The 71,216-nt window shown below is 39.3% G+C and overlaps 4 protein-coding genes and 5 pseudogenes across 7 annotated transcripts in view; 5 read left to right on the top strand and 4 right to left on the bottom strand.

Annotated features, from left to right (window-relative positions):
- Positions 1-19,491, top strand: part of ALDH5A1 (aldehyde dehydrogenase 5 family member A1) — a 35,337-nt gene extending 15,846 nt beyond the window's left edge. The window contains exons 6-10 of the mRNA XM_011382179.2: positions 6,034-6,177; positions 7,956-8,114; positions 11,851-12,020; positions 14,901-14,959; positions 16,184-19,491. Of these exons, the coding sequence (XP_011380481.1) occupies positions 6,034-6,177; positions 7,956-8,114; positions 11,851-12,020; positions 14,901-14,959; positions 16,184-16,389 (738 nt within the window). The 3' untranslated portion in view covers positions 16,390-19,491. The remainder of the gene's footprint in view (positions 1-6,033; positions 6,178-7,955; positions 8,115-11,850; positions 12,021-14,900; positions 14,960-16,183) is intronic.
- A 9,740-nt stretch (positions 19,492-29,231) lies between these two features.
- LOC111732512 lies at positions 29,232-29,347 on the bottom strand (annotated as a pseudogene).
- Positions 29,348-29,955: 608 nt separating this feature from the next.
- Positions 29,956-43,163, bottom strand: TDP2 (tyrosyl-DNA phosphodiesterase 2). 2 transcript variants are annotated; one of them, XM_011382177.2, is made up of 7 exons: positions 42,863-43,163; positions 42,700-42,785; positions 38,848-39,021; positions 38,068-38,159; positions 35,284-35,402; positions 33,694-33,864; positions 29,956-30,962 (listed from the first exon to the last, which is right to left on the bottom strand). In XM_011382177.2, exons 1-7 carry the CDS (start codon positions 43,136-43,138, stop codon positions 30,681-30,683), a joined length of 1,200 nt encoding a protein of 399 aa, XP_011380479.1. In that variant the 5' UTR covers positions 43,139-43,163; the 3' UTR covers positions 29,956-30,680. The 2 variants fall into 2 exon arrangements, with proteins under 2 accessions (XP_011380479.1, XP_023380211.1); XM_023524443.1 differs by lacking the exon at positions 33,694-33,864.
- Positions 43,164-43,290: 127 nt separating this feature from the next.
- On the top strand, positions 43,291-52,156 carry ACOT13 (acyl-CoA thioesterase 13). 2 transcript variants are annotated; one of them, XM_011382176.2, is made up of 3 exons: positions 43,291-43,478; positions 49,757-49,941; positions 51,898-52,156. In XM_011382176.2, exons 1-3 carry the CDS (start codon positions 43,398-43,400, stop codon positions 52,052-52,054), a joined length of 423 nt encoding a protein of 140 aa, XP_011380478.1. In that variant the 5' UTR covers positions 43,291-43,397; the 3' UTR covers positions 52,055-52,156. The 2 variants fall into 2 exon arrangements, with proteins under 2 accessions (XP_011380478.1, XP_023380214.1); XM_023524446.1 differs by having other exon boundaries at positions 43,371-43,520.
- Positions 45,812-46,398, bottom strand: LOC105306894 (annotated as a pseudogene).
- Positions 49,008-49,126, top strand: LOC111732499 (annotated as a pseudogene).
- On the top strand, positions 51,669-51,784 carry LOC111732501 (annotated as a pseudogene).
- A 2,224-nt stretch (positions 52,157-54,380) lies between the features above and the next one.
- Positions 54,381-64,514, bottom strand: CUNH6orf62 (chromosome unknown C6orf62 homolog). Of its 2 annotated transcripts, none has more exons than XM_023524444.1 (5): positions 63,548-64,514; positions 60,383-60,559; positions 59,417-59,539; positions 58,679-58,813; positions 54,381-55,725 (listed from the first exon to the last, which is right to left on the bottom strand). In XM_023524444.1, exons 1-5 carry the CDS (start codon positions 63,587-63,589, stop codon positions 55,600-55,602), a joined length of 603 nt encoding a protein of 200 aa, XP_023380212.1. In that variant the 5' UTR covers positions 63,590-64,514; the 3' UTR covers positions 54,381-55,599. The 2 variants fall into 2 exon arrangements, with proteins under 2 accessions (XP_023380212.1, XP_011380477.1); XM_011382175.2 differs by lacking the exon at positions 63,548-64,514 and adding an exon at positions 62,233-63,527.
- On the top strand, positions 56,915-57,029 carry LOC111732511 (annotated as a pseudogene).
- Positions 64,515-71,216: the final 6,702 nt, after the last annotated feature.

Here is a 71,216-nt window from a genome sequence, read left to right as displayed (position 1 = left end):
GGGCATTACCGAAGGCGAGGAAAAGGAGCAGAGACTAAAAAGCATTTTCAGACAAATGGTTGACAAGAATTTCCCAAATCTAAGGAATGAGCTGGAGCTTGGAATTCAGGAAGTCAACAGAACGCCCAATTATCTCAACCCAAAAAAGGCCTTCACCAAGACATATTGTATTAAATTTATCAAAAATCAGTGATGAAGATAGAATTCTTAAAGCAGTCAGGGAGAAGAAAAAGGTAACTTATAAAGGAAAACCCATTAGATTATCATTGGACTTCTCAGCACAAACCTTATAAGCCAGAAAGGAATGGAATCTAATATTTAAACTATTAAGTGAAAGGAACGACCAGCCAAGAATACTGTATATCCAGTAAAGCTCTCCTTTAGACATGAAGGAGAAATAAAGACCTTTCCAGACATATAAAAATTGAGGGAATTCTCCACCACAAGGCTTGCATTATAGGAAATACTGAAAGGGGTCAGCTCATCTAAAACAAAATGACCAAAAAAAAAAAAGAAAAAAAATACATAACTATGAATAAGGCAGTCGACTAGCAGGCAGATAAAACAAGAAGAACCAGAGGCAAAACCCACAAAAGCCACCAAAATAAAATAAGTAAATAAATAAAAACAGAAACACAAGGACAAGAAAGCAATGGAAACACCAAGCCACCAGAAAGCAAAAGATAAAATGGCTATAAGAAGACCTCATATTTCAATAATCACCTTGAATGTAGATAGACTGAACTCACCAATAAAAGGCACAGAGTTGCAGATTGGATCAAGAATCAAAACCCAACCAGGAGACACATCTTGGCTCCAAAGACAAATATAGACTCAAAGTGAAAGGGTGGAAAATGATATTTCAAGCAAATGGCATTCAGAGAAAAGCAGGATTAGCAGTACTCATATCAGACAAAATAGACTTCAAAATAAAAAAGGTAAAGAAAGATACTGAAGGACATTTCATAATGATAAAGGGAATCAAGCACCAAGAAGATATAACATTTATTAATATCTATGCTCTCAGTCAAGGAGCCCCAAAATATATAGAGCCTTTACTAACAATACTAAGGCAAGAAACCGACCAAAACACTTTCATAGTAGGGGACCTAAATACCCCACCATTTGATATGGACAGATCATCCAAACAAAATCAATAAGGAAATAATATCCTTAAATGACACATTAGACCAACTGGACATAATTGATATTTACAGAGCCTTCCATCCCAAAACAGCTGCTTATACATTCTTCTCTAGTGCACATGGAATATTCTCAAGAATCCACCACATACTGAGACACAGTGATAGCCTCAACAAATATAAGAGGGTTGAAATCATACCAAACATATTCTCTGATCATAATGCTCTGAAACTAGAGATCAACAGCAGAAAGAAATCAGGAAGAACCACAAATACATGGAGATTAAACAACATGCTGCTGAAGAATGGCTATGTCAGAGAAGAAATAAAAAGAGGGATCAAGAGATACATGGAAACGAATGATAATGATAGTACAACATATCAAAACTTTTGGGACACGGCAAAAGTGGTAATAAGAGGAGAGTTCATATCATTACAAGTCTACCCCCCAAAACAAGAACGAGCCCAAATAAACAACACTTCATCTTAAAAAACTAGAAAAGGAAGAACAACTGAAGCCTAAAGTCCGCAGAAGGAAAGAAATAACAAAAATTAGAGCCAAATTAAACGAAATTGAAAAATAAATAAAATAAATGCAACAAAGCTGATTCTTTGAGAAGGTTAATAAAACTGACAAACTCTTGGCTAGACTCACTAAAGAAAAAAGAGAAAGGACATAAGTAAACAAAATCAGGGATGAAAGGAGAAATTACGATAGATAGCACAAAAGTACAAAGGATCATATAAGAATTCTATGAAAAAGTATATAACACCAAATTTAATAACCTAGAAGAAATGGACAAGTACTTAGAAAGATACAACCTTCCTAGACTGAATCAAAAAGAACTGGAAGATCTAAATAGACTGATTAGCAGAATGGAAATTGAAACAATCATCAAAAACCTACCAAAAAGCAAAAGTCCAGGACCAGATGGCTTCACCAGTGAATTCTGCCTAACATTCAAAGAAGATTTAATACCTATTCTCCTCAAACTCTTCCAAAAAATCAAAGTGGAGGCAATACTTCCCAACTCATTTTATGAGGCCAATATTACTCTGATACCAAAACCTGATAAAGATAACACACACACAAAACTACAGACCAATATCTCTCATGAACACAGACGCAAAAATCCTAAATAAGATACTAGCGAACCGAATACAATAACATATTAAAAAGATTATACACCACGATCGGGTGGGCTTCACCCCAGAGGCACAAGGATGGTTCAACATATGCAAATAGATTTACATGATACACCACATAAATTAAAAAATAAGAATCCTATGATCATCTCAATAGATGCAGAAAAATCCTTCGATAAGATACAGCACCCATTTATGATCAAAACACTTAACAAAATGGGTATAGAAGGAAAGTATCTTACATAATAAAAGCCACATATGACAAACCCTCAGGCAACATTATACATAATGGTGAAAAACTAAAAGCCTTTCCTCTAAGATCAGGAACAAGGCAAGGCTGTCCACTATCGCCACTGTTACTCAATATAACATCAGAGGTCCTAGCAAGTGCAATCAGACAAGAGAAAGATATAGAAGGCATCCAAACAGGAAACAAGTCAAACTGTCACTATTTGCGAATAACATGATTCTCTATATAGAAAACCCTAAAGACTGCACAAGAACATTACTAGAAACAATAAACAAATACAGTAATAAACAACAAACAAATACAGTTTCTGGATACAAAATCAATGTTCAAAAATCCATAGCATTGGGGGTGGCTCCATAGTGTAGTGGTTAGCATGTCTGCTTTACACGCAGAAGGTCCTGGGTTCGTGCCCCAGGTGGAGCTGCGGACCATACCCTGGGTGCGCCAGGCCCCAGGTGCACGCTGTGAGCATGTGGGAGGAGACGCCCCACCTTCAGAGATTCAGTTCTTAAGAGGAAATGGCAACATTCATAGGTCAGGGGTGGAAGTGGTGGGGGAGGAGGAATTAAAGAGGGGGAAAAAAAAATCCATAGCATTCCTATACTCTAATGATGAATTGTCAGAAAAATAAGTGGAAAAAATAATTCCTTTTGAGATTACAGCAAAAAGAATAAAATACCTAGGAATAAATCTAATGAAACATGCGAAGGACCTATATAATGAAAACTACAAGACCCTATTAAAAGAAATCGAAGAAGATACAAAGAAAAGGAAAGAGATTCTGTGTTCTTGGATTGGAAGAATTAACATTGTTAAAACGACCATATTACTTAAAGCATTATACAAATTTAATGCGATCCCCATCAAAATCCCATTGGCATTTTTTAAAGAAATAGAACAAAAAATCATCAGATTTGTATGGAAGCACAAAAGACCCCGAATTGCCAAAGCCATCCTGAGATAAAAGAACGAGGCTGGAGGCATCACTCTGCCGGACATCAAATTATACTACAAAGCAACAGTAATCAAAACAGCATAGTATTGGCAGAAACACAGACACACAGACCATATGCAAATAATCTTTGACAAAAAAAAGCCAAAAACATACAGTGGAGAAAGGAAAGCCTCTTCAATAGATGGTGCTGGGAAAACTGTAAAGCCGCCTGCAAAAGAATGAAACTAGACTGTTGTCTATCACCGCACACCAAAATTAACTCAAGATGGATTAAGGAACTGAATATAAGACCTGAAACGATAAACTGCATAGAAGAAAACATAGGAACTAAAGGACCTTGGACTTAAAGAGGACTTTATGAATTTGACCTCAAAGGCAAGGGAAGTAAAAGCTAAAATAAATGAATGGGACTACATCAAACTAAAAAGTTTCTGCTCAGCAAAGGAAACCATTAAAGAGACAACCATCTGAATGGCAAAATATATTTGCAAGCAATGCCTCCAATAAGGGCCTAATATTCCAAAATATACAAAGAACTCATACGACTCAATAACAACAAAAAACAAATGACCCAATCAAAAAATGAGAAGAGGACCTGAACAGACACTTCTCCCTAGAGGACATACAAATGGCCAACAAATACATGAAAAGATGCTCAACATCGCTAGCTATTAAGGAAATGCAAATCAAAACCGCAATGAGATCCCATCTCACGCCTATTAGAATAGCTATAATCAACAGGACAAGTAATAACATGCTGGAGAGGATGTGGAGAAGTAAGAACCCTCATCCACTTCTGGTGGGACTGCAAATTGGTACAGCCACTATGGAAAACAGTATGGAGGTTCCTCAAAAAACTAAGAATTGATCTACCATATGATTTAGCAATCCTGTTACTGGGTATTTACCCCAAAGACTTGAAAACTCATATCCATAAAGAGATTTGCACACCGATGTTCATAGCAGCATTATTCACAGTGGCCAGGACATGGAAGCAACCAAAGTGTCCTACAATAGATGATTAGCTAAAGAAGCTGTGGTACATAAGAAGAGATGAAATACTGCCATTTGCAACAACATGGATGGACCTCAAGATGATCATGCTAAGGGAAATAAGCAAGAAAGAAAAAGTTGAAAATCACATGATTTAATTTACATGTGGGCTGTAAACCTAAAGCAACAAACAAACAGGACAGAGACTCATGGACAATAGACTAGTGGTTACCAGAGGGAAGGAGGGGAGAAGGGGAGGGGGGTAAAAGGATCAATTATGTGGTGACAGAAAGAAATCTAACTATGGGAGGGGAACACACAATGCAGTACATATATACTTTACTGTTGAATTGTACATTGAAATTTAGTGGATTTCGTTAACCAATGTCACCATAGTAAAAAAATTTAATAATAATAATAATTATTATTATTGCTGGAATATGAGCATCTGGGCATGTAGAGCAGCACTGGCACAGAAGCATTTTTCCAGTCATTCTGTCACAAAACCCACCTCAGGGTGCGCATCGCTAGGGGCTGTTCCTAGAGGGACCTTGGGCTGCGACTACTCTCTCTTACTGAACAGGCCAAGTGGTTCCATCAATCCTGGAGCTGTGACTGGACAGAGACCTCCTATCTGTAATAAAACAGTTAATGTCCCCAGGAAGCTTTCCTAGGCCATAAAAATCTCTTACTGGATATTTAAAGCCTAATAGTCATATGCATCAGAAAGCCTTTCAATTGTGCATTGAGCGATTCTTCTTATATTTATTATAAGGGAACAATCGCAGTGTTATTTTTAATAGCAAGGAATTGGAAACAACCTGAATTTCCAACAGATGTAGGCTAAATGAATAAATTACAGAACATCCATGCAGTGGAATACTATGCAGGCATGTAAAGGAAGGTTCTAGAAATACATATGTCGATATGAGAATTTTTCACGTTATAGCATCTCATCAAAGGAGCAGGGTATAAAGTGTTGTGAACATGTGAAGGTGTTCCAGATATATGGTTAATTGGGAAGATAAAGCAGGTTATAATGCTATATAACCCTACTGTCCTATTTTCTTTAAAAAAAAAAAAGTACACATACATGAACCTGTGTGGCCACATTCTAGATGAATATACCTTACAATGTTATCAGTGGTAAGCTGTGGGTTCTGGAATTCTGTATGATTTTATTAACTTACCTCTATATTATGATTTTAAACCTATCATATAATTTTTTTGAATAGGTAATATACTTACATGGTTCAAAAATCAAGACAATATAAATATGTTTACACAGAAGTCTCACCTTCACCTCTGTCTCTACTCCCTTTCCCTTCTATAATTACTTTTTATTTTCTTGTTATCTTCTCCGTGTTTCTTTGCCAAATACAAGCAAATATGAATATATATTCTTACTTCCCCTTTTATTATGCAAAATATCATCCCATATATACTATTGTACACCTGGCTTTTTTCACTGTTGGGTAATTTTTTTAAACAAAGGCTTACTGGTTCAGGTAGTTGATTGCTCACAGCATTTTCTTTTCTGCTTACAGATACTGTTGCACCATGCAGCCAACTCTGTGAAAAGAGTCTCCATGGAGCTGGGTGGCCACGCCCCATTCATTGTATTCGATAGTGCCGACGTAGACCAGGCTGTGGCAGGGGCCATGGCATCTAAATTTAGGAACTCTGGACAGGTGAGTGCTGTAGTGTTTTCCAGGGTTTATGTGTGTCTGTTTTTACAAAGATCCTACTCTCTTGCTCATCTCTTCGAAGGAAACTTTGGGTCCCTTCCATAGTCCATTCTTTTTGCACTTTTCAGCAAATACTCAGTAAGTGCTCTCTTTTTGACAGGGATGATGCTAGGCTTGGAGGATCCCAAGAGAAATAAGATAGAGTCCTTCTCTTCAGAGAATTTCTTGAATAGCAGATGTCTTTTAATTAAATTGTTCTCTCTTTTTTTTCCTTTTAAATTGTTCCCCTTTCCTCTTTGACTCTAGTTTTGTTCACAATTTTCCCTCAGGCTTTTTTTGTACTAAACAAGTATAATTATCTCCTCAGACACAAAACAATCTCCATAGCTAGGATGTGAGGCCCACAGTCTTAAGGAACAGAGGATAGGAAAATGTTGAGATGATACCTTGAAAAACTCAAAACCGTGGGGCCTGGGTCTTATGCTTCCTGTGATGGAGGGGCCATGATAGGCACCTACTGCAGGGCGCACGCCTAGGGACCAGCAGTGTGCCCATGGGTGTCCAGGTTGTCACTGGGAGAGCTCATTCACACCTTCACAGGAAATCCTGGAATGTTAGGCCAAGCAAGGACCTTCCAAGTTATCTGATGCAAACTTTGCATCGTACAGATGAGAAAGATTAACCGACTTAATCCGACTGCATCCTTGGGTTGTAGTCCCACCTCTGTTAGGAGTTTGTACTATGAGCCTAGGGTCCTGTCTCTCCAGTTCTGTCCAAGCTGTTGCTAGGATCCTGGTGTCTTACAAAATGTTCTTAAGTACTTTGTCTTAAAGTACCATCAATAAGCGGTTTTAAATGCATTCCAGAAACAATAACTCCTAAAAGGTTATAGTTTGAAAAAAGGGTGAAATGTATATTATATATTAGTTTTAATCCTTGTTTTGGCCTTTGGTAGTTAGTTTTTCCTAAATAAGCTTGGTTGTTTCAGAATAGGATGTTTCCTTTTAAAAACACAAAAATGTCCATGTGTATAAACCTTCAAAGTTACACTATAAAGGTACAACCTTGGGATATGTTGCTTTTAGCTAATAAAAATGCACAGGACACAAAATTATCTATAGAATTGTTTACACTGGAAAAATACATGATTAAGAAAAAAGAAGAAAGTTTATCAGTAAAAACTATTTCCTATAACATGGTTATATCTTATAATTTAAAAATATTAGGTCTAATTAGAAAATAATAAGGGTCCTTTCAATAATTTAGGCTGACATGGAAGAATGATTTTGTATCCATTTACAAAATGTCAGACTCAGCAGAACTTGGAAGGTGTGAGCTAAAGGATGTGTGCTAGCCTTTGACCATATTCTTGTAGTCTCTGCCCTTGTCTGTGGAGCATCACTGCCTCTCAGGATTAGTGTTTTGTGTTTTTCCCCCGCTGTTTGTTTCTTAATGACTTATTCAAGCTGTTTGAAAAAACTTGGGTTAATTGAGTTTTTTCTTTTTCTTTTTTCTTTCTTTTTTCTTTTGTGTGTGTGCACAGATATTTATCCTTGCATACATGTTTAACCACAGAGGTGTGGAGAGGAATGTGCACTTATTCAGTGCACTTATCTCTAAGGCCAAGCCCACCTGGGGAGGAAAATAGTAGGTTGGACACCCTGATGTGGTGACCTGGGACAGTGTTTTCACACTCAGAGAGAAAGCAGCAGTCATACATTTATTGGTTGTGTCAATAACTTCTGACAAACTGTCTACCAGAGTTTGTTTTTTCTGTCTAGACTTGTGTTTGCTCAAACCGTTTCTTGGTGCAAAGGGGTATCCATGATTCCTTTGTGAAAAAATTTGCTGAGGCAATTAAAACAAACCTGCATGTGGGTAACGGATTTGAGGAGAGAACTACTCAAGGCCCATTAATTAACGAAAAAGCAGTAGAAAAGGTGAGTTTGTTTTATTTGTTAAATTTCATGGTTTTGATATCAAAAGCTTAAATAGCAAAAACCGCTTTGGTAAGGTGCCAAGCAAGCCTCTGTTGAAAACAATGCAGAAGTCAGAAAAAAAATTGACTTTCTACCAGTTTGAATGAGTCTTGTGGCATTGTGTGGTCATAAGCTTTTCCAACTCTGTCATGACAGAGTCCCCATGTGATACATCACTTTAGATCATCTACTGTGCTCCCTAAATTTTCCCTTAGAGTGCTGATAACTCCATCCCTTGCTGCCTCAGGAATTAGGATCTTGGAATACAAAGTCTTTAATTTTTTGAATACCTAAAGGAAAAGGAAGACCAACTTTGTTTTTGAGATTGGTTCTGTTTTAGCTGAGATGCTGGCTGGCTTTTGATGACAAAATGCCCTTGCAGTAGAATCCTGGCAGCGAGGCGGAGAATCGCAGAGACCGCATTGAGGATTGAGAGATGGCGACAGGAAAAGAAAACTGCTTTTAGGAAAAATGTGTTCAAAAACTGTCACAATCTAGACTACTAGCTAATTGAGATTTCACTCCTTGTTCTGTTTTTTAAAAATAATCCCTTTCAGAGTTGCATACAGGAACTGTCTTTTAATACCAGACATCTAATATGCTCCCTAGATAAGTCTCTACTGGTAGAAAGGATTTTAAAAGCATAATTTAAATCAGAAAATGGAGGCTGGAGATTTTGTGTAGGAGAGTTGGCCAGAAGGGGGCATAGCCAGTTTCCTGGGTGTCACTCGAGGAACCAGAATCAAGTCCAAGTCAGGGCAGCACTGCAGTGGGCAGCACGGCTTGACCACTGTTGAAAGGCACGCTGAGGGCCTGCGGGCCACACCCCATACAACTGCCCCAAACCGGGCTGAACCATGGCTGTTGCCTTCCCCAGTAAAACCGGGGAAGCACTGAGGCTTGACGGAGCTCTGAATCTCTATTGATTCCCTTGAGTTCAGTCTAGCTTAGAAAACATACATTGTTTATATTCGTAACACTTGCATTTTTTAGGTGACTTTGGACCCTAGAGACTTGCTTAGACAGTGAGGACAGTTTTGGTCTGTACATCCCAGTGTTGGTTCTCAATCCACTCTGTGCCTTCACAGATACTTGAGCCCTGCGCAAGGAGATGGGGTGTGAATTTGCCTGGAGTAGGTCTTATTTCTGAAGTGTCACAGTTAATGGCAGTTTGCAGCCAGGTCAAGGAAACCTTTGTCCTAGAGATTTTCTTTCTTTCTTTCTTTCTTTTTTTCTTTTTCTTTGCTAAAGTGAAGATGCAGACATTGCTCTCTAGAGGGTACTGTTTCCTATGACTTCAAGCAACTACCCTGAAGGATTTCTTTTTGGTGGAGATTTAGTAGAAAACACCTTATCTGAAAACAATCCATTATGTTGGCTTTAGTGTACATACAATGATAGGTGGAATTCCAGGGGAAAAAATTGCATATCACATTTAATATAACGAAAAAACAGAGCAGACTTTATTTGGGGACAAAGAGGTGGGTCCTTGTTAAGTATGTTAAATATAGTTATTATTACAGATATAAATTATAGAAAGTAAGCCACTCTGGCTAATGGGGATTTTTGCAGACAGTGCACTGTGAGAGCACAGTAGAGGGCAAGACAGAATGGATGGTAAAATGTGCCTGAGCCTATATTCATCTCTTCTAAAATCCTGTAGAACAGGGGTCTCCAAACACTGGGCTGCAGACCAGTACCCGTCCGCAGCGAGTTGGGAACCGGGCCACACAGCAGGAGGTGAGCGGCGGGTGAGAGAGCAAAGCTTCATCTCTATCTGCAGCTGCTCCCCAGCGCTAGCATCACCGTCTCAGCTCCACCTCAGATCCTCAGGCATTAGATTCTCATAGGAACATGGGTCCCTGGTGCCAAAAAGGTTGGGGACCACTGCTATAGAACATTCAGCTGAGAATGGGAGGAGGGGAAGACCCAGTGCACCAAAGATTGTGATGAAGTTCTGGAAGGCAGACGGGATCACGTGAACAGAAAGGGCAAAGCAGACGAGGTGTGCCCGGGGGAGGCCTGCAGAGGAAATGGCGCCAGTTTTTACAATGGAGCCTTTCTAGAACTGGCTGGGATAGAGAGAAGGAATAAAAAGAAGGGAGAAATGGCACTAATTGGTTAAGCTTTTGCAGTTTCCTAGGTTGTTTCCACATCACTCCTCCCCGCCCCCCCACCACTAGTATACACACAAGACAGCAGAGGCATTTGCTCTAGGCATACAAATACCTCTGAAGAAATACGGCAGCCTACAGAGGAGGGCTACAGCTTCAAGAGTAAGGGTAGATGCCCCAGAGTGGGGCTCTCCCGCAAGTCTGCCAAGTCAGAATAAATCCGAGCTTGCAGTTGTCCCTCTCGTTCAGGGGATAGACTGGAAACAGCAAAGGCCACCCATGCCGTCCGCGTAAGTTAATCAACCCAGTCCTTCATTAAAAAGATGAACCACCAAGGATCATGACAAACCCTCAGTACATAAGAGAACAGTTGACCCTCAAGGAAGCAGATGAATCTGGGAACAGAAAGGAATTTTCTAAGAATCTGAGTGTCCTCCTAGAGTTTTGAGAAGATAGTCCACCTGTAAAACAGAAGCAGGTTCTATGAAAATGAAGCAATGAGAACAAGAGTATGTAGAAATTAAACACATTATGGTGAAAAAAATTTTAATTATTACATAAAGATAGAAGACAAAATAAAGGAGATCTCTTAGAATTTAAAGCAAAAGACAAAGAGATGAAAAATATGACAGAAATGCAAAAAAGAAATCAGAATTAATCCGAAGTAAAGGGGATATCCATTTTAGTAATAGGAGTTCTAGAAAGAAAGAATTGAGAAGATGGAGTAAAATGGCAGTATCAAATATATAATAGAAAAACTTACTGGATTTCGTTAACCAATGTCACCATAATAAAAATAAATAATTTTTTTTTTTTAATTTTAAAAAGAAAAAAAAGCTTCTTCGAGCTGGGGGGGAATAATTCTTCAGATTGAAAGATTCCACCAATTGTCAAGTAGAATACACGAAAAGGAAAATCCAGATTTTGCTAAAATTTTAGAATGTCAGGAACATAAAAGAAGATCCTAGAAGCTTCCAGGTGGGGAAAAGCTATTCACAAAGGAGTGAGAAGCACTATTGAATCAGACTTTCCATCAACAACACTAGAAGTGGAGAAGGGCACACAGTTTTCTGAAGGAAAATTGTTGGATCAAAATTCCATCACCAACCAAATTATTGATCAGATGGGGTTCAAAGTAAAACATCAGACATGCAGTGTCAGGAAGCTCAGAAAGTAAACCACTTTCAGTGCACCTTTTCAAAACAACTACTCGAGAACATATGAGAACAAAATGGAAAGCAATGTCCAATAAAGAGGACAACGTGAGATCCCAAATTCCAGAACTCACCCAGGAAGACAGCTGAGCATCGGGCCTGGAAAGACAGCAGTGATATCAGACTTCAGCAAGGTGAGATCATCTAGCCTGAAGCGCAGGGCAGGAAGGAGGTGCTCTCTTACTGCCTCTTTGTGTCTGCAGTTTGGTTCCTTCTGCCCAAAGGAACGAGGGTACATTGTTTTCAACTTATCTGAGGATGAAAGAAAACCAATCATGGTTTCCTGTAGTTTAAACATTCTGAGACATTGTGTCATTTCCAGGGTATCCTCAACCAGCTTTCCCAAGGGCTCTTCTCCTTGTCACACAGGTTGAGAAACACGTGAGTGACGCACTTTCCAAAGGGGCCACTGTTGTGACAGGCGGGAAGCGGCATCAACTTGGAAAAAATTTCTTTGAGCCTACCCTGCTCAGCAATGTCACCCAGAACATGCTCTGCTCTCATGAGGAGACTTTTGGGCCTCTGGCACCAGTCATCAAGTAAGATCACCCAGCTGGTAGGAAACAGTAGAAAATAGGAAAGGAAAAGGGAAACTAGAGAAAATCCAGTTCATGTGCTATTTCGAGGCCTGATTGTGGGAGAGGGCGGGTTAGAGACCCAGAAAGCTGTGCCGTGTCCACTGAAGAGACAAGTTCCATTTATGATTTTTTAAAAACTTTGTTTTTATTATTGCCTAGACCACAAAATTGAGCAAATACTTTGCTTTCTTCTCGCTGAACTCATTTTTCTTCATGGAGCACATCCTCCAAGAACTCTTTCAAGGGATTGTGTGGGAAATGAACTTTCTGAGTTCTTATTATGATCTTTTATCTCACATTCACAAGTAAATAATAATTTACCCGGATAAAATTTGAGCTTCGGCACTTTGAAAATACCACTCCTTTGTCTGCTTACACCCAGGGCTCTTACTGAGAAAGCTGATGTCTGGTTTCCATTCTCTTTGGAGACTTTCAGAATTTCTTATGGTCTTTGACGTTCTTAACTTTTACTGGTGTGCGCCCTGTGAACTTCTCCATTCCAAGGTCCTCCTGTCTTCCTGTAGTATCTAAAGTATTTGTTCAGTCCTGGGAAATTCTTGGTTCTTATTTCTCCAGAAACTTCTCTCGCCCCGTGTATCCTTTTCCAGCCTTGTAAGAAGACTGTTACAAAGATATGTCTACTTCCATCCTCCACTGTTCATTCCATCTCTTCATCCATTCCTGTTGCCTCCTGAGACTCTCTTTCCTCCACTTGCCAGCGTAATAATTCACTTGTCACGCACACCTATTCTGCTTTCTAGCCCATCTGCCACATTCTTTACTGCAAGTTATTTTTTTCATCCTTGATCTCTCCCATGGTTCTTCCCCATAACTGATCCTTTCCGCTTTATTATTCTCCTTTATTTTATTGTGGATAGTTACCTTTTTCCAATACTTTTGTTCTGTTCCACTATTTCTGCCTCCTCTGGTACAGGTTGTTCGTTCTTAGTCCTAGAGTCCTCAGCTGTCTTGTCATTTTCTTGTAGCTCATCTCTAACCCCTTGAATGGTTAGCAGCCTTAGCTAGTGACATCCTCCTAGGGATTGTGGTGAAAATCTTAGACGGTAGTTTGTGCTCCTTCTGATGCATTTGGAGGACAGAGGGTTGAGCCTCACAGAGGGAGCCTCTAGTATTAAAATCCTGTCTCTACATTACTCCCTCTGCCCCAGGTATCCTTTGCCCGTTGGGGTATTTTGCATTTACCTCTGTCGCAAAGGCTTAGAGAGAAGAGGCCTGCACTTGTTCTGGGTGGCTAACCAAGCCTGCTGCCCTGAGCTGGCCCTGCTGCTTTTCTGCCCTGTGGCAACACGGCATTAATCTGGGTAGCCAGGTCTGTAGAAAACACCACCTGAAATTCACAGGTGTGATGGGGAGGTACAGCCCCACCTCTGCAGGCTCCGTGGAGCTCTGGCCCTTCCCATGGGTGGCCCCTAGCTCTCCCACTTGAGCTGTCACTTCCGCTAAGGATCCAATCACTTTTTGACCTCTAAAAGTGTTAAGTATTTTTGGTATTAGTTGCTGATGAGGTTTTTGAGCCATGATTCTCCTTCTCCTCTGGCATCAGTTTCCCAGAGAGAGCTGGCAGCTGGGCTGCCTGTGCCATCTTGTCTAGGACAGATCTCTTTCTTATCACATACTTTGCCAGCTTTGTTACCACCTTGCTAATGAAGATTATATATTATTCTGCCACTGGGGAGATGGACCACTTAAAGAACTTTCATCTTCTTTGTTTGAGTAAAAATGTTTACCTAGAGTGTGAACTCGATGTTTCTTGGGAAACCAAGAGAATGCAGTGGTTAGGAATGCAGGCTTCAGAGCTGAATTGGGTGTAGATCAGGCTTTGCTACTTCATACCTGCGTCCCCTGGAGGAGTTAACTTCTCCGAGCCTCGGGATCCTCATGTGAGAAAGGAATAAAACTAGTCGCTGCCTTCCAGGGTAGGTGTAAGGTCCAAAGGACATGATGTGCAAAAGCACTAAGCACTAAGCCTGATAGCATTAAGGTGCAGAGTGAGGACACTGGCGACGCCGTTTTCTTGTTCCCCAAAGGAGAGAATGGCTCTGGGAGACACAGCTGGTCATCCTCCGAACATGTGATTCTCTCGGGGTCACCCTCCTTGACCTCTCCTCCCCTAGAGGCGCCCGTGTCTCTCCCAATTTTCCCTTGTATCGACTGCAGCCCAGGGATGCCCAGCCAGCTCTGCCCAGTGCCTCAGGGACATAGCTGGCCCCCACTGCCGGTGGATCTCTGGAGTGTTTAGAACTTTTGCCCCAGTTACAATTCTGAGACAACAGGAAAATACCACGGAAATCTTGTTCCAGAAATAAAATAATAAAGCTGGAAGAGGCTGTGTGGGGCTTTGGTCCCACCACACTTGCATTTCAGAGAGGAACAGACCAGCGCCAGCACACTGTTAAGCAGCATAGGTGGCAGAGCTGACATCAGAACTCCAGGCCCAGCTTCCTCTGGATGGTTTTCTTACTACTACATATGGTCGCTTCTGAAGTAGTTGTTACAACTGATATGTATTCTTAGTAGGTAACAAGAATACCGATCCATTTTTTAAGACGTTTTGTTTGACATAGTGGACCTGCACGTCAGTCTGCTTGTCTCTTGCTCTTTTAGAAGAGATGAGCTGAGTTGATTTGAGCATGCTGGCCTTGAACGCCGAGTCATCACAGCAAGTGGTACTATTTGCCTCTGTACTTTGCTTTGGGATCTTTTTGCAAAACTCCAGTTTACCTCTTGCCATTATTGGGAAAACAAATCGGGAGAAAAGACAGCTGGTTTTCTTTACGCCCCTTTACAGATTCTGCTGATGACCCATCTTAACTTTGGCAGGTTCGACACAGAGGAGGAGGCTGTGGCGATGGCTAATGCAGCCGATGTTGGGTTAGCAGGTAGGCGTCCACCCTGCTCCGTGGAGCTCCTGTCATTTCTCAGGCTGATGCTGGAGTTTGCCTTTTAGATGCAATCCTGGGTTTTCGGAAGGACACTTCACTGGAGCACATGTTAGCTGCTCTCCAAGGGGCCAAGGGGCAGTGGGAGCAGGGTCAGTGGGAGAAGAGGCAGTGCAGATTGTTCTAGGTGGGGCACCACACACACCCATGAGTCCCCTGTCCTCAGGGGCTTGGTGCCTGGAAATTCCAAGTGCTTCTTCCATTTTTCCTTGCTTCTGGAGCTGAACAGAAGAGGAAGCACAGATGGGATAGAGCATGTCTTTGGCCATTTCTAAACGAAAAGATCAGTGGCCTGCAATCAACAAATCTGTATTTAGCATCTACAGTGAGTGAAGCACTGAGGAGACACAGAGACTTAAAGATACAGCTGTAGCTCTATAGGAGCTTCACCTCTAGGCATAAGAGAACTATTTATAATAAGAGGGAGGATGCTCATGCTGTGGAGTCCCTTACCCCACGCTGCTTACTCCGAGTTATCAGGAAGCTGGGGTAAGGTGTGTGCACGGGTGCCTCCATGACACTGAGTTCACTGTTCCTTTCTGCCCTTTGTGATGCGATGGTGGTGGAGGAAGCCATGCCCTGAGCTAGGTCATAAATATGGGCAGGATTCTGATTGGTGGAGAGAGATTCTGGGCAGAGGGGATCAAGGGAGTTAAGAAGTGAAGAAAGAAAGGACAAGAAGAATTTGATTGACAACTTTGGAGAAGATGGCTGGTGACTGGAGTTATGGAAGGTGATGCTGCAAGTGTTGATTGAAACCACCTCGGGGATGGTGTGAATACCTACGAGGGGCTTAACTGCACTTTACAGGTGATAGGGAGGCTCTGGAAGGTTTGGGCAGAAATGTCACTCGGACAATCTACCAGAGGCATGCGGTCGGAGTACATAGCAGACTGCAGGCACTGGGAGGCTGTGCTTACAGTCCGGATGGGAGGTGGTGGGAGCACTAGGAGGAGTGCAACAGAAGCAGAGTGACAATGTTCAGAGGATTCGAGGTGAAGGAATGGAAGGACCATTCCTTCAACTCAGGGCTCCATATGGGGGCCGGGTAGATTCCAGGCCCAAGTGATGAGGCAGACAGTCGTCAGTGGTGTCCTTAACTTTAGAAATGATGTCTTTAATGACTATTCTCCATGCTATCTGTGTCCTTTATCCCTGTGACAGGTTATTTTTACTCTCAAGACCCGGCCCAGATCTGGCGGGTGGCGGAACAGCTGGAAGTCGGCATGGTGGGCGTAAACGAAGGGCTCATCTCCTCCGTGGAGTGCCCCTTCGGCGGGATGAAGCAGTCTGGCCTTGGGCGAGAGGGCTCCAAGTATGGCATTGATGAGTATCTGGAGCTCAAGTATGTGTGTTTTGGAGGCTTGTAGGATTCTTAGTTCTTTAAAAAATAAAAAGGAGGTTTTCTGCATATATAAGGATATGCCATCCATTATTTTAAATAAACCTGTAGGGTATGTGAATTATTAATTTTGTAAAGCTCGCCCAAGTCCTCCTAATCTTAAGCAGATGTGACTCCTGCCCCTCCTCTTACCTAACTAGGGACCAGTAGATTCCATGCGCGTGTGGCTGCAGACTCCCCAAGAACCAGCAGCACAGCACCACCGACTGACTCAGAACAAAGTGCAGCAGGGAGCAGGCTGGCCCCTGCAGCCCTGTGACAAAGGCCGATGACTGTCTGGGCACGGACCTCATTATCTCTCATGCGGCTCCAGAGTTGAGACCCAGAGGAGAGGAGACATGCTCTGAGGAGCCCCTGAGTATGACCGACAGGCTGGTCAGAGGGCCCAGCACTGAAGACACTTGCTGTGTATTTGGAGGTCACTAGAGGGGCTGAATCGATCATTTTTTGAGACTTCTGAAATAGCATAGAATCGCCTGTGCTCTGTGAGGAATGAAGGAGCACCTCTCCCTTACTCTGGACCAGTTTTAAAAACGAAGTCTTCGTCGTCCTGAATTTACTGCTTAAAAATCATATCTCCTTTTCTGTTTTTCATTTTGCTTTCCTTTGGGAAACAAGTCTAAGTGTAAAGCTCACAGCAGAGCAGTTTGGTAGAGCAAAAGGCGCACGCGAAGTAGCTTGGCCTGGCTTCTTCACCGAGCAGTAGCTCTGTCTCATGGAAATACCAGTCCCCACCCCCGTCCCCCATGTAGAATGGAGGTTCTGTATATGCCTTACTTAGCTCCGTGGGATATTGTGAGTCTAAGAGAAAGCAAAAGTGTTTGCAGGAAATGAAAATCTGGTGGTAGTACAGAGGCTATGAATACTATTATTATTATTATGAGCAGCATAGTCCCCATTGGGCATCCAGCAGGGCTTTGCCAAGATGGAGGAGGGGGCGGTGCCAACCATCTGCCCAGCAGAGCCTGAGTAGAGGTTGTCACCTGTGGCCTGCTCGCTCTGTCCTCAGGAGGTGCTGCTCCTTCACCTCCAAAAGAGCCAAAGCACTTTCATCGCAGTCATCTCAAAAGGAAGGAGATTTCCATAACTGCCAATCTACCTTATGGGAGAGGCGTGAGGCCTTGAATTTCAAGGACCTTTTATCCAATAACAGTTTCCATAGTTCATCATTTGAAAATAAAACAAAAACCCTATGACCAGTGTTTCCTGTCACTCTGAAAAAAAACTCTGATTAAGAAAATTCTAGGCCTATCTGGATATGTCTGCCATCTGCCCTGATATACTGAGGAAAAGGAATCAAGGCTGTTCCTGGCTAAATAGACAAGCGAAGCTCCTTCCTTTACCACTCTCTGTGCAGAAACCACTGACAGGCCGTGGGTATTCTGGGTAGTAGAAGGAAAGCATTAATGAAATCGGTGCTGGAGGCAACTGCTCCTGAACCCACCCAGCACTTAGCGTTCCTCACGGAGCCAGGGGGACGGGCCAGTGCACGGAGGAACCGCGGCCAGGCCTGGAGCTCCCTATGTTTAGCCTGGATCATACCAGCCATGTCCCTGGGGCCCAAAAAAGGAAAGCACTGAAACCCACCGCCTCATGACATACATTGCCCAGGCCCTGCTTGTTAAGAAACACACACAGCATATTAGTGGTTAATTCCTACTTTTTAAGATGTTTTATAACATTCTAATTATGTAATATTTGGGTGTGTCCATCTGTTTTCTATCAATAAAAATGCCCTAATGTTATTTTTTAGAAGTCTGGAATACTGATGCTTAGATGTGTTGATGGAATATATTCAAATCAATTGGTAACTTTGTCAGCCAGTGGATTTCTTGGCTAGGTGGCAGATTTTGAGTTTTCTTATATGTTTGGCTCATCAAGTATATAAATCAAGGCCAGAGACTCACTACGGTATCGTTGATTAATTTTGTAAATAAAATAATTGGAAAAGGAAGTAGCTACTTAGTAAAATTGTTCTGGATTGTAGGAAGAAAGAGAAGTATTTTTAAATGAACATTTTTTTTTTGGTTATTTTTCAATAAGGTGATAGATGGAACTTTTAAAAATATGTAGCCCCGGGGTTGGCAAATCTGGCCTGCTACCTTTGTACAACCCAGAGTGAAGAATGGTTTTTATGTTGCAAATGGGAAAAAGCAAAACAGTATTTCATGGCACGGGAAAATTATATGAAATTCAAATTTCAGTGTCCATAAATAAAATGTCATTGGAACACAGTCACACCCTTTCACTTACCAGATGGTCTATGGCTACTTTCTTGGCTGACTGTGCACCTGCCACAAAGACAGTATGACCTGCAAAGCCCAAAATATTTACCCTCTGCCTCTTTACAGAAAAAGTTTCCCAATCCCTAATCTAGACCAAGAGAGAAATACTGAACTTCTCCACATTTATCAGGCATGATTTCATTTTGTTGAACATTTACTGTGTAAAAAGTACTTTCTGGACATGACTCCAGTGAATTCTCACCAAGAACTTCCCGGCAAGTATCAAATAAGTCAGATGAAATTACCCCGCAAATGGGGATCTGTTGGCCTTGAGAAAGCACTTCTCAGTGTGCTTTCCCAGCTGTGTACGGACGCTCACTTAAAGAGCTCATCTGCATCTATTATCTCTATCCCTCTGAGTGGCTTTTAACACAATTTTATGTCAAGTGGTTTCTTCTTTCCATGATTGCCTTTATTCTTATAGAAAGACTCAGTGGAAATAAAGATCAGAAGCACAATGCCAATAAATCTATTTTACTGTCAACTTACTAACTTTAAATGGTGGCATATGACTATCTTCTCTGAAGGATGGAGCCCAGGGTTTTCAATGTTCTTCTGCAACTATTTTAAATAGCACTTTACTTGAATAATATGTCTGCTCTGTTTTTTGCATGCTATGTTTTGTGGGATAAAACTTGGGAATACATGTAGTGGGAAGTGTGGAAACATTGTTTTTTAAACATGCGCATAACTCATTTTTCTAGGTTTTGATAATTGTGTACGTGTATTAATGTCGGCAGAGTGGTGTGTGTAATTAATAAATGTTGAATTAACAGAATTTCCTATTTCTGTGTTAAGATTCTGGTTGAGTTTTTTCTTGCCAGTTCATCATTTGAGTTTGTATTGGATATTATTAGACCAGTTCATATGTGTGTGAAGGATAGCAGAATATGCCCCCCATGCCTCAAATGTGCTACTTTGGCATAAGGATTACTGAGAGCTGAGGGCAGCTGAGAAGAACCAGATACAAGAAAAGCTCTCTGCCCTCCCATTTGCCTGAAAGCAGGATGTGAGCGCACAAAGGTGCCTCTCCTGCCCTCCACCAGGAAGGACAAAGGTTAATCCCCAGAGACAACTCTAGATCCTGTCAGACTGGAGAGGACACCAGAGGAATCTATGTAACAAATTTTACTAATTAGCCTTTATCTCTGCCTTTAAAAGCCTACAACTGCTTTCTTCTTTCTTTTCTTCACAAATGTATTGTTCTTTTTTGAAGAAGCTATGTAACTCAGAGTTGTAAGCCACCTTTTTTTTAAATAATGCTTTTTATTTATAGTTGACATACAACATTATATTAGTTTCAGGTGTATAACATAGTGATTCTCTTTGTCTTTAACCTTTGGCATTTGAAGCCACCTCTTTGAGTTACTAATTTTTCCCTGGGTATCTCCCATGTATGCAAGAGGTATACATGTGGATAAATCTGTTTTTCTCTTGTTAATTTGTCTTTTACTACAGGAGGTCCAGCCAAGCACTCTGAAGGGTAAAGAGAAATTATTTTTTCTCTAATACATGTGTAAGTGGTGTTCCATACCCAGAGAGCTGCTAGTCAGTGAGTGCCTTGGGCCAGGAGCCTGCATGTGAAATTTTGTACCCTAGCACCTACGGGAGGGCCTGACCCATGGTTCCCGCTCATCAGATGTTTGCTGAATTAAAGTTTACCTGGCTTGCAGGCATGCTACCTGAGAGAGGTGTATACTCCAGCTTTCTCAAAATTGCTAATCTCTCTCTTCTCCACACTCTATTGTCCATTCTGTACTTTTCTCCAAGTTTGGGGGGATTTTGATAAATAAAAGTATATAAACTCACAAAAGGCTGCAAAAGTAATAGATTCCTGTGACCGTTCACCTAGCTCTCCCCAGTGTTAACATCTTAGATAACTATCAGCATCAAAACCAGAAAACTGACATTAGTATAATACTGTAAATACGGGCTTTATGCTCGTTTCATTAGTTTTTATGTACGTGTGTGTGTGTGTGTGTGTGTGTCTTACCACATCAGTATGTTGATTTGTGTAGCCATCACCACAATCAAGACACAGAATTGTTGCGTCACCACCATGGAATTCCCTCGTGCTATTCCTTTGACAGTAAAGTCTCTTGAAGAGGTTTCTTTTTTAAATTAAATTTCCACTTAAGTGTAACGTGCAAAAAAAAAAAAAAAAAAGGAGTACATTAAGTGAATAAGTGAACGACATGCTGAATTTTCACAAACGGAAAACTTACTCTGACCAGCACCCAGAACAAGAAACAGAATATGGTTAGTCCCTGCCGTGCCCTTTCTGGAGTGACTCGCTTTTCAATTAAGTCTTTGGAGTATAGGTCTCTCTGTTGAGGGCTAAGTTCTGGAAATATCTCACTTTTCCCCGGAGGTCAAAAAAAAAAAATACTCTGGCCTAGGGGAAGCTTTAAAATAAGAGTTTTATGCTGTCTTAGGCTGACTCAGACTTACCACAAAACTTTTATTTTTAAATTTATTTTCAGTAATAGCAAGTCGTCACTGTGGAGATTACAAAGATTTGATTCAGTTAGTTTAGAAAGCACAGCTTCGGTCTCTCAGTAAACGGACACGGAGCTCCTATAGGAGCAAAGATTACCAGGAGCCATTTAAGCAGGTTATTAACCACAATCGTCCAGCTTGCATGACCAACAAATATTTTCCTCAACAAATATTTTCCTCATCAAAGTTTCTAATGGAGAAGTTAAGACTTAGAAAAGAGAGAATTTTTCCCTTTTTTTTTCTTCAGGATAAAAAAAATCTCCAAAAATGGATATATATTATATGATTCCATTTATGTAAAACTTTAGAAAATTCTAGCTAATCCATAAGTGACAGTGGATCAGTAGTTGCCCGGGGAGGGAAGTGTTATGGCGCGAATGATTCTGAGACCCATGGAGCCAATTGAGATTAATTATGAGCCTTTATTAGCCGGCAAGCGACTGACTCTCTACCACGCAGGGTTAGAGGAGATCAGCCCCGAGCTTCTAGAGGAGGCAGCTTATAAGCCTCCTGCTACATCCTTGAATAAGCAGATTACAAGAAGCAGAAGTTAGCCGTTAACATTTTGTACAAAGATAAATGTATCCGGGGAACTCTCAGATCAAACAAGGCCTAGTAGACAGTTTTATCATCTGCACCTTGGAATGTTGAGCTTCTCCTGGGGCTGGTGCCTGGAGATATCACCTCCCTGAAACTGGAGAATTTCCAGTTTTACAAAGCCATTGTTTCTTTGTTGAGCCTTGCCCTGTCCCAGTGTGCAGACCCAGGCACTGCCATATCTGAGTCTCCATCAAACTAGCAAACACTAGTCACCCCCACCCTGAGACCCCCGCCCCACCCAACTTATGGGTCCACCCAAGCTGCTTCCAGTGGCTTTTCCATACAAATGGCTTGTCTTGGCTCATGGCTCATGCTGTGGACTTTCCTAAAATTTCTTCAAGTTTTGCAAAACCCAAACGAGCAGCAACTGCTTTCAGTGTGCCCCATACTTCTTGCTGAGCAGCCCTAAGCCCAGCATTAGCCTGGCCTTAGTTCATGACTTGGCCTCTCGAAACACTTTCAGGCCCAGCGTGGGTGGTGGCCATCTGCAGATTGCTTGGTGACTCTTGCAAGGTGGCCTCAGGCAGGGCATAGGCTAAGGCTGAATTTAGCTTGTGGCAGGGGCCCTCTTAGGGGACCCCGGGGTCAGCACACCTGGTGGCCAGCTTCGGACTGAGCCAGAACACCACCCAGGACTGCATCAAAGGATGACACATCTAAATGGCAGAATGGGCTGGCACCAGAGCCCTGCTAAAGAGAATCCTGCTTCACAGGGTCAGCCCTTCACTGGCCAGTCCTCACAACAAATTAATCCAAGGGTCAGTCCCTTGCATTGACGTGCAAACAGCTACCAAGGCTCAACTACAACAGGAGGGCACACACAATCCATAAGAGGAACACACCGGAGCAACCAACTCAGGTGACCAGGAAAGACTGCACCACTGGGTCCCACAGGATACCTACTAGAAAAGGCCACTTTACTAAGACTGAGAAACATAGGAGCCCTACTTGATACATAGAAACAAACACAAGGAGGCAGCCAAAATGGGGAGACAAACAAACAGGTCTCAAATTAAAGAACAGAACAAAGCTCAAGAAAAAGAACTAAACAAAATGGAGAAAATCAATCTACCAGATGCAAAGTTCAAAACACTGGTTATAAAGATGCTCAATGAACTTAGGGAAGAGTACATGAACTGAGAACTTTAACAAAGAAATAGAAAACATAAAAATGGAGATGGAAAACATAAAAAAGAACCAGTCAGAAATGAAGAATACAATAAAAATAAAGAATACATTAGAGGAAATCAACAATAGATTACATGAAGCAGAGGATCAAGTCAGCGATTTAGAAGATAAGGTAGCAGAAAACCTGCAATCGGAACAGTAAAAAGGAAAAAAAATATCCAAAAAAGTGAAGATAGTTTAAGGGGCCTCTGGGACAATCAAGCATACCAATATTCGCATCATAGGAGTACCAGAAGAAGAAGAGAGAGCAAGGAATTGAAAATCTATTTGACAAAATAATGACAGAAAACTTTGCAAATCTGACAAAGAAAGTAAACATAGAAGCACAGGAAGTGCAGAGACTCCCAAACAAGATGAACCCAAACAGGCCCACACCAAGACACATCATAATTAAAACGCCAAAGGTTAAAAGACAAAGACAGAATCTTAAAAGCAGCAAGAGAAAAGCAATTAGTTACCTACAAGGGGGCTCCCATAAGACTCAGCTGCTTTCTCAACAGAAACTTTGCAAGCTAGAAGGGCTGGCATGATATATTCAAAATTATGAAAAAGAACCTACAACCAAGATTATTCTACCTGGCAAAACTATTATTCAGAATAGGACAGATAAAGAGCTTCCCAGACAAGAAAAAGCTAAAGGAGTTCATCACCACCAAACCAGTATTATAAGAACTATTAAAGGGACTTCTATAAGAGAAAGAAGAAAAAAAAAGACAAAAATATGAATAATAAAATGGCAATAACTACATATCTATCAACAGTTACTTTAAATGTAAATGGATTAAATGCTTCAGTCAAAAGACATAGGGTGGCTGAATGGATAAGAAAATAAGACCTTACATATACTGCCTACAAGAGACTCACTTCAGATTGAAAGACGTACCTACGGAAAGTAAAGAGATAGAAAAATAAATTTCATGAAAATGGTGGGGGCAGGGGGGCGGGGGGCGGGAAGCTAGGGTAGCAATACTCATACCAGACAAAACAGACTTTAAAACACAAGTTATAACAGGAAACAAAGAAGGACCCAGTAATCCCACTTCTGGGTATTTATCCATACAAACCTAAAACACTACTTCAAAGGGATATGTGAATCCATATGTTCATTGCAGCATTATTTACAATAGCCAAGATATGGAGCCAACCTAGATGTCCATCAATAGATGAATGGATGAAGAGGTGGTATGTATATACAATGGGATATTATTCAACCATAAAAAAGAATGATTTCTTGCCATCTGCAATAACATGGAAGGTCCTAGAGGATATTGTGCTAAGTGGATTAAGTCAGACAGAGAAAGACAAATTCCATATAATTTCATTTACATGTGGAATCTAAAGAACAAAATAAACAAAACAGAAACAGGCTCATAAGTAGAGAACATTTTGATGGTTGCCTGATGGGAGAGGTGTGTGTGGCGGGCGGGGGTGAAAACAGTGAAGGGATTAAGAATTACAAATTGGTAGTTACAAAATAGGCATGGGGACATAAATACAGCATAAGGCATATAGTCAATAATATTGTAATAACTATATATGGTGTCAGATGAGTACTAGATTTATCAGGGTCATCATTTTGTATATAAATGTCTAATAACCAGGTTGTACACCTGAAACTAATATAATATTGTATGCCGACTGTAATTGAAAAACTTTTGTTTTAAAATTTTTAATTTAAAAAATCACTTTAATTTCTATTTAAGCACTGGAAAAAACACTAATGTTTAATTGACAAAAATGTTTAGATGAACATACTAACAATAAAAATGGACATACTTTTTTCTCTCCATATAACAGAACGAATTATTAAAAGAATAGTGACTCCTATAACTTCAGGTTTATGCCCTTGATTAATAATAAATTGATTAATATCTAGTTCATAGAAGAAGTTCCAAAGAAAGGAGACAAAAACCATTAAAAGGTTTTAAGCTTCAGATTATGGTAAGGTTCAGAAACGAAATGAAGTTAGCAAATGATAACAAAAATCACGTAAATAATACTAAACAAAATTTAAAGAAATCGATTCTACAAGTCTAAGAGATCCAGTTCACAAGTTTGGGAAAAGATGCAAATCTGCCCAACTGCGCTGCTAAAAAAAACTATCTGTGCAGCCATCCCGGAACGCTCTTTGCTGGAATTCCAGGAGAACCTAAGAAGCTCGCCCTAAACCTAGGGCGTCTTGTTTTTCTTTGGCACAACCTGCCAGCTTGTTGCCCTTGTTGCACATTCCTCCAGAAGGCTGCCAAGCAGGGGGCGGCACCTGGGGGTCGCTGCTGGCGACACTGAAGCTCCGCCTGAAGGAGTGGCCCTGGCTCGGAGCACCACCTGCCGTGCCATGTGATTCTCCTCGTCATCTCTCGGCCTCACACACGAACATACATTCACACACACACACACACACTACATACACATTCACACCTACACCATATTCACACACTCACACGCGCGCACACACACCGGCACGTGCACTCACTGTCACCGAGGAGGTGCCGCCGCATCCGAGCAACACCTGGGCTTCTTTTCTTCCCCAGGACGCAGCCCCAGAGTAGCGATTCTCACCCAAACCTGAGACAGGCTGAGGCTCCTGCTGCTCTTACCTACCTGCACAGTGAACGCGGCTGTGGGGCCCGCCAGGCCCGATGGGTCAGCGCGGGTCTGAAATCAGGCGATGAAACGACCCCGGGACCCCGCCCGCCCACTGCGGTAGCATCCAACCCTGGGGAAGAGAGCGTGCCGGTGATTCAGCGTCTTTCCAGCGCACTGGTTACCACAGCAACGCACACGCACCCAGGCCAAGAGGGGCCAGCCTTGCCTACTCCCCATACCCGGCTCCCGGCTCCCGTCCCGCGCTCTAAAGACCCGCACCCCGGCCACGCCTTCCCACCCTGCAGCCCACCGAGCTGGAGACTTTCGGGAAGCAGGGCAGCCTGCTGCCCCGCCTCCTTTCCTCACCACTCCTCTCATCATCCCGGTCCTCATGTACTCCCGGTACATTGCCATGACTGTGAAAGTACAGTGCGGTGCTTAGCACTGAGTCACCAGACCTATGAACAAGCCCCTACCAGGCTACTAACTAGCTATGGGTGGGCCTTGGACGAGTTACATCATCCCACCAAACTTCAGTTCCCCCAATGATAAAATGGAGATAATAGCACTGCATAGGATTGTAGAGGTTAAATGAGATAATACACATTGAAAGAATAAAAGCCTGTCCAGGACTGAGAGTAAAAACCAGTTTGGGCTAAAAAAAAAAAAAGCAACCCTGTCAATCAAACAGGTTGAGAGGTAAGCCACAGGTAAAGCCAGAAGCACAAGTAGCAGGTAATGTTTCTCCCAGTCGTATAACAGTCTGCATCTTCTCCCAGTCTGCATCTAAAACAGGAACCAATCTCCAACTCCAAGACCCTCCTTAGAATCCTTCAAGGGAAACCCAAACCTTACAAGCCACTTCCTTCCTTTCTCATGTCACATTCCACAGTATCTTCGAAATGCCTCTCATGGCATCAATAAATCAGGTGTAGTTGACAACAGGCTTGTTCCCTGTACTCTAAGTATATATGTATGCTTAGCCCAGAATTTTAAACATTTTTTTTTAAATTTAGAACCATTACAATACCTACTTTGATGTACATAATAAATGTAATATCTATTTTGGTACTGTATCAAAATGTCAGTCCCCTTATGGCACAAATGTGAAGTGACTCTCCAGCATTCAGTGGGCATTTGTTGAGCTCTTGCTACATGCCAGAGCTGTAATATATACTAAGGATAAAATGATGTATCCTTAGTACAGTTTTTGACTTTGCTCTTCTTTATATGCACTCATTTGTGACATCTGTTTTACTAACCTGCACAATAACAGACAAGGAAGAAAGTGGGAGAAACTAAGGTTTAGCAAGCTTTAAGTACTTTCTCCTTCAAAGCAAAGTTAGTGTTTGGCCTATTGAAATATAAGATTCTGATTTGGCATTCCACCACGGGAGGTAAGTTACGCAAAGCTACTAATATTGGAAAAACTTGAGATTCAAATTAAAAACTCAAAATATTGCTAATCAATAGGTTCTTAATTCTTGCATTGTTTGTGAACTATTGCCCATAAAAGCAGACTAAGAGTGGTTTGTTGCTAGGACCTGAACAGACACTTCTCCCAAGAAGACATACAAATGGCCAACAAATATATTGAGAAGATGCTCAACATCACTAGCTATTAAGGAAATGCAAATCAAAACCACAATGAGATACCATCTCACACCTGTCAGAATGGTTATAATCAACAGGACAAGTAATAACAAATGTTGGAGAGGATGTGGAGAAATAGGAACCCTCATACACTGCTGGTGGGACTGCAAATTGGTACAGCCACTATGGAAAACAGTATGGAGGTTTCTCAAAAAACTAAGAATTGATCTACCATATGATCCAGCAATCCCTCTACTGGGTATTTATCCCAAAGGCTTGGAAACTCATATCCGAAAGATATATGCACACCAATGTCCACCGCAGCATTATTTACAGTGGCCAGGACATGGAAGCAACTGAAGTGCCCTACAACAGATAATTGGATATAGAAGCTGTGGTACATATATACAATGAAATATTACTCAGCTATAAGAGATGAAATACTGTCAATTGCAACAAAATGGATGGAACTTGAAATAATCATGCTAAGCAAAATAAGCCAGACAGGAAAAGTTGAAAATAAAATGATATCATTTATATGTGGGATATAAACCTAAAAGCAGCAAACAAACAGGACAAATACTCAGGGACATGAACAACAGAATAGTGGTTATCAGAAGGTAGGGGAAAGGGGGGATGTAGATGGAGTAAAAGGGATCAAATATATGGTGACAGAAAGAAATCTAACTATGGGAGGTGAAGACACAATGTAAATATATATATGTTAAAATGTATGGCTGAAACTTATTGGATTTCATTAGCCAATGTCACCATTTAAGAGGGAGGGAGGGAGGGAGGAAGGAAGGGAGGAAGGAAGGAGGTTTGTTGCTAGTCATTTACAATTTGCCTCTTAGACTGTCACTATAGTAGTCCCCTCCTTATCTGCGGTTTTAGTTACCCAAGGTCAACTAAGGTACAAAAATATTAAATAAAAAATTTCAGAAATAAACAATTCATAATTTTTAAATTGTGCACCATTCTGTGTAGCATGATGAAAAATCTCACCATCCTGCTCCATCCCATCTGGGACATGATACATTCCTTTTCCAGCACCTTCATACTGTAGCTGCTTCCCACCCATTAGTCACCTAGTAGCCATCTTGGTTACTGTCTTGGTATTGCAGTGCTTCTGTTCACGTAATCCTTATTTTACTTAATAATGGCCCCAGAGTACAAGAGTAGTGATGCTGGCAATTCGAATATGCCAAAGAGAAGCTGTAAAGTGTTTTCTTTAAATGAAAAGGTGGGTACAATACTATAAGATATTTTGAGAGAGACCACATTCACATAACTTTTATCACAGTAAATTGCTCTATTTTATTATTGGTTAATCTTTAATTGTGCCTAATTTACAAATTAAACTGAATTATAGTTATGTGTATATATAGGAGAAAACAGTACACACAGGGTTTGGTACTATCGGTGGTTTTAGGCACCCACTTGGGATCTTGAATAAGGGAGGACAACTGGATATGTAGTAGTAAATGGGAAAGTATTTCTCTTGGATGCTCTAAGTCATATAAAAAATATGATATCTCTTTCACAATCTTAAAAGAATTTGGTAATTCTTTAATACACACTACTACATATTTTACTTTTTATATTTAGCCTTTCACTCATCTAGAATTTTTTTTTTTGTAATGTGATGTGAGGTGGGGTTCTTCTAAATTATTCTTCCAAGTGAGTAACTTATGCTAAAAACCTTTCTCACGAAGATGAACTGTTGCTTCTATAATGTATGCTAAAAAATTAGCATTCTCGTTTTATTTCATTTTTTATTTTAATTTTATTGTACATATTTTTCTTAGTTAGACATTTACACCTTATTTCTGGAAATATATTTATCTTATTACTTTATATTCATTTCTGATAATTAACATATCATAAACATTTTAAAATCAAATTATCACTTCAATTTTGTTTTATTAGTTGTAAATCATATGCCTTATTTCCTTAACTGATTTTTGACTGGAGGCAACTACAAATCTAGGATCACTTTTTTTTTAATTGATTTTTAAAATTTATTTATTATTATTATTAGTAGCAGTAGTATTATTTATGCCTACAGCACCTGGTCTTCCTAGGTGGTCTCCCATTCAAGTACTAACCAGGCCCCAGCCTGCTTAGCTTCCAAGATCAGACATTGGGATTGTTCTGGGTGGCATGGCCATAGACCATGGACCGTGGCTCTACTGGGGCGCGAACCCAGGACCTTCTGTGTGTAAAGCAGATATGCTAATCGCTACACTATGGAATCACATCCTAATTTATTTATTTTTATTATGGTAATATTGGTTAATGTCATTTTATTTTTAATGATTAAAATTATGATTAACATAAACTCCTTTCCACTGCCATTACAAAGAGAATAATAATATAAATTCGGCTTGTCTTTTTTTACGTGTTTTAGTTGTTAATTTTGAAACTCTGGCTGAAAATAAGATTCTGCTACTTCTCACTCTAATTATTCACACTGGCTTTCCTTTTTCTATACTGAGAATAAGATTCTGCTACTTCTCACTCTAATTATTCACACTGGTTTTCCTTTTTCTATACTGAGAATAAGATTCTGCTACTTCTCACTCTAATTATTCACACTGGCTTTCCTTTTTCCATACTGAGGAAGTCAATATATTCTTGGTAATTCTTGGCAGAGTGAGAAGCAACATGGAAAGCTGTTTTCTTCCATATAAAGGTGAAGGTAGCAGCACTGGAGCCAGAAATAGGAAGGAGGTAAAAACTTCAATCCCATCATGGGCACAAAAACATACTAAAACAAACTACAACAAGTAAAATTCTTTATTTATAAGTACTTTTCTCTTATGGAAAGGAAATGTTTCTTTAAAGCACATTTAAAAGTGTCCTTTACGTCTTGTAAAATAATTTTGGAGTACCACAACTAAAAAGCTATTTCTCTTTACATTTATTTTCTCAGAAAAAAAGTCTAGCGCTGCTGTAAAACTGACTTTAATCATTATGAAGCCCAGCTTTGCCTCTGTTGGTGACATAACTATCAACATTAACTTTAAAAGTTAAGGAAATGCAGATAATCATGGCTTTTTCATTTAAAATTATCTGAATTTGCAAAACATTACTAAAGATGCAGTCCCAAGGACTCAGTAACCTCTAATTTTCTCTTCTGAAGACTTATGTATTAACTATTTTGGTTCCTGATTTTAAAAATAAATCAAGTATAAAAGCTAGCCCAGATGAAATCCAGCTGGCAGCTATGAGAACCTTTAATAAGTTCTGACAGCCTTTTTGCCCTTTCATTAAAAGGCCTCATATTCTGAACACAGGTATGTTTTAGTTTAAATAAACATTTAGTTCTGAAATCTAAGGACACAATCCACAAAATAAAATCACAGTAGTTTTCTCTTCTCTTATATGATCCAGTATATTAATTACTCCCTATGAAAACTACCTTTCCAGATAGATAGAAATTATATTTGCAAATATCCAGACCAAAATTACTCAGAACATTTAAAATGCATATGTGAAAAGCATTTTACAATATTACATCTAATCTGCAAAGAAGACCCCAGTGATCACTAGGAAATCTACCACATTCCAGTTTTTCCAACCCAAGGAGATCCAAACTTTGGGGAATAATGTGGCCGCCTTCTGCCGCTGCTCTGAAAAATATTCGATCAAAACGATGCTTACGGATAGCAGGTATTCCAAGATTAGAGTTCATTTGTGTATCCCATGTATACTGGCAATGCTTGGGTTTCCCCAAATACTCCCAGACATCCAAAATGTTGTTGGGTAAGCCACCACATTTGGTAACCTGAAAAGACAGAAAACTGTAAGACTCAGTCTTTACCCCCTAAATTAAAAAGGTGTCTTCACAAATGCAAAACTAGGTGTTATAACTAGATATAAAATGTATTTTGCTACATGATTAATAAGTAGGTGATATAAAATAATATAAAAATACCAAGATAGCCAGAGAGGCCTGGAATTTGCCCCTTTTCTTCTTCTTTTTTTTTTTTTTAACACCTATAGCATCCAGTTTTCCTAGTACTAACCAGGTCCAACCCTGCTTAGCTTCTGAGATCAGACGGGATCAGGCATGTTCAAGGTGGCAAGGCGGTAGACTGCCCCTTCTTTTCTGCCATAAATAGATTCCTTACTGCTATTAGCTTTTTAAAAATAAACACAAGTGAAAAAGCAAAACTGTTACTCTACTTTTGTCTATAAACTTAAAAGTATACCATTTATATGATCCAATAATGCCAACTGCCTTCATTTTATTTGAAATTTACTAACAATATTAATTCTTCCTTCTCCCATTCACATTCCAAGATTTTAAAAATTATATCTTATAATGAAGTTGTATCCTTACTTTACACCCTATATAAAAGTTTATTCAAAATGGATCAAAGACCTAAAGTAAGGGCTAAAACTATTAAAATTCTTAGAGACAACATAGCGAAAAAGTTTCATGACATTGGATTTGGCAATGATTGCTTTTATATATATAACAATAAATTATGTACATAAAATTTACCATTTTACACATACAGTTCTATGGCACTAAGTATATCCACATATTTGTGCACCTATAACCACCATTCATCTCCAGAACCTTTTTATTTTCCCAAAACTGAAACTCTGCCCTTTAAACACTAACTCCCTATACCACCCTCACCTCCATGCCTGACACGCACTATTTCACTTTCCATCTCTATGAATTTGACTTTAGAAAATTCACATAAAAGGAATCATAAAATATTTGTCCTTTTGCACTGGCTTATTTCACTCAGCAGCATGTCTTCATGGTTCATTCATGTTGTAGCATGTGTCAATATTTTCTTCATTTTAAGGCTGAATAATATTCCATTGCACATATATATTTTGCTTATCCATTCGTCAATGGAACCTTGGGTTGCTTTCTATTTCAGTTCTTGTGAACAATGCTATGAACCTAGGTGTATAAATATCTCTTCAAGACCTTGGTATTTACCTAGAAATAGAGTTGCTGGATCACACAGAAATTAATTTTTGGAGGAATCCTCACACCATTTTCCACAGCAACAGCGCCATCTGACATTTCCACCGGTGATGCACAAAGTTTCAATTTCCGCCAATCCTTGCCAACACTTATTTTTGGTTTTGATAATAGTCATGTTAATGGATGTAAAGTGGTATCACATGACAGTTTTGATTTTCATTTCTCTGACTGGTGATGCAGAGCATCTTTTCATGTACTTATTGGACATTTGTCTATGTTCTTTGGAGAAATATCTATTTAAGTCTTTTGCCTATTTTTTTAATCAGGCTGTTTTTTAACAGTTTTTTTTTTTTATTGAAGCAGTTCTTTATATATTCTGAATATTAACTGACTATCAGATATATGATTTGCAAATATTTTCTCTCATTCCATGAGCTGCCTTTTCACTCCATTGATAGTATCCTTTGATGCACAAAATTTTTTAATTTTTATGAAGTACACCTCATCTATTGTCTCTTTTATTGTCTATGCTTTTGCTGTCATACACAAGAAATCATTGCCAAATCCAATGTCACGAAACTTTCTCCCTATGTTGTCTCTAAGAGTCTTATTAGTTTTTACTCTTTAGGTCTTTGATCCATTTTGAATAAACTTTTATATAGGGTGTAAAGTAAGGATCCAACTTTATTTTTTTTGCACGTGGATATCCAGTTTTCCCAACACCATTTGGTGAAAAGCAGGATTTTTTAAATAGTCAACCAGACACCAAGAAATAGCTACCATAAAGCCACTGATATGCAAACAGTCCAATAAGAAAACTTGATTTTTTAAAATAATCTGTACAAGGACAAAGTCACCAAGAAAAGCAGAGCACCACTTCCTTTATTTGGGATACTGCCTTCACTTCAGCAGTAAGTACTGACATGCTTTCATTTCCAATTTTTCTTCCTCCACTCCTGGAGCCTGTGGCAGTGAAAACGAACAGAATCTTCATTTCAATTCACTTTTAGTCTGATGTGAGATCAGCCAGAGTAGGGGAAAAGGCAAGGCAGGCTGACTATCTACTATATCCTAAGTTCATAAAGATCCTAAAAGGTATCAACGTGTTTCAACTGACCTAAGAAAAAAGAGACTGTTTCAGACCTGGTCATGATAGCACCAGGAAAAGGGTACAGTAAAAAAAGACTGAAAAAAGAATATCTCAGAAAGAAGAGAAGAACAACTATGATAGTCGAATCTTTCTATTCTTCTCACCTTACAACTAGATACTGCAAATAAACTTGACCTTTTTCCAAACTCTTCTAATCTTTTCTATACCTGTCTTGTTAATCCACATATATTGTTTAGTGCTGTTTCATATGCAATATCTGTTTTCCTCCCAATAGCCTAAGAGCCCTTCTGCCTCTGCTGCCATAGTGCTAGGCATAGAACACAGCTAAATAAATACTTGCTGATTTGCATCTGCAAGGTCACATACATTTTACCAGCTTTGGTGAAAAGGAGCCTAAATTAGTTTCCACAGAAGTAATTTGCACATAAACACTGGAATGACGCTGTCACTCACTTCTTGATCCCTTAGATTTGTATCGCCTGCAAATATAACTGAAGCTGACTCTGGAGCCTCTTGCATTTTCTTTAAAACCATTTTTAACTGATTCATTCGTTCCTTAGCATGCCCGCTGGTGCTCTCCAAATGAGAAGTCATAAGGCAAAGTTCATTTCCCGACACACTTGCCTGCAACAGGATTAATACAGTCGTTAAAAATTATCCACTAGCTACTAATCCTTAAGTCAGCAGATTATTCAAATGACTGGAACATACTGACCAAAGCAAAACTACCTAGTCAGCACCATGTTTCTCCTTTCAGGTTGCAGTCTAAGGTGCTGACTCTGCTCCAAAAGAAGACTACTCAGTAAGCACCCACTAACACTTCAAGACCTACCTCCAGTGTCATCTACACTGTGAGTCCCTCCCCAGTGTCCCCAGGCTCCTTCCTCCACATTTCTATAGCACACTGGAAAGACTGTTTTTAAAGTCCTCTAGACTGAAAACAGCACAATTATTTCTCTCTTCCAAAGCCATGAGTCTTTTTAAAGCAAAGATGGTTCTTTTATTCACTGCTATTTTATCAAGAACCTGGCACACAAGTACTCAAAAAGGATCAGTTGAATGATCAAGAAATTATTTACCATTTACAATTAAGATACCAACAATGAAGGATCTGTCATTATTTAAACTAATTATCTGCAGAATCGAATCCAAACTCTTTCATATTGGGCATTCATGATCTATAATCTAGATCTGACATATTTTACCAACTTGTCACGCAATCCCTTTTCGTTCACACTACACTCAACTGAACAGAATGCTCATTTATACTCTTATGTGCCTTGTCTCATATATATAAACCTTGTCATTTGTAATTTGTAAAAGTTTGTTCATGGTGGTTCTGCCACCGGGATTATTCTTAATGACTACATTTTACATATTTTTCAAACCCAGTTCAAATACAACTTTCTTCAAAAAACTTTCACTAAACAACCTAGCTAATTTCATTGTGAGTCGTATGATGACAGATGTTAACTGAATTTATTGTGATTTCATAATATATACAAATATAGAATCATTATACTGTGCACCTGAAAGTAATAGTTATGTTGATTATATCTCAATTAAAAAAAAATCTAACTAAGAGTCATCTCCCCTTTCTCTAAACTTCCATGGCACATCATTATACCTATGCCATGGTGTCTGCTTTTCCTTTATTTTAATTACTATATATACAATCTCTCCCTTACCAATCTATAAATTATGAGAGCAAGATCAATGCGACCCATTTTTGTAAGCCCCAGAGTACAACACATTTAATAAAAAACTACATTAGAAAGCAAATGAGGAATATTAACAAACTCTTAAATATTCTTAGGAAAACATCTAATGGATCAAGGATTTCATTTTTACAAAATTGTCTATATTTGAAATTTACGTAAAATTTTACTTTACAAAGTTCTTTAAACCTGTTAAAAATCTATAAGTGAGGAGCAATTTTTTCTAAAGGCAATAGGTTTTTAAACAAAAGACACTCCCATGGGAGTAGAAAAAAAAAGAGCCCATTCTTTTTTAAAAAAGAGTTGATTTTTAAAAATTACTTACATGCACACACAAAAGGTTTCTCATCATCTTTGTATTTGGAAAAGGAATAATCTCTTGGCTTTTAAATTTCACTCTCAATTTCTTCAACATTATAGCTGTGAAATATCCTTCTTCATGACCTTCAAATGTTTGTGAAAAAGAATTTAGGATGAATCATTAAAATGGCCATACTGCCCAAAGCGATCTATTGATTCAATGCAATCTCTATCAAAATACCAATGGCATTTTTCAGAGCTAAAACAAATAATCTTAAAAATTATATGGAATCATAAAAGACCCCAAATAGCCAAGGGAATCTTGAGAAAGAAGAACAAAGTTGAAGGTATCACACTACCTGATATCAAACTACTACAAGGCTACAGTAATCAAAACAGCATGGTACTGGCGTAAAAACAGATACATTGATGAAGAGAGAGCCCAGAAATAAATCTATGCCTATACGCTCACTTAATATACGACAAAGGAGGTAAGAATATACAATGGAGTAAAGACAATCTCTTCAATAAATGGTGTATGGAAAACTGGACAGATTCACGCAAAAAAGAGAAACTGGACCAACCTTCTTACACTGTATACAAGAATAGACTCAAAATGGATTAAAAACTTAAATGTAAGACCTAAAACCATAAAACTACTAGAAGAAAACATAGGCAGTAAACTCTCTGATATTACTAACAGTAATTTCTTTTCAGATATATCTCCCTAGGCAAGGGAAACAAAAGAAAAAATAAACAAATGGGACTACATCAAACTAAAAAGTTTTCCTACAGCAAAGGAAACCATCAACAAAACAAAAAGACAACTAACTGACTGGGAGAAGTTATTTGCTAATGATATATCTGATGAGAGGTTAATGGCCAAAATATATAAAAGACTCATACAACTCAACAACAACAAAAATAGTCCAATTAAAAAATGGGCAGAAGACCTGAACAGATACTTCTCCAAAGAAGAAATACGAATGGCCAATAGACATATGAAAAGATGCTCAAGGTCACTAATTATCAGAGAAATGCAAATTAAAACCACAATGAGATATCACCTCACACTTCACACCTGTCAGAATGGCTATCATCAATAAATCAAAGAACAAGTGTTGATGAGGATGTGCAAAAAAGTGAACCCTCATACATTGTTGGTGGGATTGCAAACTGGTACAGTCACTATGCAAAACAGTCTGGAGGTTTCTCAAAAAATTAAAAATGTGTATACCTTTTGACAGTGCAATTGCTCTTGTGGTTATTTATCCAAAGAAAACCAAAACAATAATTCATAAAGATCTATGCACACCAATATTTTTGGTGGTGTAATTTACAATAGGCAAGATATGGAAGCAACTTAAATGCCCATCAACAGACAATTGGATAAAGAAGTTATGGTTCATATATACAATGGAATATTACTCAGCCATTAAAAAAATGAAATCCTACCATTTGCAACGACATGGATGGAACTAGAATTTATTATACTGAGTGAAATAAGTCAGACAGAGAAAGATAAATACCACATGATTTCACTTATATGTGGAATCTAAGGAACAAAAAGAACTAATCAAAAACAGACCCACAAATATAGTGGACAATTTGGTGACAGACAGAGGGGCTGGAGGTTTGCAGGGCTGGGAGAATAGGTTGAAGGATTAAAGAAGTACAAATCAGTGGTTGATAGATGGTCACGGGAATGCGGAGCACAGCATAGGGAATGCAGTTAGCATTAATATATTGGCTAGGTGGAAAATCAGAAGAGAGAAGGAGTAATTAGGGGGACAGACTTATAAACTATATAAATATCTAAAAAAAAAAAAAAAAAAAATCCAGTGTAAGAATTTAGGTCGAGAGGTCAAGAGTATTTGCAATTTATCACAGGTTCCCTTACTGGAGATTTTATAACAAACAGACCCAGCTACTTAAATGAATCTAAATCTTAAAAGCAAACTATTATTTCAAAATAGTTTAAGATGACCAACCAAATCTCTACGTTTACCTGCCCCCTCCCAAAACGTAACTGGAAGTATGGAAGAAATATAAAAAACAGAAATGACTTCAAATAAGTGCCAAAAGTAGTTTATGGTTCCAATATCAAACAAGAAAATTTGAGAAATTTCTGAAAGACAGAGTAGATGTGACTTAAACTGAGGCAAACCATGGGATTCAAAAAACAAGAAATCCAAAACAGAAGAGAAGCAAAAGGAATCCCCAAGAGAATACAGAAAAGTAATCCTACAGAGTGAGAAAGAGACTGAGAGAGAAGCCTCTCCTTAGCAATTCTGGAGGACAGAGTAAATCAAAACAAATCACATAACATATAAAAGTGAAAGTCAAAGAAAACACAAGATTTAGCCAAAAATCATAAAATGTAGCCAAAGTGATACATTAGATACTCTTAGTAAAAAAAAAAAAAAAAAAATAGCTGGGGAAAAAAAAAACTAAATTAGTCAGGGCAAAAAGATAGAAAAAGGAATAAAGACAAAGACTTTTTGAAAAAGCATAACCACAATTTAAATATCACACTTAAATCTTTTAATGATTTAATTTCACCAAAAAGCTACTCAGTGCCTCAAATTTTGGCAGTTTATATTTTCCTGAAAAAATCATTCAATTTCACTTTTCTGCATGTTAACATTAAGCTATATATTCTTCTATAGTTCTTTTAGTATCATGTCTAGCTTGTTTTCTTAAATTTATTTGTGCTTTTTCTTGTCTATGCTCCAATAGGCTAATTTTGATTTATCTCTTTCACTGACTTGTTTTTCAAAAAAAAGTTAAATACCAGACAAGTTGTTACCTGTAATGATCTCATAACTACTAGCTTTCTTCTTTAGGTAGCTATAATATGGAGGAATAACTTCCTGTAGAAATATCACATCTGGGCTGTACCTAATTAAAAACATCAATTTATGATAAATACCAGGTAGACCATTTTATTTGCAACTAATTAGATTAGATTACCACCACAACATAAAAAAAAACACAAAATTACCCTCTAGGACACCTTATAGTCAATGTTTATACTGAACTCTGATAATTATAAAATGAGAAAGAGCTGTGCTATTTAATACATAATTTTTAAAACAAAACATTTATGTGTGACAGCACTTTAAAGTTAAAAGAATTAGAGTCATTGACAATAGGAACCAGTAATATTGAGAGCATACAATGGTTCTACACACTAATGGATGCTTCGAATGTGATCATCATCTCTTTCAATCTTCTTGAAAGAGCTATTATCCATGATGAAGTAAACTAAGCTCACAGGTAATTCCACAGGTAACAGAGCTAGTGTGTGGCAGATACAGATCTTTTTGGTAATTTAATTTTCACAGCAATAATTACAACAAAGGTTAATAAGTAAAATAGTACTAGAAGGCTTCTAACAAAAATCAGTATTCCCACTCCACCCCAACCCACAATCCCGTGCTCAGACACAATCACTCTCAATTCTCTCACATGTTTCTTCCAAAAATTGAACTTTAAACTTGGGTACTATACCTTCAACTATTAGCCTCTTTGTACATAGGTAAGACACATCACCATGCTACCCTTAAACAGAAGTAATAATACTCACAAAGCTAAACAGGAACACACTCCTCGAATCCTCTCTTGTAGATTGTTTGGATCCAATCCATCAATATTCCAGGTAATGAAAGAGAACACGCTGCCATCTTCTTGCTGAAGATTTTCAGATGTGCTGGTTTTAGAACTAACCGAATCAGTTGTTTCCTCATTGGTTAGGTCAACACTAGCAAGATCAGAATTAAACACAACTTTGCAAATACATAAACTGCTTAATTTTTAAAGTATTTAGTATTTGTAGCCTTCATTTCACAGTTAAAAAAATTTAAAAAGAACCCTGAAGTATCTCCCAATCGAAAAGCAGAAGTCATGACTGAGGAAAAATAAATTCTTACTTTGTTATCCAAACGTTTGCTCATTTTTACAGTTAGAGAGAACTCAATATCCTTCAATGACATGTGTCACTAAAATAATTTTATAAACTAGGACCCCAAATTAGAATAATATAAGATTTCCAAATTTATTTATATTCATTATAAATCATATATAAAATAAGATCTCATTGTGGCCAGTAAGTAATAGCTGCAAGTTCTTTGTTATTCCCCTCGTAGAGAGGTAAAGTCTAACAACCCTCCCCTGGAATCTGGGCCTTAGTGACTTGCTAAACCACTAGAATACAGTGAAAAGGACATTCTGTACTTCTGAGACTTGGTCCTAAGAAGCCTTGCAGCTTTAACTCCAGCCATCTGGAACGCTGCCTCCAGGACCTCTGAGCCACCATGTCAAGAAATTCAGCTCCAAATCAGGGAGACAGAATTGAGCCTTGTCTCCTGTCTGCCTGCCAGTCCAGTCAACTTGGCAATAAAGCCTTTTTACTTTTCTCAAAAGCTGGTGCCATAGTACTAACTTCTATGTGCATTAGGCAGCAAGCCTTAGCTTGGTAAAAAGGCCCAGATAGTTGAGTAGAAAGACAAAACATTAAAATATGACTGCTCAGCACTTATAAATTATATATAAATTTAAGAAAGTTTTTGCATTCATAATTTTAATAAATTTAATGCCAATATGTTAACTTCCTTTTTTAAAAATTTGAGGTAGAATTAACATATAACTTTGTATTAGTTTCAGGGCACAACACAATGATTTGATATTTGTATATACTCAGAATGATCACCACAATGTCTATTTAATTTACTAGTTTAACTTATTGTAAAATATTTTGACTTTTAGATTTGCAAAACCAATAAATTCTTCTATTCACCATTCAAATACATGTTAACTTTTTACTTAACATTTACTTCTCTTCTGAAACATTTACATTAACACTTTTGTATGTATTTCTTAAAAACAAGGGCCTTACATATATATCCTAGTACAATTATCCAATGGCAGAAAATTACTATTGATACAATATTAGAATTTAAAGACCAACTGTGCCACTAACACCTCATCCAGACTCACTCGTTCCATTGTGAAGGCATGTCTCTGAATTTCCTTTAATCCAGAATAATTCTTCAACCTTTGTCTCTCATGACCTTGATATTTTTGAAGAATACAGGCCATTTATTTTGTAGAATGTCCTTCAGTTTGGGTTTATTTGATGTTTGCTTATGACTGGATTCAGATTGTGCATTTTTTGGCACAAATAAGAGTATATCTTCTTTAGTTCATATCAGGAGACACCTAATACAAACCTGTCCCCAGTACTGGTCATGTGACCTTTGATCGTTTGGTTAAGGCCTGGTCTATCAGATTTCTCCACTGCAGCTATGATTTTCCCCCTTTGTAATAAATATTTTGTGGGTAGATACTTTGAGATTATGTAAATATCTTGTTTCTCATCAACTTTCATCTATTAGTTTTAGTATCCACTGGTGATTCCTGTCTGAAATAATTATTACTATGGTGGCTCCCAAAAGGCGATTTTATTTTTTGCCTTTTTTTAAATTTATTTTTTAATTTTAATTAGTTTCAAGTATACAGTACATTAGTTAGACCAAATGGTGATTTTTTTTCTAATTCCATCATGGCTTCTACATTTAGTAGTTGGAATTCTATTGCAAGGAAAAGTGCTCCCTTTTCTCCCGGACAAATATATTTATATCGGTATGGACTCTTATTTTATACTATAGATAAAGTCTCGCTCTCCCTGGCACTTCATCTGAGTTCCAAGAGACAACAGATTACAACTTCGCTTGTTTTTGCCAATTTACAATTCTGGAGTAGAGAATTCCTAATGGTCCTCCACCCCACCACTACTCATCTCGATCCACATTTTTTTTGAGGAAAGACTTCACAGAATCCATCTCTTTTGTTCCAATTTCTTTATTGGTTACAATTTGTGTTGCAACTAACAGACTAACAGATTTGGATTAGTTTGAGCAAAATCAAGGAATTTATAAGGAAACAAATATGTCACTGAGTTAGGTCAGGGAGTGCAGCTATCCCTAAGGAATTGCAATCGAGGCTTTCTCGCACGCTTCCTCAACTTCCCTCTGCTTCATTCTCTCTCTGCAGACCAGCGTCCTCTGCTTACACACACACACACACACACACACACACACACACACACACACACACACACACACACACACACGATGGATTGGATCCCCACAGGTACTAAATTACAAGGTTACAGTTCCAGCTCTGCAGGAAGATTCAGACTTCAATCTCTTAGTCCTTACCTGGAAATCCCATGGAAAGAATGTGGCTGGCCAGCTTGGGCTAAGTGAAAACTTACTAAGCTAACTGGGTCCATTACAACAGGGATGCCTGAAAATATCACTGTGAGTGAGTAGACAATTCCCCAATAAGAGGCTGGGCAGAGAAAGGAGCCTAATGAAATAATAAAATAACATCTGTAAGCCAGTACAGCTGAAAAGATCAAAGAGAGAAGAGTCTCCAAACTGAATAGTTAGCAGTACGGGCTGCCCATAAAGCTGGGAGAACTTTATACATCCCATACATACTTATTGAGAGCTTATTACATGTCAACTACTGTATTAGACCTTCGTAAATCAACAATGTATAAAACATATAGTGTTTTATAGTGTTTACATGTATAGTCTTACATGTGTAGTGGGAGATATAAAATATTAAACTACAATTATAACATGAACTGTTATTATGACAGGGGCCATGCAAGATGCTATAAAGATTACCTAAGATGGGAACCCTCCCAGATTTGGAAGATGGAGGAAAGCCTCTTAGAGATGTCATTTGTAACCCGGGCCTTTAAGATGAGTATTACTTAGCAAAGAAAGACGAAGAAAGGCTTAAAGGTTGAAGGGCAAGAAAAAATGGCCGGCTGTAGAAAGCGAAATTTGATATGCCTGTACCTTTTTGTGGGGTAGGAAAGAGAGCACAGAAAATGAACCTGCAAAAATGGACAATAGTCAAACCGTGGAGGGACTTGTAAGGCATCCGGGCTTAAGAGAAGTGGTGCAGAAATTGGGAATGGAACACTGGAATAATGAGCGCTTGTAGAAATAGTACAGAAAACTATTAATTCTGGCTGCCGAGCAAAGAGTAAATGAACAAACAATACAGGACGCAAGGCGCCTTCCAAGTTACCATTCTCCAATTAAGATTTTTGCCTCATTCATTTGTTTCGAACCTCTCACTTACATATTTCCTATAATTAGAGTCAAGAAATTATATTTTAGATTGTTCCTTCCCGGACTCAAATTACGTTGGAGATGACAGTGTGGACCTCGGAGAGAGAAGGGGTGGCGGGGAGGCGTCAGCCCTGCTGCTGGGGCGCGCCTCCACCGGAGGCGCCAACACAAACCCTTCGCCTCTGGTCATGGTTATTGTGCGCAGCACCGCTGCCCGCCCCTGCGGGTCCCGGAGGCCCAGCGCTCCCACACTGACCCGCCCACCCGACCCTGCCTGTCCCGCTCACCAGTTCCCGGGCTCGGATGCGGTCTCAGGGCGGCGTTTTAAGGCGCCCTCCTCCACCTGCGGCTCGAAATAGGCGTTCAGCGCCCTCTGAAAAACAGACACAGGAATGGGCTTCGTGCTCGCACAGCTCCACGAAAAGAGCGAAGGAGAAACGGCGAGCGTACTTCCATCTCCCAGTCGTTCTCGGCCAGGCAGCGCCGCGCTACAGAGACGCTGCAGCTCGCGACCGAAGAGAACTCCTCACACAGAAGACGCCACTTCTTCCCTGCGGGCTCCCCCTCGTCGCGCCCCGCCTCCTGCCTGGCCTCGGGGCTGCTCTCCGGCCCCATAGGCCCGGCCTCCGGGGTGCTCTCGAGCTCCATTAACCGGCCGCCGCTGTGCGCAGGCGCCCGCCGCCCCCTGTGCGCATGCGCGCGCAGCGGGTGTCCGCTGCTCCGCATCAACCATTCGGCTGGCCAGCGTGCTCCGCCGGAGGGCGTCAGGCGGGGCTGTGGAGCCGGCGATTGGCCGGCGCTGAGGTCAAAACAGTGCGTACACGTACCGTCAAAACGGGAGCGAAACGTCAGTGCGCGAGCGCGTGGCTCAGTGGTTGTGGTGTGCCGCACAGCAGGCCGCAGATTGTATTTTCGCTAGCTCCTGGGCTTCCAGGTTCTTCAGAGGTTCACTCTTGCGCAGGACCCAGAAGCCAGCGAACGGCCCATGATGAGCCTGACTCAGAATCTGCGGGAGACGGTCCAGTGCTTCAGCCGTGTCCGCAGTTTTGATAGAGTTTTGGAAAAGGTATTGGAGGCGAAGCTGCAGCTTGTGATGAAGGGAGAGGAGGCAAGGTGCTTGGATAAGTATCTCGCCAGTTTCTGTTCTGCTGTGGCCGTAGTTCACCTTACTAATGATTACTACTTTAATGGAGCTCCATAATGTGCCAGGTTAAGTGCATGGATGATCTCATTTAAACGTACATAAGTATGGTTGTCACATATGGAAACAGAACTGCTCGATTCTAGAGCTGGAAAGGATTTAGAGTTCGACTTTTCCGCAGACGAGGCCTTTGGTGCTGGAGAGACAGCCCGCGGTTCCAGACTGCATTTGCAGTCTAGTCGATTAGGAGATAAATAATTGCAGTAAGGTAGGAAAGTAAAGCGCTGGATGGAGGGGTGCTCTCCGGAGTTAGGCAAGGCCAACCCTGCCACTTTTGCACAGGAACAAACTAGTTCTGTCTCTTAGTTTTCAGTGTCTTTGTTAGAACATTATGTTACAAAGGAAGCATTTGTAAATAAGCATGAATAACAAAAACCCTTGATTATGTCAGATTCGGGCCACATTTAACAGCCTGAGAACATTTAGGGCTTTTTCCCCGTAATATTTAAATGAATGCAAGCCTATTTGTCTTTTAATTAGGAGAGAGTACTGGGAAATTTAGAAATAATTTGGAAGTGGAGTTTCAACAGATCAGCTGCAGCCGTTTGTAGGAAGAATGCAGGCTTTAAAGTCTCACTCCTGGAATGCAACATTTAGGCTGTATTTTCAACATGTCCTAATTATCGCTCAGAGGTTTTGTGAAAAATAGAGGAAATAATACTTAGGCAAATGTATTCAATGTTTTCAAATAGCAAATACAGTAAAATCCAAGGACACACTACCATTTAACAGTATTATTTTGAAAGATGTATTATCCAAAAAGAAAGTTTTGGTTTATGGTTTTTTGCTGTTAAGCTTTGAGCAACCTTATGTGTAGGTGTCTTCTCATGATAATCTTACCATGAGTCAGATTTGCCTTTGAGTGTCTGGAACAGTCATAAGCCACATGCATGACTGAACTGGCATTTGTGATAACTTACCTTCCGAGAAGATACACCTTTAAACCAAGTGTAGAGAGTTTCTCAGAATTTGCAGTAAGGTTGAAGAATGGTACATCCTATATCTAGACCAGTGCCATCCAATAGACATATGATGCAAGCTACAAATGCTAGTGTATGTGTAATTATAAGTTTTATAATAGTCACATTTTAAAAAGCAAAAATAGGTGAATTAATTTTAGTGATATATTTTGTTAATTCATATCCAAAATAAACATGTAATCAATACCAAAAAAGCATTATTTTTATACTTAATCTTTGAAATCCAGTGTGAATTTTACACTAACAGCAGATCTTAGTTCAGGGTAGCTATGTCTCTAGTTCAGGGTAGCCATGAGACAGGTAGCTCATGGCTGCCTTATCTGCAGAGGTCAATACCACAGTAGGTGCTCTGTGTTTGTTAGTTTGATCTAAAATAAGTTTCATGTTTGGTTGTTTTGTGTGGGCAACGTTGCTAGGGGTAAAGTATGTATGTATAGTGATCCATAAACCTAGTTGTAGACACGGTTCCTTTTACTGTAAATTTTAAGGTAACCTAAACCAGTGGTTCTCAATTGAGGGTGATTTTGCTCCTCATGGGACATTTGGCAATGTCTTGAGACATTTTTCTTTGTCACAATTGGAGTGGAGTGGGAGAGGCTCTACTAGCATCTAGTGGGTAGAGGCCGGGGATGCTGCTAAATATTGTATATGGTAAAAATTAAGAATAATAATGCATTACTGATGAGGAATTAAGGAATGAGGCACTTTTTTAAAATAGATGAAATAGCTAAAACTTTGGCCTATTTATCACAGGTCATATATTTGACTTAAAAAACACACTTACATACATAGTCCTGATTAAGAGTCACTAACTAACTAAACTAAAATTTTCTTTTGGACTGCTAACTACTCCAATTGGAGGGCCAGTTTTCATGGCACACAGTAGTTTTGAGAGTCAGTCCCACAGAAAATATTTACGTAAGCAAAACTAGGACACTGGTTCTCATTTTATAAACATTACCTGAACTTATCTAATCAACGCATTTACTTTAAAAAATTTTATCTGTGACTGAAAGCGCTGTCATGGTGGTTTGGTGCCATTCTCATTTGAATCACATCCCAGAATAACTCAAAATTAGGAAGTGGCCCAAGCGCTATCACTGCCTGTGGCTCTGGCTACAAAGCAGTTGGCAGTCTGATTTGAATAGCCTAAAAAAGAGAGAGAGAGAGAGAGAGAGAGAGAGAGAGAGAGAGAGAGAGAGAGAGAGAGAGAAAAGGAAAGACAGGAATTACAGGGTTCTTGATTTCAAGAGAACTTCCCAGAAGGTGGTGGAGGGCCAAGAAATCCACCTGCCTGCTTGGTGGTCGCTCGCGAAGGGCAAAGCCAAGAATCTTCTGGATGTCCTGTCAAATGGACATGGTACAGAGAATACACAGGAAGATGGAACAGTCTGTGGTGTCATCCCCCAACAGATCCTGATGTATGAAAGGGGGGTGAAACGGAGCTTCGCCACTACTCTACCATCAAACATGGAGTTGAACATCCCCAGCAGGGCAGTAAAACAAGCTGATTGCAAACATGGATTTCATTTGAACCATTGACAGATCTCTGCTGTTTTCTTAGTTTCTCTTCCTTCCTCTGTTTTTTTTGTTGTCGACCAGCTGACTCTGTTATTGTTTCCTCCTTTTCCAATTTTTCACTCTATTTCCACCTTCAGTCTCTTGTACTTGTCTGTCCTGTAAACCAGGACCCAGGTTATACCCTCAGCAAGTAGAGCCATGCACATGGAGATGAAAACAGTGGGCAGTGTGTTGGGGAACCTGGTGTTCATCTCATACTTCTGTCTCTGCACTCCCACCCGCCAGGGGGTGAAGCGCTTAAGAGCCAGGAAAAATGCAGCAAAAAGGACTTCTCTAGATTTCAGGACCTAGAAGTGAGGCACGTTTACTTATTGCTCTTGGAAAGTAATCTGGCGGATTTGTTAAAAATTTATATACCCTTTTACCTAGCTTTCTAATTTTGGCAATCCTGTACAAATGAAAGCACCATTGTTTGTAATTGTAAAAAATATGGAAAGAGCACATCTAGTGTATTCAGTACTAGGGAATACCACACAGGTGTTAAAAGAGCTATCTGAATTGAGCTGGAGGAATGGCTGTGATATACTAGGAAGAGAATAATGAATTGCAAAATGATGCGTGTGATATGATCCCATTTTTTAAATTTTATAAGAAGAAAAAAAAATGTGTACATGTTTGAATAAGCCTAGAGAATGATAATGATATACAGCACTGACAGAGAAGTAGGTAGGAAATTGTATCTCTATAGTGTTTGATTTATTGATTTATGTAAAATGACTATTTTTGTAATTAAAGTCTAATAAAGAGAAATAACATGGCAGTAGATGGCTCAAATACAGGACTTAAGGAACCAAGACATAATTAATGAATAATGAACTCAGGTCAACCGTTAAATCAGTATTGTAGGGGAAAGGGATTTGACATCCACTCAGAGCAACTGTCAGTGCTTTGGAAACATTCTGATTTTAGCAGTGGTGAATGGATGACCAATTTCAAAGGAAATGATGATGAATTTATATTCTACCTTGAAGGTAGTCGAGATATAGTTCTATGTACACCCTCTGAAATGAAATGCTGTTGGATCGTTATACCACTTGTCTAAGCCCTTTTATTCAAGGCGTGAGGTTTGCAGAGACCTCAAAGTTATCTGAGAGCTTTAATAGAAATTAAGTGCATATATTATGACAACTAAGCCATTCCCCAGGCCTCAGCTCACCATAGTCCTGCACAACATTAACCCTTCCTGGGAATGACTCTACATTCAGGTACAGGATTCCAAACTGTAGATCAGCTGCAAAAATTCTGTTCAAGCTTTTTCTTTCTCCCTTGAAAGAACTATAGGTGTGAATAGCCATTGCCCCAGTCTCCAGTCTAGGGGATAAGGAAGCTCCTTCCCTGTGGCCCTTCTTTTCCAAGTGGAAGTAGCAGGGAACCTGTGTGTAAGAAATCCTGCCAACATTATTGTGAGAGGACTTCCTAGCATCTATCTTTGTAGATATTTTGGAATGAGTCGAAAAAATTTGCCAGTACCAGCCTTTGGGGGAAAATACAGTGATTGCTTATATTCCTTCCCGGCACATCTCTCCCCATCACCACTATTCCAGTGAAGAAGAGTGTTACTTCAGCTAGTTAAATCCCCAAGGAATAAATTCCTCTCTGTTCTTCCCTAGGTCTTTGTTTTGCCTCACAAGGCTTTTTCCCAGTCCTCACCTGGCTGATTCCTATCTGTCCTTCAAGTCTTGAATGTCATTCCTCAGGAAGCCTTTTCTAATGTCTCTTCCCTAAAAACATGCTTTTATAAGTTAGATACCTTTATTTCAAGCAACCCATATTTCTATTTGCAGTAATTCACTCTGCTGCAGTCATTTGTGTACTTGTCTCTTCCCTTAGACTGTGAAACCTTTAAGAGCAGGCCTTTGATCTCATACATCTTCACATTGCCAGTGCTTGATGTATTCACGTAAATGCCTGAATAAGGGGAATTCCACCTTGGTCCTGCTTGGTGTGTATTATTTATGAGGACATCTTATGGCTACATCGTTTATTGTTAAATAGACTTGATCCTGTTGTAACATTTATTTTCCCACTAATTTATTTGTTAGGCAAAAAACATTGTTTGGGGTTGTCTACATTTTATAGTTCTCTTTATTTTACTTCAGGGCCTTTTAGGGGATAAACAGCAAAGCCTCTAAAGTGGTTTGTGAAACTCCAAAATGTCTGCCTGGTGGGAGCTGTAAAGGCTGCTCTCACTTTATAGTGAGCAAATAGGGACAATTGAAGGTAGACAGACCTAGATCTAAATCTCAGTTTTGTTACATCCTGGGTGACCTTCAGAATAAACCACTCTGAATTTAAGCTACCTACAAAATGGAAAGTATGGCTTCCTTATTACATGGTACATGTAAACTTTTGGCACAGTGCTTGACATATGAAAATGCTCACTAGGGTGCCAGGCCCCCGGTACATGCTGGGAGCTTGTGGGAGCGTCTGGGAGTGTGTGGGAGTGTGTGGGGGCGTCTTGCCCCACCTTCAGAGATCTAGTTCTTAAGGGGAGATGGCAACATCCATAGGTCAGGGGTGGCAGTGGGGGGTGGGGGAGGAATTAAAGAGAGGGAAAAAATACTAAATGGCAGTTATCTAGAATATAACTATTTAATGCTAGAGACATTCCCCCACCCCCAAATCAACAGACACACCAAATATCCATATTGTGCCTGAACTCCTCTAGTGTTGGTGAAAATTAGTTTCTAGATGTAGCACATTCCAGTCACAGCGCTGTTCTAGCTTCTAAGTATTATGCTATGATGGTTTTTCCTAGTAATTTAAGATATAAGAAACATTTCTATTGTTTTTGTTTCCTTTTTAAAGATATTTGATACAAAGTTTAAACCGAGTCTATGGCCAGTGCCACCCTGAACATGCCTGATCCCATCTGATCTTGGAAGCTAAGCAGGGTCAGGCCTGGTTAGTACTTGGATGGGAGACCACCTAGGAGACCAGGTGCTGTAGACGTAAAAAAGAAAAAAAAAATTAAAAACTGTTCCACATTTTATCTTTCATGTAATTATTTTTCATTGTGTTGCTATAAATGGGGCAGGGTCTTAAAAGCAGTCATTTACCTTTGCTGGATTCTGCTTTTAAACTTTTTATATTGAGTTCATGGCATAACCTTATAGTAACTCATTGAATTACAGAATTTCTTGATTTGTTAAAATTGTTTTAAACCATTCATTATGAAGTCATTTTAATATTACCCTGTTCAAAAACTAAGGAACATCCAAATTAAACCTCTAATGGGTTAATAGATCAAAGGGACCAGCTGACTTTGTTGATGCAAAAGTTCTAAGGAGCCATTAAGAGAAGCCAGGTTGTTGTACACAAGGCTGAAAAGCTCAAATGGAACGTTTGATTTATACCAGAGGAGTAGAGATCAACAAAGACTAACACAGTTTTTCCCTAAATGTTTCTTCTTTAAAAAGAGTTTATATAAGGGTTAATTTCTATCATAGAGATTGGTAACATATTTGCATTTCTGAATCAACTTTTTTGGGGTGACTCAGTTTAATGCAGTGATAGTTTTTGATGGACTCTGAGCTTTTCTAATACCACAGAATGTTCGAAATTCTTTTCTTTTACATTTAGGTGACTCCTGTCTCTGCTACTCCTGGGAAAGTGATTTGTGAACTAAAAGTAGAAGAAGAGCATACCAATAGGTTCGGCACCGCCCATGGAGGGTTGATAGCCACCTTAGTGGACGTCATATCAACAATAGCTCTGCTACAGACAGAAAGGGGATCACCTGGCGTCAGTGTTGATATGAACATCACGTATGTAGCCAAACTACACCAGATAACTTTTCTTAATGTGATAACTCTTTGTTCAAACGAGACTAAACACATTTATAATATAAAGAATGAGGTGCCCTTAGCTGGTCATCCTTAAGTGTTACTCTAGATTTCTCCTAAAATATCCCATGGCCTTAGAATCTATTTAGAGGAACTAATTTCCAAGTACAGTATGTATCAGTAGTAAAGGAGGAATGGTCTAAACATTCGAAAAAGCAAACATTCAGCTTCTAATATGTATACTGCTGGGGGAAAAGTCACTGCAAACTCATGGCTTATAACTTTCATACAGTCTTGAAAAATGACACTTGTACAAGTGTCTTATGCAGGCTGTATTAAGTACATATAGAGAAAAGGCTGAATAAAATTCAAAGAAAAGTTGGAGAAACCTTCATGTATACATCGTCATCTCCTTGTAACCAGGTGACCAATGTCCAGTTTGCAATCCAGGTCTCTCCCTGAACTGCACAGACATGCTCTGTAGGTTTTAAACTACATGATGCAGGGAGCAGTATCCCAGATGCCAGGCCACCAGCCTGCAGGGGTCAGACATTTCCAAATGTAAAAAATTCAATTCCAACATTAACTGGTACTATTGCCAGTCCTGTTCAGTAAAAGTGCAGTGCCCAGGGATTTAGTTGCAAGACAACTGCTTTTTCTACCTAACCAACAGAAAGATGAATTTTGTTTGGGGCAGGACAGGGGTTAGGAGGAGAAAGCCAATGTTATGTGACATAAGGGCAATGGAAATAACATCAGGTATTAGGTTTTGAAAGAATCTGTTATTAGGCTAATCTAAGGAATATTCAGTCCCTCTTTACTATGGAAATAACTTGGTGCAATAAGCAAAATCACTGGACAAGATGCAATGTTCTTTTGAAATTAAGATGTACAGAAAGAAAAACTGCTGCTGCTCATGGTGCTGGTGCGCAGGGTCAGCAGTCCTCACCTTACTCCATGAGATGGGCAGTAAGACCAGCTGATGACTCTTCCTTGCCGTAAGAGTCTCTATGCAGAGCAGAGATCTTTAAACCGAGCACTGCATTTCACTATCTTCTAAAATACTGCTTTCACAACCCTAAAGAATTTTTAGTAAGTCAAACATAGTCTTGTCAAAGTATGTGTTGCCTAAAGTATTGGCCACCATCACAAGCTGCCTGAGCTTCAAAAAGTGACTCACTTGAAGAGAAACTAGGACAATCTCATTTACTATATATATTCCAAAAGTAAATGAATGACAACTTATGAATAAAGGTGTATAGGAAGCGTATCTCTAAAAATATGTGTACACAATTCATCACCAGGACTATAAAGACCTCATATTAATTCCTTATAGTTCTTATATTGTCATTTTAAATTCTAAATATTGATAAGATATACAGTTAAGCAGATTAAATGAAAGCTAGATGAAATTGTTCACCAACCCCCAAATATGAAGTGAGAAACTTAACCAAAAAAGGATTGTGGAGAGGGGTGCAAAAGCTTCTTCCTATATTTAGGGGAAAAGAAACTTGTGTAAATCAGGAATAGTAAGATGGAACTTGGTCAGGACCAGCCATTCAAATTTGATAGGATATTAAGTTTACTGTTATTATTTTAGTCCTAAAAATCGATTAACACGGGACGTGGTTCCATAGTATAGTGGTTAACATGTTTGCTTTACACACAGAAGGTCCCGGGTTCACGCCCCAGTGGAGTCACAGTCCATGGTCTACGGCCATGCCACCCTGAACAAGCCCAATGTCTGATCTCGGAAGCTAAGCAGGGTCGGGCCTGGTTAGTACTTGGATGGGAGACCACCTAGGAAGACCAGGTGCTGTAGGCATAAATAATAATAAAAAGAAAAATAGATTAACATAAAGCTTTCTGTGATACACACAACTTTCCCTTTTAAAAATTATTTGCTCTTAACTATATTCAAATTTGTTTCCTTTCAAGGTACATGTCACCTGCTAAATTAGGAGACGAGATAGTGATTACAGCACATGTTTTGAAGCAAGGAAAAATACTTGGATTTGCTTCTGTGGATCTGACCAACAAAGCCACAGGAAAATTAATAGCCCAAGGGAGACAAACAAAATACCTGGGAAACTGAGAAGACAACAGTATGACTTAAAGAAACCCAACAAGGAATATCAAGTGTAGATTCGACTTGAACAAATGCAATTTTCAAAATAAATTAGCACGACCAGAAGTAGCTAAGTAGTACTTTCTTTAGGGAAAAGAACGCGGAGTCCAAGTAAGATTATAGGATGGGGGTGTCTTTTTTTCATTTTTAAGCCTCTTCAATTTTAGTTTTTAATCCTAGGTATGATTACTTGGATGAAAAAATTCTTAGCTCAAAATGTTTTTGAAAACTTAGGTAACAAAGAAGCTACTCAAGCCACTTGGAGATAAAGATTGCCTTAAAACAACTCTAAAATATTAAGCTGAAGAAAAAATATAATGGTTAATACTTCATGAATTTTAGGTCCTTTTCAGGTCTAAAATGCCATCTACATTTTTTTAAACCCAATTTCAAGACTATGGAACTTCCAAACAGGGCCATAGTTTATATTAGAAAATAGATTGAGCCATGGGTCTAAAACAGTCAAAGTTGGGAGGTAAAGCACACTAATATGATAGAGGAGATAGTCCAATTGGCATGGTACTTTTCTGATAATTTGTCCCAGGACTTTTTATATTAGGGGTGGGGGGAAGCATACTATTAGTCCCTTTTCTAGTACTTAAAACACCATGCAGCTCTTAAATCTCCCAATCTACAGTACCAGAAATAGTTCACAAATTTTGTCCATTTCTGTTATGTTGTCTATGGCGTTAACAGTGGATTTCTGCCTCAGGCTCTTAGTGATGATCATGACTAAAGAGCAAAAAGGAAGCAACTTTAAATCTGCAGACAGTCAAGTTAAAGATTGATTCTCCTTTACTTGTGTTAGAATACACAGACTTGTCTATTCAAAGGACTGAGTGGACCGCATAGAAGCATTGAGCACACAGGGGACCCAGATCCTGATTTTCTGTCTCTCCCTAAAAGGAACCTGGGCTTCTTGGTGAAAGAGCTGATTTACCAAGGGGCTGGGGTTTGGACAGGCAAATTCCAAGATGAACATAACTGGTGCCTTAAAGGGAATGCTCAAGATAGAGGCAAGCAAATTATGCAGCACTGAAACAAAAGGGATCGAGTCCATACTGTTGACATAGATAATAGCAGACAGAAGAGCTTTTCCTTACAATAGAATGCTGATCAATGTGGAGGGAGTAGGTATGGAAAATCACTTTTTGCAACCAGCATAGTAAAGACTGGTTATGGCAAAAGGCAAAAAGCATCCAGGGTGCTCCTGAAGGAGGATATTTGCATGTTATTTCTTAGAGATTGCTTCTTAGTTGCATGTGGAAAAATAGTAACTATGAAGTGCAGAAACAGGACACGATGTTGGAACACATCAAAATTAACATCAACAAAGGAAACTGTGCTTCTAGATGTGAACTTGAGAAGGGCATATGGTCACATTGGGCTCTGGCCAGAATGCATAATCCAGATCTCACCAGGAAGAAACCACTCAAATGCAAGATCAGAAAAATTATATTTTAAAAACCGGCTTGTGCTCTTCAAAAAAGCAGAGGTCATTAAAGGCTGAGGAACTATTCCAGATTAGAGACTACACACATGACAAACTGCAATGATCCTGTACTGCAGGGTGTTGAAAAAACTATCAAGGATATTATTAGGACAACAGGAAAAAGAACAGATTAAAGTATACTAATGTTTCATATCTTGAGTTTGATAGCTTTACTATGGTTAAGATTATCCTTGTATACTTGGGACATATGCCGAAGTACTAAGGGGTAAAGATGTATGCACAATGTGCCACCAAACTCAAATGGTTCATATCAATACATGTAGAAAGACAAATGTGGCATAACATTATAGACTAAATATGGATAAAGGATATACAAAAAGCTTTCTGTATTACTCCTTTCAAAATTTAGGTTATTCTAAAAAAACTCAAAACCAATGGCTACTGAAATGCCCAACTTGTTGAATAGTAAGTGTAATTCAATATGATAAAACAGTCAAGAGCCAGACAGCTGGTTATATATAAATCCTCCCCTACTCAACAATGTGTTAGGCAAGCATCTATTTTTCCAAGGGGTTTTATAGATACATTAAGAGCTTAGAAGAGTTCCTAGCCATGATAAACATTCAAAGTGTTTCAAATAGACTCATTTTAAATTGATTAGAAAACGTGATGTGAAAGCATTTTAGAATTAAGAATTTTTTTCCCCACAAAGCAAGGCAAAAGGCCAGGCTGGTTCTGTGATTCCTTTTCTCGTTGAAATTACAAACCCAATTGCTGGTTTCTCCTTCTGAAAGTCATCAGTAACACTTACCCAGTGACTTAGGGAAAAAAAGTTACCACTTCAAGTTTTGTGTATTCACCTGAATAGTCAGGGAACTTTCACCTATTTTATTTAGGTTTTCATTTTTTCAAATTCCAACCAGAAGCTAAATACAATTGGAAACCAGTAAGCACTAAGTTTTACTCCAAAGGAGTAGGATCATTCAGATTTACTCCAATAAAAGTATGCAACCCTTAAGCAAAGCTTTTCTTCATTTAAAAGAAAAAAAACTATACAGTAGCCTTTCCTTATGTTCATTGCACAAAATGAGTTCTGCTTTTAGAACTTTGACTTGCAAAGGCTGTTTTTACAATTTAAGATTCCAACTTTAATAATTTTTTTTTACAAGTTTTCTTTAGGATGGTGTAGATACCAGTATTTCTGCACACTTCACTGGATTTTTTTAAAAATAAAAATCTCTTTAAAACCAGGAAACAAAACAAAAATCAAAAAGGAAAGTCCTCTACCTATCATGGTTTCTGCAGCTATGAATGTATTTCTCAGTTTTATAGCTGCTTTAGCTACTTCAGACTCCAGATCTGCTTTCATGTGTCTAACTGTATCCACACTCAGCAGAATACTCTTCTATAACAGCAACTTGGGGAAAGAGATCTGGAAATAAAATACATTTAGGAGTACCAGGAAACAAACATGGCCCAGTAAAATATGAGGCAAGAATGCCTACAATGAGATGCTTTTTGCATTTAAGATTTCTTTCCCGTGGTTTTATTTTTTAAACCACTTCTGGTCATTAGAATGAATCTGACAGTACTCTGGAACAACAGTGATTATAGCAAAGCTATTAAGTTTTTTTTAAAATGTTATTTATACCTGTTACATTCACGTCTCACCCTCTAAATACTGATGACAGATATCAAAGAGGCAAAAACCAGCACGAATGGAAAGACCATCAAAAATGAGTTATCACCTTGTGCTTTCAGATACATTTAAGCATTTCAGTGTACATAGTCCTTTCACATTTTTGTAAAATGCTGATGCAGTGCAGCAAAAATGCAAAGCATCTTCTTTCACACAGTCCGTGCAGAAGACATCTAATTTTTTTAAAGTTCTGAGATACAAATGATTAAAAAAAAATCCAGGATGAACAAGTTTCAAAATGCATAGTGTTCTGTACATGAGTCCATTTTCTTTAAACTCTGAAAGAATTAAGTGGTAAGAAAACAAGAAAAAAAAAAATGCTGCTGCACTCTGATCGTCTCCATTTTGCTGGTCAGTACCCTATTCTGGCATATAAGGATGGAGGTGATCCTCTATGGTGCCAACTGCCCAGTGGGTAAGCTGTTCCTGTGGCAGGTAGAGGCAGATGCTGCATAACTTGAAGATTGTAGCTTTGTTTTTTGGAGTCTGGAAGGAGGAAAGTTTTAATATTCTTAATAAATAAGACAAGTAATCAATTGTCACATGAAGTCAATCTCTTACAATTTATTAAGCACTTAATGGACACAGCAACAAGGCACACAGAATTAAGGCATAAATGATGGTCCCTACTCACAGGGACCTCAGGAAGATAGAAATGTGCCATACAGAATAACAGGAAAACAGTAAGCATGACTATAAATAAACCTTTAAAGAATTTATGCAGAATAAAAGGTAGGAAGGTCAACCTTAGACTGCTGAAAGAAATTAGGGTTAAAGGCATTTCATGGAGACAGATTTGAATAGAAGTTTGAAGTTATGTTTGTTTATAAAAAGACAATAGATATAAGGAGAGTAGAAGCTAGGAAGATCAGAAATAAAGATTTAAGCACATCCTTAAGTAAAAGACTAGAAGAAAGCCAAACTATTACCAGATAAATCAAACTCTTTTAAGTATTTTTAAAAACTTGTTACTATTTTAACATCTAACTTAAGGCAAACATTTTCACAAATAACCATTGCCAGTAAATGGAAGATTAATCTGAACCCAGACCTGCCTTCAAAGATCACTTTTACATTCTAGCACCTCTCAAAAAGGCTGAAGACAATCTTTGCCAATGACTGAAGCAGTCTATATATGTAAATGAATTTATATATATGCATGTGTATTTTTTCATTTTCATTGATACACCTTTATGAATATCATTTACTCAACAGAAAGTATGTGCTCACAGAAGTTACTTGGCCAAGATCTATTAGCCAGTAAGTGGCTGCATCTGTATGAGAATCCAGACTCCAGGCATGTGCCTCTATATTACCTGCCAATCCAAAATTATCTTTCGGTCTAGCCCTTATTATGTATCTTACGTTATAATAAACAGCTAAAGAACTCTGCTGGGTGATTTTGCTCCAGGTACTTAGTTTCTTGATTTTCTTAAGTTTATACAAGGTCTATACCTCACAGCATTGTTGTGAGGATTAAAAGAGCTCACACATGTAAAGCTTAGTAGAGTCTGGTACATGATATACTGTATGTGTTGGCTGCTATCATATCAATTCCCTTGCGAACTAGTGAAGATTGATTCTTCTACGTAATGCAAATATGGCCAACATATCTTCAGCTTATGAAGATGAAGAAGAGAACCTGAGTGGAAGGAGACTAAGAATACTAAAGACCATCTATAGCCATGCCACCCTGAATGTGCCCAATCTCGTCTGATCTCGGAAGCTAAGCAGGGGCCTGGTTAGTACTTGGATGGGAGACCACCTTAGAATAACAGGTGCTGTAGGCGTTAAAAAAAAGAAAAAGAACACCGAAGACAAAATTCATCTGTAATTAGAATAACCAACCATCCCTGTCTGCCTAGGACTGAGGGGTTTCTAGGACTTGAGACTGAATCCCAGTGCTAAAAAATCAGAACATTCCAGACAAACTGGGACTACTGGTCACCTACTTACAACCCACATTTAGCTTATTATCTTAAAAATTTCTTTACATTAAAAGGATTAACGTTGTGTTGCTGCCTAAAGCACAGAAAACATCTGACCTTAATACATAACAGAAATTTACTACTTAGTAAAGTAACTCCTTCAAGTCACTAGTCATCATTAAATCTTCTATGACTAAAAATCTCTGTTGTGGACTACACCGTCAGTATTCTGCCATACAGTATTTTCTCAGTAACTCAAATGAAAGTATGCTACAAGCAATTAAATAGAAAAATTAATTCAACTTAAAAATTTCTACCAGGAAAGCTAAGGTAAAGACCCCAGATTCCAAAAAAAAACCAAAACAAAAACAAAACACCATTTGTTACATAGTTTTCCTATTAGTTTTATCAAATGCCTCCAGTGAAATTATCTTTCTTCTGTAACTGCTAAGTTCTGCACCTATACATAATTAACTTTACAAGATGAAAAGTCATGTCCACCAGCCCCTTGAAGGGAGCAGTATGATTCACCTTAGTATTTTTTAGTGCCTCGCACAGATTCTCTTAAATAAAAACAAACATATGTTCTATGATGCAATGAACATGTTTTGTTTTTTTTTTTAAGTCTTGACTTAAATCACCTTAGTGAGGTCTTTTCTGGTTATATCATCTAAGAATTCACACCTGAGAGTTTACATATTGCCCTTTCTTTTCTCTGAGCGCTTATCACTATCTCACTATATATTTTATTTACTTACTGCTGGGTCTCCCACAGTAAGGGCAGGAATTTTTGTCTGTCTTGTTGAATGCTGTACAGTAGGCTATGCAATAATTTGTTGAATGAATTTAAATACTATTTTTAAAGGTTAATAACAAAACATCTATTCTAAATTCTAAGTAATGATATTCAGTCAGGTCTAGGTTGAAGAGAACAATGTTTTACAGAATGAAAGTTAATTTGGAACACCTAGATAGTTGCTTAAATTGGAAGTACTTATTTAAAACGGATATAGATCTCTTAAATATAGATGTGTCTCATCCCTTTAGATTTTTATTTACTTTTAAATAGGCCTTCTCAAAATATGATGTTATTACAAGATTTTTATTTACTTTTAAATAGTGCTTCTCAAAATATGATGTTATTACAAGTCGCCCAAGGATTTTGTTCCAAATGCAGATTCTGATGAAGCAGGACTGGAGTAGGACCTGACATTCTACATATGTAAGTTCTCCTCAGGTGATGCTGACCCGGTGACTACAGTTTAGGTAGAAAAGCTGTAGGGCAGCATTTCTCAAACTCTACTGTACACTGGACTCATGACTTTTAAAAGCTCTCCAGTCAGTTCTAATATGCAAAAAAAGTTGTGAACTACTGTTCTGGGGTGAGGCCCAGGATTTTTTTTTTTTTTTAAATAACTTCAAAAACCATGCAACTTTGAAGGGGCAAAACAGAATAAGCTTTTAAAATGAGCCCTTACATGGACCCCTCCCTCCTCCCAAAAAATGCTTACCTGCAAGTGCTGTCTATCAATGAAGAGAAACACTGACTGGTTAGGATTGTTGACAACAATTCCAGTCTTATCCTTGCGGCTCAGTACATGCAGAAACTGTTTTTCATAGTCACCATGATGAAACTCAAATTTAGCCTAATTAAGAAACACATACATTTATATGTAACTACAAATGTGTTATACTACATGAAACATCTACTGCACACATATGGGGCAAACAGTTATGCTGTCCAATATGGTAGCCAATAGTGGCTACTTAAATTTAATTAAAATGCAATTTAAAATTCAGTTTTTCAGTAATACTAGCCACATTTCAAATGCTCAATAATCACATGTAGCTAGTGGCCACTATTCTAAATAGTCTCTTAAGACAGAACATTTTCTTCATCACAGAAAGCTCTATCGCCAGGATAGTTAAGTATACTATTTCAGGAGTGTGTGTGATGCCGGGGAAGTGATCTTCTGAAGTTCACCCATGCGCCCCACACCCATAAGACAAATGTCTACCTTAAAAGATTTCCTCTGGCCACAACTTCAAAGAAACACTGGGTAGCTGAGAACCACCTCATTCTCAAGAGATTCTATAATCCAAATGGTTTCTCGTCTTGCATTACAATATTTAAAATGATGGAACTCATAAAACTTATCAGAAAACATTCCCCCAAGAATTTAAATTAGACCCTACTCCAGGAGTTTTCACTTACTTGTGCTCACCACACTTATTTTAGAACAAAATACCTGAACAGGCCTAAAAGGCTCATCAGATTCCTTCCACCTAGAAAACAGGAGACAGACAATTTTTTCAATATCATTCCGAGGCCAAAGAATGAAATCCATCTCCTGAGTACAGCCAATTACATCCTATAAAATGACAAAAGAGAAAAAGTTACTTTCAAAGAAACAAAACTGTTAACAAGGTTTAATTATAGAAACATTTCACAACTGCAAAAGGTCCACTATACATCGTTTCTTGTGATATATAATAGCAACAGGACTATACATAATCTGAAGAGCTCATAACCTAATTCATTCCAATTTTTATCTTGTAGAGCCCAGTCACTCAACAAGGTTCCTCATTTAAGACCTAAATTCATCAGTGCATGGTGAAAACTCCAACTAAAGCTGATTTTTTATAAGTCCCTGTACCTTTATTTCCACTTTTCAAAATCTGAACTATTTAATCAAAGGTATCTTGGAACTTCTAATATGAATCATTACCTTCTTATTACAATTAAAATACAATTTTTGTTATATGCTGATGTTCCTGTTATCATGGTCCAGCATATTAAAGGCCAATAAACCTCTGCCAAACCAGTACATGGTTACCTCCTATCTTCCCCTGCCCAACCACTAATGCTGGGGATTGCTTGTTCAAGTATGCCAGATTAATTTCCAATGAGCTACAGAAGTTTAGAAGGTTGGCAGCAATAGTATCTTTTACTTTATTAATTTGGGGCATGATGTTAGCTGTCCTCCCAAAAAAGGAAAACCCAATGAACAGTAGTATAAAATTATTTTCGCATAAATAATGTATATCACTATCAACATAATACCAGAAAAGTTATCTATATATTTTATTTGAAGTCAGTTTTTAAAGAGATTCATGACCACGGTAACTACCCATTCTTGGGCAAGGTGGGGTGGAGGAGGAAAGCAAGCTTAATTCACAACGTACGAGAACCAAGACTTCAAAACAGAACTTACCCTTCTCATTGACTGGTATCGAGGAGCATGGAGTTGTACCACATCCTTCTGTAAAAGTTCGATAGAACTTTCTAAGGAATAGCTGGAATCTCGCACACCTTTCAAGATATTTTCTTCATAATTATTTGTCATGACTGGTATAACCTCAGACACTTCAAAAAGTGCCGATTTTTTCTTCTAAAAGAAAAAAAATGGTGTATTAATCCACTGGTAGCACGCTGTCTTTTATCACCCGGTTCATATTACAACATCATGTACCTTTATTCTAACTCAGCAAAATTCGTAACTGAAGTAATTTTGGTACTGAAAACACAGATTTTCAAATAGGCAAATCCTTCCCCCACCCCATACTCCCCAACCCTAACCACATACAAACAGGCTATTATCAGAATGTTTAACTGGATGGTTTTCTAGCATTATGGTATCTGTAACAAGTATTTATTTTAGACAAGACTTCTTAAATACTGTGAGAAACAAACAAGAGGCCCTAAGAGTTAAAAAAAAAAAAAAATCAGTGACTTACTCTTGATGTATTTAACTGGTTCTATGTACAGCTAAATTAAAATCTCACCTGCTTAAAAACAAAGCTATTCAAATTAACTGTTTTACTCCTTGAAAGTCAACTTCCATTACTCCTTCTGGATATTATATAACTACAAGTGTCAATATTTGCAAGGAGAAAATATGTCTACCAGAGTTGCAAATTTAGTCCAGACCAAGTGCTCACCATCAATTCTGGTTATAAAATTCATGAACTACTAAGGACATGTGCCTGGATACTGTCCATTCAGGTTTCACAGTTTGAGGTGCCTTCTAAATACAAAGATCTAGTCTCGCCACATATCTTAGGTTTATTTCTGGTAAACATGCATTTTAATACCTTCAACTAATTTCTGATCTTATCAATTCTGCAGCCAAGTTATTAACAAAAAAAGAAGAGAACAAGAAGTTAATCCTTGGGACTACCCAATCTTGAGACAATCACGTCAAAACAAACCACTTCTGAAACTACTTTACAAAGCTATTACTCTAGCAGTTAAGAGCATTGATACTAATAAACTTTCAGTTAAGAGATAAAAACCTGGGAAACTTCCAAATAGATATTTGATTTGAAATTAAGTCAAAATTTAAGCATAAAAACCCAAGCAGTATTTCCTTATATTCATAACCTAATCTCATATCGAATGGAAATTATTTAAGAAACCGCTCATTATTTTAAGTTAAAAAAATACTGCTTTTATCATGTTCTCCTTGACAACTCATTCTTTGCTATTTAACTGTAAAATTCTGATTAAGACTAAAAAAAATTTAACTTCCTCTCATTTTGAATTTTAATAAATTTTACTTCTAAACACAAATTAACCATCTGAGTTATTTAACTGCTCCTAAAAATTGAGGTGTATTCTATTTCATTAAATGTACTATGAAAAAAGGGACCTATATCCTGAACTTAAACGGACTGCTTTTAACACAAACATTTTGATTCCAATTTACCATTTTCAATTATCCTATTTATACATTAGACAGCCTTTAAATTCAGTTATAAAGTTCTCCATGCAACTCCACATAAATGAAATTTACGGTAAAAGACAAATGAAAGTTTTATTGTTGCCCACACCACATTAAAACTGGACCCTACTAAGCTTTAGAATTAAATAATTCCAAGCCAGTGAATACTCAAGCCTCCCATTCAGTTATACTGCAACTACTGGATTCAGAGAATTCCCCATAAAGTTGAAAGTCAAAGCATACAATTTAGACTTCCCAACCACTCTTTAACCTAATATGCAATTATTTTAACAACTTATAAAAACCACTTGTGCTAATTCACATTAAGAACTTTAAATTACCTTCTCCTTGAACACAAAGGCAATATACATCTTGAAGTCAAACTGGTCAGCTAGAGATTCTTTTTTCTTTCTAAGCTGAGCACGTAGTCTGTTCAGAGCTTGTTTCTTCCGGGAGTTTGGGTCCCCCATTTTGAAAGACAGGTGGTACTAAAGCCTTTGGAAATTGTCACTAAACTATGGGTACTTTTTCTTAAGACTCAAGTACAACAGAAACAAGTCATTTTTTTCCCTGCTAATATGATTGAATAGTTAAAATCACAACTGTAACCCAAAAATTGCACCTCTGGCAATATTAGCAGACTGTCATGACAGGGTCAAGAAACAAAAGCCACTGTCCAGTCATGTTTGGACAATAAAGTTTGGGATGGGATGGGAAAAAGGAGAGGAAGAGGAAAAAATACTTGAACTAACTTTTTGGAAAACACATTAGGCTAATTGCCAAAATGAAGGCTTTGGGTAAGAAATGAAAAGTCTATTACCAGGATTTAGGTGTGCAATAAAACACAGGTGACACCAGTCCAATCCTTAAAATCCATCCGGATTCCCCCTCCTTTTTTTTTTAGAAAAGGGATTATGAAAAGGAACAGGGAGGGGGAAGTGTGATCCCTGAAGAAAGAGAGAGAAAAAAAAGAAAAACACAAAAAAAACCTCCCAAAAACACCAAAACAGGGAAGGTGAATGAAACTGAAATACTCAATTGGATTTTACCCAGCCAGATCCATGGCTGTAGTACCTAATTCTTATTTCAGGTTTCACTATTGCTATGTATCGTCAGGGCTTGTTATTGATTACACTTGGTCGTGAACAAACAGAAAAGTGCAAAATCAGTAGAGAAGGAAGGGGAAAGGTTCAGGGTTTCCCTGCCATCAACTACAGTGTATACCGGGTGTGGGCAGCTGTTGCCCAAAGGAGCCATGAGAAAAAACAGCGGAGTCACTACCAACTTCCCCATCACCCACATTTTCAACCTCAGGTGGCTGCTAATGTTGCTGCCAAGGAGAATCATGATGGCAGAGGGAAAAGGGAGCATATAATACGATATAATAATTATTCTGGCTCTGTAGTCAGACCTGATTAATGCCCGGGATCCCAACACCCCTAGCCCTGCAATAAGTTCTACATTCCCCCAGGAGAGCCTTTCTTATGAATTTGCCCCCGTTCAAGACCGTAGGGAGTGCGACTTATCTTCTGGGCATTGCTGAGGCAAAGGTGGTGGGTTCTTCTCCCAAATCCAGGCAGTGCCCGGGGACCACCTGCCGTCGGACCCCCCCCCAGGCCCCGCCCCCACCCTTTGCCTTCAGCGGCAGCGACTCACTCGCACCACGGGAGACACAGGATCCCTCAGGTTTTCACTCATTTCATCGTGGAAACAATTCCCGCCCAGGTAGAGTAGGCGGGAGAGGGTAAATGGTAAGGATCAGTGGGAGGGGGGAGGGAGGGAACCACAGTAGTATTAATGTTGCTTTTTAAAATATGTCCACCCCACCCCCCCAAAAAAGTAGAAATGGAGTTCCCGGATTCCTACTAGCTCTCTCACGTTGAACAGACCATGTTTCCCGAATTTGGATGGTTTAGGGTGGGGTCGTTAGCGAGCTGCCCGAGAAGCGGGTGTGTGGCGGGGAGTCACCTCCCTGTCCCTGGAGGCCAGGATCGCGGACCAACTCGGGCAGGGCGGGCCCTCTAGCCGCAGCCTGCAGGCGGAGCGGTGGCGGCGGCGGAAGAGGCGGCGGCGGGAACGCTGCTCGCGGTTCGGGAAGGAGCCATGTCAAGAGAACACCACCAGCCAACTGAGCCCCCCCATCCCCACTGCGGTGCGCACTGGGACCGGGCCGCCCGCGCTGCTGCCGCCACGCAGTCCCCGCCTGGGACCCATAGTCTGGCTCGGCGCCCCGGGGCGGAGGGAGGACGGCGGCGGCGAAGAGAAAAAGAAGGAAAACAATAAGGGGGAGGTTGGTCCCGGCGCCGGGGAAGGGGAGGGAAGCCCTGCGCTAAGGGGTCTGTCAGCCAAGTCAACCCAGAAATAAAGTTATTTTAGTTCAAGCATCTGCTCTCGAGTCCTCCTTTCCCACGTCGCTCCGGCTCTCCGGAAAGCGGGCTGCGGAGACCTGGACCGGGAAAGCCGAGCGGATGGCGAGCGTCCGCGACGGCACAGCCTCGTTCCCCGCCACCGGTGGCTGCGGAAACGGCAACGGCGGCGGCGGCGGCGGCTTCAGCGCCTCCGGGTACGGGTAGAGTCGCGTTTGAGACGAGAAACCAGAACAAACAACTTAAAATGGCAGCGACGCCGCTGCGTCACCCGCCCCTCAGCGGCACCGCCCCGAGCTCTCTGCGCCTGCGCGCCTCCGCAGACCCCACCATCTGCGCAGGAACGGAGGGGAGAAGAGACCGGGAACGGGCAGAGCGTCACGGTTATCCAACAGGGAGAAGAGAGGAGTGAGAGGAGAGGTTACGAACAAGACTTCAAAAGGGAGAGTCTTTAAAGTTAAACTTCTTATATGATATTCCCGCCTCAAAGGGAAGTTTGAGACTAGAGACCCCCCCATTGTCCAGTATGGAGTGCACATGGGGCGTGGACGGCACAGCGCACACTCCCTCCGCCTTCTCCGTCAGGAAGTCTCAGTTTCCGGAGTTGGCTCCTCCCCCTGCTCGTCATAAAGTCACTCCCTATGCCCTCCTCGAGAAAGCACCCGGATGGAACAGCTTTTCCTGGGGTGTGGTCTCCGTGGCCGGCTGAGTTCCGGACGGGGCTGAGCTGAGGGAAGCAGAGGGGGCGGAGCATAGGGAAGGTCGGGGCGGGGCGAAGGAGGAAAGAGAAGTGTGTCCGGAGATTGGGGAAAGATTCTCATTTCACTTCCTAAAACGGTTCTATTCTTAACCCACTAATGGGTAGATCTTTTGGGGGTCTTTCCTGTGGCGTCTTACAGCGACAACTTGAGAATTCATTTCTAGTACCTAGAATTTAAACAGCTTGCAGCAGGAAGTGTCTCCTGAAGGTCCCACATTTCTCTGTCCCGGGCTCACCATGTGCGCAGGCAAGCAGGCCAGGCAATCCTCAAGCTCTGAACTAGGTCAAAGACGTCTTTGGAGCCTTGCTACTGAGACAGCGTGAAAACAGCCCAACCTGTCCCTTGGATTACCCACTGCTCTTAGAACACAATTTCTGTTAAGATCTCCCAATGTGCTGGCTGGAAAATTACTGCATGGCTATCGCCCATGGGAACATAACATTCTAACAATAAGCTTTCTGCTTCTGTACCCCAGCTTGCACAACCGACCTATGGGTTGACAGGTAGTGAATAAGAGAAAAATAGACCTGTGTCTTTAAGACAGAATGAGGAATGGGATTTAGGGCTTAAAAACCCTGTACCTCTACATTTTGGGGGTCTGCGTACCCCTGGCAGACCCAGCTGGCTGATAAGAGCATGTGTCCTATAACTCACTGATTTCTGGTGGTCCGTGTGTCTTTCGGGGGCTGGCAGCCACAACACCAAGACCTCAGAGGGGACTGGCAAGAGGGAACTGTGGGATATTTGCCACTGAGTCACTCGCCGTTGGCACCAACTTGTGTTTAGTCCCTTTTTTCAGAGCTATAATGTGCTGATGAAAATGTTATGTAAAAAGGTAATTGGCAAGAGTCGATTTAATGTATACGGGACAAAAGCAAAGGCGATATGTTCCTTATGAGCTACTCTGTGGTGAAATTTTAAAAGTCTATTGGGTCCCCAAATCACTGTTCTCGGTAAAATCAAAATAAATTACCTGTAATAACATTTTTTTCACCCTTGAGCCAAAAGAATAATTGGGACACACCCTTCAATATAAATTGTTGTCCAGAACTTAAAGATGAAAATCCTGAGGTTTCTAAATTATTGCTAACCTTGAAAGACAAAGCTGGCATTTTGCTAGTGCTTCCCTGATTTTTCACAATTGCATAATGATTGTGTGGAAAAAAAAAAAAGAAGCAGCCCTGGGTCATGTCTTCTTAATTTGGTCCTGAATTTGATCCATGATCATGGTCAGGGAAGTTTTTTTTACACTATCCCTTTTATCAGAAATACAATTCATTTACCTACTTAACGTATATAATGCAATGGTTTTGAGTATATTATACAGTTGTGCAACCATCACCACAATTTTATAACATTTTCATTACCCAAAACAAGAAACCCTGTACCCTTTAGCAGTCACTCCTGTTTTCACTCTTCTCCAGCCTTAGCTACCCACTAATCTATGTTTCTGTCTCTGTAGATTTGCCTTTTCTAGACATTTCATATAAACAGAATTATACAATATGTGGTCTTGTGTTTGGCTTTTTAGCAGTGTTTTCAAGTTCATCCATGTTGTAGTGTGTGTCAGTAGTTCATGCCTTTTTATTGCTGAATAATATCTCGTTGTATGGATGTTCCATATTTTATTCATTCATCAGTTTATGGACATTTAAGTAGTTTCTTCTTTTTGGCTATTATGAGTATGAACATTTGTGTAAAAGTTTTTCTGTAGACATGTTTTCGATTCTCTTGTGTGAGAATTGAATTAAACCTAGCAAAATTACTGGGGCAAATGTTAATTGTCTTTAACCATTTGAAGAATACTACCAAACTTTTCCAAAGTGGTTACACCATTTTACATTCCCATCAGGACTGTATGAGGGTTCCAGTTTCTCCACACCCTAGTTATTATGTCTCTTTGATTACAGTATAGCCATCCTAGTGGGTGTGAAGTGGTATCTTGATTTTGATTTGTGCCGCGTCCTCTTTCTACCCTACTGCGTGACAAGGTCCGGAGATGGGGACAGAGGCTTCAAGGAATGCATCGTCAAGAACGAGGACGTGGCATGTGTTTAGGGATAATTGGTTTCTTAGAAATGATTCTATTAATAGGGGGAATTTGGGTAGCACAAATTCTAGTAAGTGTAAACGCTATACGAATGGATTTCCTCAAAATTGGCTCTGAAGAAAACATAGGAAATTCCCCGCGTATGGAGTCAGCTCTGGTCACCCTGACGTGTCCAGAATGCATAAACCCTTTATTTGAACAATTATTAAGGGAAATTCCTTTTGACGCGCCTCTTAAAGATATTATGAATAAATTATAACAAGTTGAATTACTAGAACCAGTTTATACTCCTGTTCCCATGCAGTTAGTAGAAAAATTAGTAAGGATAAGAAATTTACTCATAAGCCTGTGCCTACTATAGAAGGGCCTCCTTTTGTGGCCTAGTGGATAAATAGAAAACTCTGGTATCCACCTAGGGGGGCTAATAGTATGAAAAGATTACCTGATCTTCCTTTGCCTTATTCAGAAGCTTATAATAAAGATAGTATACATGTAGTGAATAAAGATAGAATTCATGTGCCTTATAGTAGTTTAAGTTTCATAGAAAGGCTGGCTAGGTCGGGATCTCCTTGGTGCTTAAAAACAAAGGAACAGAAACTTAGCTTATGAAAGCAGCTTTGTAAAACTGATTTTTATAAATATTTTCCTCATCACTGCACCAAGGAAACTTTTGAACAGCTATGAGAAAGGTTCAGCTTGAACTTTAGATATAGCATAAATCAAATAGCATTTAAAAGATTTCTTCAGGCAGAAAGAAGAACAATGTCTGCCCACAAGCCAATACTTGCTGTTATGAATACATCTATCTATCACCTTTACTTAAATCAAACTGTATCTTACGTAATAGATATAATAATTAAAAGTTTAGATTGTTCCATCAGGTAGTTCTGTTTTAATGATTGAGAGAAAGATGTACTAGTTAATCATGAACATTAATAATAATATACTCTATAAGATTTTCTGCTCCGCCTAACCACAGAAATTTAACTCCCTGCTACCTTAACAACAAAGTATAATCAAATGCCAAATAAAAAGTATAAAAGTTGTACTCAAATCACAATAAAACGGAACAGTGTCACACTGCCTCTGAGCTGTGTAGTCGACTGTCGCCCGCGCCGACGCCTTGCCCACCTTCGGGGCCCCCTGGATCCTGTCGTGGCTGGACCGTGGCAGATTTGCCTTTCTCTATTGACTAATAGTGTCGAGCATCTTTTCATGTAGTTTTTGGGGGCCATTCTTCTATCTGCTGTGGAGAAATATCTACTCAGGGCTTTTGCCCATATTTTAGTTGGGGTATTTGTCTTTTTATTATTGAGAAGTTCTTTATTCTGGATACAAGTTTGTTAACAACATGATTTACAAATATTTTCTCCCATTCTATGAGTTGTCTTTTCACGTTTTTTGTGGTGTTCTTTATATCGCAAAAGTTTTTGATTTTGATGAAGTCCATTTTATATGATTTTGATGAAGTCCATTTTATATGAAGTCCATTTTCTTTTGCTGCTTTTGATTTTGATGTCGTATCTAACAAATTAAAGTAGGGAGGAGACAAGAGAACTAAAATGTTAAATCAAGCTATATTCAGAGACTGCAACATGCTGATCAGCCTTGCAGCCAGACCAGGAGGAAACCTGCCAAACCTGCAAAACCATGAAGGGCAAACAGAAAAACAGAGTCATTGAGTGGCACCCTATACAAAATAAAATTCTTCATTCCCAATGGCTAAAACCATGGAGGACCTATAGATCAAAGGCTGGGAATTACCAGCAGGCCTTTTACCCTCTATATTCTTACCTTTTCATGCTATATACTATATCCTCCCTCACTGAAAATCCATATCGAAGGAAAATGGGTAAACAAAGTCTTTAAACTATTATTCATAGGAACTAAAGAATGATATATAAACTGAATTCCCTGAATACTTGGGGTCCCTCTCAGTGTGTTTACTCTGTCTCTCTCACTGTCCTCATCTCTCTATTGTCTCTGTTCCTCTGAGTCTCAGGCTCTCTCTCTCTGCCTGAGAGGAGACCATGCTCTGGCTATGGAGTGTTACTCCTTCTCTAACAAACTTTCCTTTGGACTAACTCTGGCGTGTGTTTGAATTCTTTCTTATGCTCAGCCAAGAACCCTCTTCTCTCTCAATGCAGGACTTGAGTTACCCCCACACCCAACTCAGGGGAATTTGCCCTGTCCTGCATCAAAACCATTGAAAAAAAACCCTACCATATTATAATATTCATGGAAAAACAGGATGGAGCCTGATGTTGAGATTTAAAAAAATGAAGTTTTTAGTTTCAGCTACTCTGAAACAGAATTGGAGATACCTGGTCACAAGCTGAATAAATCCTATGACACTGTGTGCTGTTGATCGGTGTCAGGTCTTAGTGAGATGAGCCAAGAAATAGTAGCAATGTGCCCTAGAGGAAAAAACAAACAAAAAAACACTTCTAGCTCAATTTTCTCTGCAACTTGGGAGGGCTGTAAAATGGGAAGGATAATCAAAGGAAATAAATTTTTATGAAGCCATGACCATAACGTTCCTCAATAAAATTCAGATAAGTAAGCTAGAACTCACTTGACATTCAGGTTTGTTAACTATGGGAAAAGTCCATTTAATTATGTTAAAAAAAAATAGCTTCTATGGGGTTAAGACTACTTCAAACACCATGAGATTAGATGAGTTATGATGGTAGCACCTTGACTAAAAATACCTGCTTAATTTCCCCTTTGGGAAATTGCACTATTAGATACACTGTATGACATTTTCATGGTTGAAATGCAGATACCAACACAGAAACTTACATTTTTAATAAAATAGCACCTATAAAGATTCTGTACAAAACTCCTACCTTAAGAAACAGAATCCAGAGGGCTCCAAGGTTAACTGACCTCGTGCAGAAGAGTAGGCAAACTGACTCTTCTCCATTCATTCAAAGTTAAGAAATGGTTACTCAAGCATATGCTTATGATGCGGGACAAAGCAACTTTCCCCAAGTCGAGGGGAGATCAAGTCCTGCACCTGAGTGAAGAAGAAAGTCCTTTGGCAGGGAGTGAAGAAATAATTCAACACATGTGCCACAGTTAGAGTCAAAAGGAAAGTTTATTAGAAAAGGAGTAAGACTCCACAGACAGAGCATGGTCTCTCAGAGGCAGGGAGTGAGAGAGAACAAGAATAGCTTGGAAAGATAGTGAGTAGGGGCCCAGTGTTCAGAGAATTCAGTTTATATAACACTCTTTAGTTCCTGTGAGTTATTGTTTAAAAGACTTTGTTAACCCATTTCCTTTGATATGGACATACGGTGAGGAAGAAGAAGGGTATGTAGTGTGTGAAAAGGTAAGAATATGTAGCATGAAAGGCCTACTGGCATTTCCCAGCCTTTAATCCATAGGTTCCCCATGGTTTTAGCCATGGGGAATGACTCTTGGTTCCTGTTTCTCCCTCACAGATATGGAGAGTAGGTTGTTAGCTATCCCAGTAGACACCTTCCTTTGTTCTGAAGGTGTCCTCCTGGCCTGGCTGCAGGGCTGATTAGCACATTGCAGTCTTTGAATGTGGCTTGATTAACATTTTAATTCTCTTGCTTCCTCCCTACATTACTACAATTGGAGGCAGGGAAATGGAAAGTGAGAGTCAGATTGAGATGAGAAATACATTTAAATTGCAGTGCTATTGAAATATCCAAGAGTGAATAAATAATAAGCAGTAAGGGACAAAGGGAATGGCTGTAGGGAAGACGTGACCTTGAAGTGAAAGAATAAAGAGAACATGGGAAGCCAAGGAGGAGGAAAGGGAATATCCAGTACAAGGATGGTAAAAGAAATAGAGGGCAATAAAAAGAAAAGCAACTGCTGGCAAATAGAATAGAAGCCAAGGATAAAAGCCTTGAGGATAGGAGAAATCTTTTTTTTCTTTTTTTTAATGCAAATAGTTCTGAGAATGAGAATCTACAGAAAAGAATATTGAATTTAGCTAAAAAGAGACCACTGTTGACCTTTAAGGTAACTAGTTTCAGTTTAGCTGTGGGGAAGGAAATGAGATTGTCAAATATGCCAAATGAGAGTATGGTCACAGAGATAGTGGAATATGTCTCACATTCAAGAGGTTAGGTAGCCCCAGAAGAAACTGTAAGTGATGTGAGGAGTGACTA

Source organism: Pteropus vampyrus, unplaced genomic scaffold (genome assembly GCF_000151845.1).
Source record: "Pteropus vampyrus isolate Shadow unplaced genomic scaffold, Pvam_2.0 Scaffold463, whole genome shotgun sequence".
In the NCBI taxonomy this organism is placed as follows: domain Eukaryota; kingdom Metazoa; phylum Chordata; class Mammalia; order Chiroptera; family Pteropodidae; genus Pteropus; species Pteropus vampyrus.
Note: the sequence above shows the minus strand (reverse complement) of the source record. Positions and strands in the feature narration are given on the sequence as shown.

Coding starts and splice junctions, on each gene's coding strand:
- TDP2 (XM_011382177.2), bottom strand. CDS start 43,138: ATGCGGAGCAGCGGACACCCGCTGCGCGCGCATGCGCACAGGGGGCGG. Junction 39,022..42,699: donor GCATCCGAGCCCGGGAACTG/GTGAGCGGGACA, acceptor TGATCTTGCTAG/TGTTGACCTAACCAATGAGG. Junction 35,403..38,067: donor TAGTTATGAGATCATTACAG/GTAACAACTTGT, acceptor AAACATTTGAAG/GTCATGAAGAAGGATATTTC.
- ACOT13 (XM_023524446.1), top strand. CDS start 43,398: ATGATGAGCCTGACTCAGAATCTGCGGGAGACGGTCCAGTGCTTCAGC. Junction 43,521..49,756: donor TTGTGATGAAGGGAGAGGAG/GCAAGGTGCTTG, acceptor TTTTACATTTAG/GTGACTCCTGTCTCTGCTAC. Junction 49,942..51,897: donor AGTGTTGATATGAACATCAC/GTATGTAGCCAA, acceptor TTTCCTTTCAAG/GTACATGTCACCTGCTAAAT.
- CUNH6orf62 (XM_011382175.2), bottom strand. CDS start 62,361: ATGGGGGACCCAAACTCCCGGAAGAAACAAGCTCTGAACAGACTACGT. Junction 59,540..60,382: donor GATACCAGTCAATGAGAAGG/GTAAGTTCTGTT, acceptor GTCATTTTATAG/GATGTAATTGGCTGTACTCA. Junction 58,814..59,416: donor AGCCTTTTAGGCCTGTTCAG/GTATTTTGTTCT, acceptor TTTCTTAATTAG/GCTAAATTTGAGTTTCATCA.